The sequence below is a fragment of the Nicotiana tabacum genome, chromosome 20, assembly GCF_000715075.1.
Source record: "Nicotiana tabacum cultivar K326 chromosome 20, ASM71507v2, whole genome shotgun sequence".
Taxonomy (NCBI): Eukaryota; Viridiplantae; Streptophyta; class Magnoliopsida; order Solanales; family Solanaceae; genus Nicotiana; species Nicotiana tabacum.
This window is the reverse complement of record NC_134099.1, coordinates 168440851-168512939: the sequence shown is the minus strand read 5'-3', so window position 1 is coordinate 168512939 and position 72089 is coordinate 168440851. Positions and strand designations below refer to the sequence as shown.

The window sequence follows — 72089 nt, the reverse complement described above, 5'->3', positions numbered from 1 at the left end:
TGCAATAGTAGTTGTAATAGAAAAGTTAAACTTTTGATCATCTTGGATAGTAAATTGATTTTAGTTTACTTAGTTAACGGTTAATCTAAGTCTCTGTGGGTTCGACATCCGACTATCGAGTCACTTTATTACTTGACGGCCACGTATACTTGCATGTACTTGGAGAACCAACAAGTTTTTGGTGCCGTTGCCGGGGACTTAGTTATTGATTATTTATCTAAGTTAAGCTTTTGATTGATTTCTGTTCAAGTTTTTAATTTTCCTATTTAGTTATTTTTCTAGATTAGACTTTTACTTTTATCTTTTTAGGTTTTGTTTATTTTTTCTTTTTGTAAATATTTTTATTTTTATAACAATTTGATTTTTCTCTTAGTGTGTTCATAGTTCTCTCAACATGACAGCTGGGGATGAAATATCCGGAGGTAAGGTTATTAATGAAGACGCTAGGTTGACGAAAGACTTTTATGGCCCGTCTTTTTGGGCTTGTCATGACCTGAACTCTGGGAGGTCTGAATTTGAATATGGGAGTAAGGGTTGGTATTGGAACGAATATTCACGATTAAGGGAATATGAGAAATGACGTTATCTTCTAACAAAGTTGGTGAATGACTGGTCGAAGGAGAGAGTTGATCTTGCACAAGAAATTGACAAGTTTGGATTGGCTTTGCACAACTTGGATGTAGATTTGAGTGCAAAGGTTGATGCGTTCAACGCCCAATAATTTAATGATGAGTTGTGTGAAACTTGAAAAAATCTTCTAGACCGAATTAAGGAGCTAAAACGAGAACACCAAGCATTAGAACATATTTTTCTTGAGGATGCCAATGCTGAGATGAGTGTTATAGAGTCATGTGAGGAAGCACATAGTGTTATATTTGAAGATTCTAGTATGTACATATGAGGATGTAAAGAGTAATACAATTCTAGAGTTAGCGCGTATTGGTCCTCATTCCATACATTTTTCAACATTGTGTTTGGATGATGACATGGAAATAGAGTCATCTGAGCCTTTGGATGAGCCAATGGACAAGGAACGGGGTGCCTATATTCTTGAATTTGTTGTGCCAAAAATCAAAAATTACATTCCTCATCTAAAGGTCAAGAGGTGGAGAGCAAAATTTTTATTGCTTGGCCTAATTTTCTTTGTAGCCCCACCGAATGAGCATAGCCACAGACTGGATGCACTATTGGGGGCTCCAATGATTTAGTGAAGTGTTGGGAAAAATCCTATTGGGTAGTAGGTCGTAATTTTTTCATCTTTTGAGCCATGTGTTTTTCACGTAAAAATACATGTATTCTTTACTTTCTACATTTATTATTTTGCAATTGTAGTATAAGGAATACATAAAAGAACCAGGTCCTTCTATAATCTGTGCACGCAAAATATTGGACACCACACAAATCATCCCCCCCATGTGGTATTGAAGTATAAAACATCAATTGGTATCAGAGCAGGTTATCCTTGAAGAGGCTAACAACTTAGGAGAGGATCAAGATGAGTGCATCACCTGAAATTAGGAAGGGCAATCCACTGCTAGGCCACCACTCTTTAATGGCCAGTACTACTCTTGGTAGAAGAACAGAATGAGATATCGCATATAGGGAGAGGACTATGAGCTATGAGACATTGTCACTGGTAGTCCACTGGCTACTTTGAAGAAAAATATTGAAAGAGTAGATGTTCCAAAGACAAGAGCTGATTGCAATGTTGAAGATCTGAAGAAGTGGGAAAAGAATGACAAAGCCAAGAAATGGTTTGTTTGTGGACTTGGTCCAGATGAGTACAACAGAATCCAAGAATGTTCCATTGCTAAGAAAATTTGGGACACACTACAAGTGGCCCATGAAAGAACAACTCAGGTGAACAGATCTAGAGGAACTCTACTGTACTCTCAGTATGAGAACTTTGGTATGAAGGATGGAGAAACCATTCAAGAGATGTACACAAGGTTCATTACATTGATAAATGAACTAAAATATCTTGGAAAGATTATCCATGAAGAAGAAAGAGTTGAGAAGATACTCACTAGGGTCTTGCTAATCACTTGGGAAAGTAAAATCACTGCCATCCAAGAATCAAATATTATTGTCACTCTCCCACTAGATGAATTGATTGGGAATCTCACTGCCTATGAACTTAGGAGACAAAGCATGAAAATGGATATACCTAAGAAGGAAAGGAGCTTGGCACTCAGAATCACCGAAGGTTCTCATCTGGAAGATGATGAAATGGCAATGATCACCAAAGACTTCAAGAAACATCTAAGGAGAGGAAAGGGTTCTTCAAGAAGTGAAAGCTACAGCAAGGCAAGAGCTCCGGAGAAGCAAACCAATGATGGCTGCTACAAGTGTGGAAAGACTGATCACATGATCAAACATTATCCTTTGTGGGAAATTGAATGGAAGAACGAAAGAGCTGAACGAAAGAACAGGTTCAACCCAATAAAAGCAACAACAAAGGATCAACTAAGGCTATGGTCGCTGCTTGGGGAGAAAGGTCAGATGATGATGATGATGATGATGATGATGGTGATGATGATGATGATGATAATGATGAACAAGCACTTATGGTCATTGGAGAATATAATGAACAAACTGAAGTAAGTGTCCTTCATCTCAAAGACAAGATTAAATTTTTGTCTAAAGAAAGATTATCTAGTTATTATTAGATCTAATTGATGAATCTGAGGATGTGAATAATGAAAATGAACATCTATCAAAAGAATACGTGATTTTAAAAGCTAAGTGCAAAAATCTAGAACTTCGGGCTTGTGAAACTGAAAGTGAAAATACTATGTTGAAGAACCAGGTTCATGCACATAATATAACTTTCCTGGAACTTAGATTTGAAAATCTAAAATTGAAATTAGGAACAGGCAAAAAGACAGTTGATCACACATAACTCACTTTAGATGAAAATGTAGGGAAAATAAAAGATGAGTTGTATAAGAAGGATGAACTGGTAAGAGTCTTAAAGGAGGATATGAACAAGGTCAAGCATGAGCTACACAGAACTTGTAAATGACACTAGTCCCTGTGATGCACTTTCATGGCTACAAGGAAATCATAGTAGTAACATAAGAGGACTTGACTTTGGGAACTCTGCACCTTAGTGGGATCCCAAAAGAAAGTACCTCACACTCCCTAAGAACAAGATTTGTACACGTTGTGGTAACACTGGTCACTATAAGAGTGAGTGCACTGCAAAAACAAAAAGCAAGTCAAAAGAACCAAAATCTTGTTCTAGAGAAAAATAGGCTGTCAAATTGGGCTAGAAAGAATTTGATTTATCCTTTTTGCATATAGAAAGGGACCCAAACTAGTTTGTGCTCCTAAGACTAACCCCTGATTTCTTTTTGCAGGTTCAAGTGAAGGAAAACAGCCAAATGTGGTACATGGATAGCGGTTGTTCTAAGCATATGACAGGAAGCAAGAACCAGTTCCTTTCACTTGAGGACCTTAAAGGAGGTAATATCTCATTTGTAAATGGAAAGAAAGGTGGGATCATTGGGGTTGGAAAGGTAGGTAAGACTGATTCTCACTCTATTGAGAATGTCTACTTGATAGATGGACTGGAGTACAGTCTAATAAGTGTATCACAATTGTGTGATAGAGGTAACGTGGTTGCCTTCACCTCTACAAAATGCTTTATGATTAATCTTACCACTGACAAGATAGTTTTGCAGGGAAAAAGAGTGAAAACATATATGTGGTGGATCTGTCCACACTATTAGATAATGAACTCACTTGCTTAAGTGTGTTGGATAATGATTCCCTCCTTTGGCACAAGAGATTTGGACATGCCGGTCAAAGCCAACTCAACAACTAGTCTCCAAGGACTTGGTGATAGGCCTGCCTAACATTTAGTTCAAGGAAGATAAAGTTTGTGAGGCTTGTGCAAGGGGGAAGCAGGTAAGATCCTTTTTTCAAACGCAAAAAAATGGTAAGTACTACCAGGACGATAGAACTGGTCCATATAAATTTTTGTGGACCAATGAGAACATTGAATAGATGTGGTAAGAGATATGTTATGGTACTTGTTGATGATTATTCTAGGTTTACTTGGACACTATTCTTAACATCTAAAGATGAAGCATTTGACATGTTCACTTCATTTGTTATAAAATCTGAGAAATAACTAGGTAATCAACTTGCATCAATTAGGTATGATCATGGTACTGAATTTGAAAATGCTAGATTTGCTGAATTTTGTAATGAGCATGCCGTAGACCATAACTTTTCTGCTCCTAGAACTCCACAATAAAATAGAGTAGTTGAAAGAAAGAATAGTTCATTGGAAGAAATGGCTAGGACTACGCTACTTGCTAGTAAATTGCCCCATAGCTTCTAGGCAGAAGCTGTGAACATTGCATACTACATCATAAATATGTGCATGACTACACCTCTTATTGAGAAGACTCCCTATGAGTTACTTAAAGGGAGAAAACCAAATATATCCCATATTAGGGCATTTGGATGCAAGTGTTTTGTGCACAATAATGGTAAAGACTCCCTAGGTAAGTTTGATCCCAGAAGTGATGAGGGAGTATTTTTAAGATATTCTTCAAATAGTAAAGCCTATAAGATTTATAACAAAAGAACTATATGTGTAGAAGAAAGTGTACATGTGGTTTTGATGAAACTAACTTTTTTTATGAGATGAAGGAACAACATGATGAAGCAATTGGGCTGGCAAGAAACACGAATGAAACCACAACCTAGACTGAAACTGCACCAGAGGAAGGAACGGGTGATGGAACAGGTTCTTCCACCCAGGGCAACATGGCAGGGGGAACTGAACAAAGAGGAACTAATCCTCAAACCGCATGGGAACCTATACACGAACTTGTTCCTTAGCAACAAAACATTGACGGAACATCTAAGGGAAACCAGCTGGTTATGAAACCTTACAAGTATCAAAGTTCTCATCCCATTGGGAACATAATCACTAATCCAACCTCTGGAATCAAAACCAGATCTTCTTTGAAGAATCTTTGTGCTTATGATGCTTTTTTATCTCTTATTGAACCTAAAAAAGTTCCTAAGGCTTTGCAGGATACAGACTGAGTGAATGCAATACAAGATGAACTCAACCAATTTGAGAGAAGTCAAGTTTGGCATCTCATACCAAGACCCAAAGACAGATAAGTAATTGGCACAAAATGGGTCTTCAGAAACAAACTTGACGAAGATGGAACAGTTACAAGGAATAAGGCAAGATTGGTGGTTCAAGAATATAGTCTAGAGGAGGGCATAGACTACGATGAGACTTTTGCTCCAGTTGCAAAATTGGAAGCAATTAGACTCTTTATAGCCTTTGTTGCTTACATGGAATTCACTCTCCATCAGATGGATGTCAAGAGTGCCTTCCTCAATGGTTATCTAAAGGAAGAAGTATTTGTCAAGCAACCTCCTGACTTTTGAAAGCAAGGAAAGTCATGATCATGTGTACAAACTTGACAAGGCACTTTATGGGCTCAAGCAGGCTCCAAGAGCATGGTATGAAAGATTGTCTAAATTCTTGCTTGAGCATGGCTATAAGAGAGGAGAAATTGACAATATTTTGTTCTTGAAAAAAAAAGGTCTTTATGCTAGATTTCAGGCAAATCCAAAGGAGACTCACTTGACTGTTGTCAAGAGGATCTTGAGATACCTAAAAGACACCACTGATCTTTGCCTATGGTATCCAAAAGGTAGTAATTTCAACTTAATGGGATATGTTGATGCTGATTATGCAGGTTTTCTTGTGGATAGAAAGAGCACTTCAGGTATGGCATACTTTCTTGGATCATGTCTTGTGTCTTGGTCCGCCAAAAAGTAAAATTATGTGGCATGTTCTCTTGCTGAAGCCGAGTATGTGGTTGTTGTCTTAAATTGTGCTCAATTATTGTGGATCAAACATCAATTAATGGACTTTGAAATTGATGTAGCTTGTATCCCATCTTCTGTGATAACAGCGGTGCAATTAGTATGACCAAGAACCCGGTTCATCATAAAAGAACTAAGCACATAGATGTTAGGCATCACTTTTTGAGGGATAACTATGAGAAAGGTTTGATTAGTGTGGAATTCTGTGCTACTGACAAGAAAATAGCTGACATCTTCACAAAAGCTCTAAGTAGAGATCACTTTGAAAGAAATATGTTAGAATTAGGGATGATTAAGATCACCTAAAAAGAACTAGTTCTAGCTCAATAATTGGTTAGATAATTTGTGAACTTTATAAATAATTAGATTAGATTTTGCTCAGTCTCATACTTTCACTAGTATACTTTTGTGCCATGTTCTAAAATATCTCAATAATCTCTAATGATATTATCTTTATTTTTTTGAAAAATTCAGACTTACACAAGAGAATTCTTAGTGAACAACCTGGTTCATCAAGATTACATGGTATGCACTATCCACTCCTCATATTTTGAAATAACTGTATTTGGATCATCCAAAAATAGCATTTACAAAACTCTTGTTAACCTAAGGATTACCTCTAGCCCTTTGTGGCAACCAGCCTCAGGCTGTTGCGACAATTTTAAGTTAACTATAACTTGAATAATACATTCAAAGTACCTAGTACACATGCTTCTACAGAAAACTGAAAGGTACAACTCAAAAGCCCTACTACAATGAAACTAGAATAAACGACAGACACTTGGAACTAGTTCTTCTATTTGGTTCATGTAGCTTCAGGTTCGTACAGTTGAATCACACAGGATTTTCTTGCAACATGCCTTGCTATTTTGCTCTCAACTCTCGTTTAATTTCAGCGTTTGTGCGTACCTATAAAATGAAAATATCCTGAAATATATAGAGTTAGTAGAATAAGATTAACTAGATTTCTAATGTTATACTCTTCCATGGTGGAAGAGTTCTAGTTATTTTTAACTTCTAACTCCTCCCTTATGTAGGATAGAGTTCTTTTCGAGTAAGGAGTCATGCTCCTTATCATTAATGCAACATTTTTGTTCAGGAGATATCTGATATAACTACTTAAACTTATCTCCTTCACGTGCATGCCTTGTGCTTGAATCTGCCCGTGTATGTGTACAATGTGTATGGATATGGTTCATGCCCGTGTCCCTTTGTCAATCCTAAAAAAAAATTACTTAGGCCAACAATGACTCTCAATTCTCAAGTACCCACTCAATACCTCTCGGTCATAGAGTGGTTATCCCCAAATTGGCTTTCTCAAGACCAAATGGGTAGCAATCTAAGCAATTGATATGATTTCAAGTGGGATTATCCCTATCTCTAGTTCAAATATTTTAATCAAACTAGTCAAAAGCTAAACTAGCGTAATTTCTTATTAGCCAAGTTTTCCTAGACTAGGTTCCTCTTTCTCAAGTACGAACTAAGTCAAATAGTCATGAAACAACGTTTGTAATCATTAATTCTAGATATAAAGTATAAACAAGGCTAAATAACAAACACATAATCATAAACAAGCATTAATATTAACAATCCACAAGTTTTACACACTAGGGTTAGGTTACAACCCTAGATAAAATCTAGCCACTCATATTTGAAGATATAGAAAATAAAATAGTAGAAGTGATTGAAGGCATACAACTACAATTAAATGACAAAAGTAGTGGATCTTCTCTAATTTTGATCACAACATTCCCAAAATGGTAAACTATAACCGCTACAGCTACTAGGAATACCAAAGTTGCCCAAAAAAGTATTTTTTATTTGTTTATAGTGTACAGAAATTCACTGACAAAAATACCATTCGGGAGATTTTGCGGCCGCACAATTTGGTGTGTGGGCCACACTTTCTTCTGCTCTTGCAGTTGGAGGAATTCTGCAGCCGCATAATAATCTCTGCGGCTGCACTTCAGCTTATGCGGCCGCACATTTTGGTTTCGGACAACATTCTCAAGAGGCTTCACACTTGGTCTTCTGCAACTTCCCTAAACTTTTCAATCTTTGTCACTGCGACCAGCTTTTGCGGCCGCACAATCTGGTGCGCATATCGCGCTCCTGCTAAACTCCTCTGAGGCTTCAAGGGTGCATTTGCAACCGCACTTGCATTTCTGCGGACCGCAAAATAAGTTCTGCGAACCACACTTTCCTCTGCATTACTCCTCTTTGCCTTGTTGAGCTGGAACACTCCTTTTTGAGTTATATTTCTCCATTGAGCTCGAATCCTCCAACATGTCTGCATTTCACACAACTTCATTAGATTTGGAAAAAAAATTACTACTTTTGGACTAAAAACTAAAGCAAGGAGGTACTAATAAGTGGTTAAAATCCACACTTATCAAGTGTCAGCCTGTCTCTCTAACAAATAATAGCCCCGACGAGCATGGGGTAGCTAACCGTAGCCTCGTGGCACTCACAGAAAAAGAGGTCGACTAGCTCTTCCGTCTGAATGTGATCACAATAATATATAAATTAATGGTGTAACTGAATGCGAAATTGAATATAAAAATCACAAATAAAAACACATAACAAGTGATGATACACATAAGCATACAATTCTGTTATATTTTCATATAAAGTCACACTGGATAAGAATTGAGTGAACTGAATACATGGAGCACGAGGGTTCTAACCGAATTTCCTATTGGGATAGTAAGCCTTAAAATATACCTTGAATCCATGCTAAAAGATTTGAATGTAAGCTACAAGAATTTTCATATTGAGCCATCATGGTCAACCGTCGACATCTAATTGTTAATATGCATCGCCTTGCAATTTGTTTCTACCGAATCTTTCAAGGATTTAACACCAATAAACCAAGAATGATAACTTCACTGTAGCTAAACAATATTGTTTTATATAGCTAATACCTATTACTTCCTAGTAAATAATAGTTATCAGAAAAGGACATTATATTCATAATAAGGTAAGAAAAGGGAATGCAATCGAAGGGACTTACTACTTGGATTTTCTTTACATACTCAGATCTTAGAATACTTGGCGATATCTTTGTTCTTTATATATGTATGCTTCTTTCTATTGCTATATAATGGTCAAACACAAACTCTCTTTACCTAATTCTCAAAGATGTCTCACGCCACCATGGCTATACCAAACCATAGCTAAGTGGTGATGCCCAAATATACATGCAAGTGTATATAGTAGGCAAATAATATAATAATTAGAACCAAATATCATATCGACTGTGATGACCCGATAGGTTATCTTATATTTTAGAATCTAATTCTACGTTTCGAGATCTCAAAAACCTCATTTTAGCCTTCCTCGATTTGCCTGCACAGTGAGGGTGTTTTTCGGAAGACTTATATGTTAAAAACTGATAAAAATAAGAATTTTGCCTTAACAATTAATTTGAGTTGACTTCGGTCAACATTTTGAGTAAACGGATCTGGATCCGTATTTTGACGGTCCCAGGAGGTTCGTACCGTAATTGGAGATCTGGGCATATGCCCGGAATCGAATTCCGAGGTCCCTAGCTCGAGATATGAAATTTTGATGAAAAATTAAAAGTTTGAAAGTTTGGTGATTTTAAGAATTGACTGATGTTTGGTCTTATTGATACCGGGTTCGTATTTTGGTTCCGAAGCCCGATACAGGTCCACTATAATATTTATGACTAGTCTGTCGAATTTGGTGAGAAACAGAGTTGATTTGACGTGATTCGGACGTTCGGTTGTGAAAATAGAAGTTTTAAAGTTTTCTTGAAAACTTCATTTGATTTGGTGTCTGATTCGTGGTTCTAGGCATTATTTTTGTATTTTGGTCGCGCGAGCGAGTTCATATGATATTTTAGGACTTGTGGGCATGTTTGGTTTGGAGCACCGAGGGCTCGGGTGAGTTTCAGATAGGCTACAAGTGTTTTGAAACTTATAAATCTGGTTTTTCTGCAGTATCAGGTGCCTTCTGGTTTCCTTCTTCGCGTTCGTGAAGGCACTCTTGCGAACGCGAAGTGTGAGCTGGGCTAGGGGATGGTTTGTTCTACGCAAACGCGATGCCATGGTCGCGAACGCGGAGCATTGGAGGTCTGCTCTTCGCGAGCGCGACACGCAACACGCGAGCGCGTAGAGTTATTGGAGGTGGGCTGGGGATCAGTGGGTTGTTTTACGCGAACACAAGACAAGACTCGCGAACGCGATGGCTAGGGGGGGTAGACCATCGCGAACGCGAAAGCCATTCGGGCTTCTACACTTCACGAACGCGGCAGGCCCTTCGCGAATGCGAAGAAGGCCTGACGCCTAGACCTTAAAATAGAACCAAAACAGGATTTTACCCATTTTTCATAAACTCTCCATTAGAGCTCGATCTAGGTGCGATTTTGAAAGGAAAAATCAACATCAATTTATAGGTTTGTACTCTTTAACTCATTTTCTTCCATTTCTATCATCACCCATTAAATTTCTAGCCATAATCTTTGTTCTTTCATGATAGAAAACTATGGATTTAGAAAGAATTGAGGATTTTTGCAAACTAGGGATTTAGACCTCAATTTGGGGACGCATTTCGAAACTAATTGTATAATCGGGCTCGGGGGTGAATGGGTGAATGGATTTTGGTCCGAACCTCGGGTTTTGACCAAGCGGACCCAGGGTCGATTTTTAACTTTTTGGGGGAAAAGTTTGGTGAATCTAAATTTATGCATTGTAATTGATTTCTTTAGTAATATTTGATATTATTGAGTCATTTGTGGATAGATACGAGTGGTTTGGAGGTGGATTTTAGAGGAAAAGCTGTAATTGAGCATTGAGTGGCATGTGGAGCGAGTTAAGTGTTGTGTCTAACTTTGACTTGAGGGAATTAGGAACCCTCAGACTATTTGCTATGTGAAACTCATGTGAGCGGCGTATATGTGAGGTGACGAGTACTTATGCGCCACCTATTTATCTGTTTTTCCCTGTTTTCCCATTTTCTCATCTTATCTCTTTCCCTGTCTTAATTGTTACATGTTCCAATTGTGTTCCCATGCCTAATTGCTACTTGTTAGACATTATTTTCCCTTGTTCATGATATTGTTCTTTTCATAGTTCCATTATCTCCTATTATTTGCTTAAGCTGTTTTATCGGTACCTTTCTGCTGTATATTCTGAATTAGTCTCGCCGTGTAGTATTACTTATGTGAACTTTCATGGTGTACAAGATTCCTATTTGTTTCAGTTTGAGTTTTAAGTTTTATAAAAGGATTCTGTGACTTAAATTGTGAAATTTTTGTACATATTGAGTAATTAATATTAATATGGTGGGATTGGGTTAAACTCCGCAACATGAGGAATACAGGTGATATATATTGAAGTGGAATAAGGGTGATTTGATACTGAATGGTGGGAACGGGTTGCACGCCGTAACATGTGTAATAAGGGTGGATTGTTTGGTGGAATAAGGGTGAACTATGATTGTATTATTGTGATATGGTGGGATCGGGTTGCACGCCGCAACACTTTTATTTATATTCAGTCATTTATGTTATTATGAGGAAATAAGGGAGGAATATGAGATGTACGGTGGGATCGGATTGCGCGCCGCAATAACCTATGTGTTTATGTTTCCCTGAACTGTGTTAGCCTTATGGTATTCTCTTTTGCACTTAAGGATTGGTAATTTCTGAACACTGCTGATATATCTCCGGGAGTTGACGTATTTCTTGTAATTTACTGCTTTCTTCTATTCTGTATTTCCTATCCTGCTTTTATTAGATATACTGCATATAGGTTGTAGCGTGAGTGACCCTCCTTAGCCTCGTCACTACTTCGTCGAGGTTAGGCTCGGTAGTTACTAGTACGTGTGGTCGGTTGTACTGATACTGTACTCTGCACTTCCTGTGTAGATTTTGGTGATGGTCCGAGCTGATCGTGAGGTTGGTTGCAGGATTCGTCTGATAGTAGACCCAAGGTAGATCTGCCGGCGTCCGCAGACCTTGGCGTCCCCTTCTATACATTACACTTTACTGTTTCTTTCATTTCGAAAACAATTGTATCTCTTTCAGACCTTTACTTGTAGAAATATCTTAGAAGTTCGTAAATTGTGACTCCAGATCCGGGTAGTTGTATGTATATATTGAGTCTGTTATAAATTTCCGCACTCATTTTTAACTCGTTATATCTTATTTGTTGTTAATTACTGAAAAGTGAAAGAATTGGCTTAATGATTTTCTAGCGTTGGCTTGCCTAGTAAGTGAAATGTTAGGCGCCATCACAGTCCAGACGGTGGAAATTCCGGGTCGTGACATCGATAGGGACTCATGATTAACTGCTTAACTAACTCAAACTATTTATGAATTGTTCATTCAAGTGACCTTTTGAAAAGTGATTGTAATTTTAATTAACCACAATTACTACGAGAATTAACAATACAACAAGTAGACAAGAATACAAGCAAAGCTTGGGAGGAAGACTAATGAGATGAGAATATTATGTGGTTATAGGATTAATGTCAATCTTGTTCAGTTTTCCGGTTAGATTAACTACTTGATATATCTGGCTTTTTGTTTAACATGGTTTACTCATAGGGTTCTATCGATGCCTTGATCACCTATTCAAGAAACCTATTACTTATACGTCTATAGAATCAGAGTCAACTAGTATGCATGCATAATTTCTGCAGCAACAATCACAGTAGGCAATTAGCATGTGTCTATCCTAATTACGAATTCATTTCTCAAAGTCCGAGTTTAAGAACATACTCTATTTAATCATATAAGCAATCTAAAGTTTCACTTTAGAGTTCAACTATAGATTCGTAGATCGTATTCTACTGTTAGCTACACAAAAAATAATTAAGAATAGAATTAAGTAAATAAACCAATATGATATAATATAGTAATCAAAATAACTGTTCAACGTCAATAATCAAGAACTCCCTATAATTTCAGAATAAGAAAATTTAGTCACTCATAGTCACATGAACAATCACCTTAGTGTTTGAAAGCATAAAACTATAAATACTAATTAAAGGGAATAAGAATGCTATAATTTCGCACTCCACTCATGTTTCACAACCCTTGTTGCCTCTAAAACATGTCTAACTCCTTTCCCCCTTTCCCCTTCCAAAGAAATTGAGTTTAGGAAATATTTATAAAATAAGGTCAATCCATAGTCGAAGTAAACGAGTCCAAAACCAAAACGACACAAAAACATCTCAGAAATGGGCCACCGGCACGACATGCCTAAAATTGGTCGCATCAAATGCGTCCTCGTGGTGCTTCTGACGCTACCCCAGATGCGACCTCGCGGTGGCTATGGCATTAGGATATGGTAGCCTCGTGCCGAGGTACTCTTTTATGCTTCAATTGCTTCGTTTTTTGCTAGTTCATTCAAGTTTCTCCCGATTAACTTCCAAGTACTCTTACATATAAAAATAACATACTTTTGCTCAAACACTTCACAAATCATTAATATTCTATCAAATTTCAAGGTGAATAATATCATAAAATATGAATTTATATCCAAACATCATCACCCCACACTTAAGCGTTGCTCGTTCTCGAGTAAACCAACCTATTAATTTGTTTTCAAGCACCTCATAAAGTCGTATTATCAAATCACACTACACCTCTAATCATTGTTGATAGCAATAATTATGCTCTAGCATATGCATACTCTACACACTTTCCAATTCTCAAGCCAAATTATTCAAAATATTCAAATCTTTTAGACAACAAGCTCACAACAACCTAATCTCAAAAACCAACTCAATGTCACAAAGCACTCATGTCTTGAACACTCATACTAACCGAGAAATATAATAACATTACTTATTCATTGTGAAATCATGTGTCCTCACAAAAAAACAAAGATAATAAGTAGTTCATACACTAAAATCAAATGTTCAAATGTACTCTAAGGACTCACACATATGAAATAAATTACTCACTATCACAAAGAAGTCACATGCATGTAAAAGGTACCACAAGCTTATCCTTTATATAAACCTCTACTAATATAGGTCTGCTCAGTATAAAATCTATTAGGACTTTGTCAAAGTTGTAATATGGGCTAAGGGATGGGCATGATAAATATGGATAGTAGTGACTAACCCTAAGCACTTTAACACATCACATAATCACTTTAATTGCAACTTTCTTCAACCTAATTTCAAACATCACAAGCAAGCTCACTCCCTAAAATATTCCCTCTTTCTTTAAGCACTTCTTTTTGTTACATTTACTAGAAAAGGAAAGATGTACTCCCCCCCCCCTCAAATTTCCTTTCCTCATTTTTTCAATTCTCTTTTTCTTTCTTTTCAATCTTCTTTATTGTACTTTTGCACTCCCAATTAGTGATTTTTTAAAGATACAAGTGCACCTTTTTTCTTGCAATTGAGGTGTTTTAAGAGGTAAAAGGATCAAAAGAGTCCAATTTAAAATAAAAAGTATATGCTTGTAATGCGAGTGACAAATAAGAGGTCTACAGGCTCAAAATGGCTAATTGGGGATAATTTTATTTGTGGTAGCAACAAGCTCAACAAAATATCAAAAATGACTCAAATTATTTTTGAACCGAGCAATACCTATGATTTTGTTTAAATTCACATTCCGGGCAAGTTCTAGACTCAAATACAAATCATGTACTACACAAAAATCTCACCACATATGGCACATGACTCACAAAGTACAACCCCATGCTAACTCTCAAATCAAAACAAGTATACACATAACCAAGATATATTAAGCATAAAGCATAAAGCATAAAGTGAAAACGAATCAAAAAAATGAGTCATAGGCATCATAAGACATGCTATCTAATTCATAAAGGCATCATCAAAAAATTCAAAACTGAGGGGAGGTTTCAGAATGAATTGAAACACTTAGTTTCAAGATTTAAAGCTTAAGTGGAAATAGTTGACCGTATGTTGACTTATGTGTAAACAATTCCGAAATAGAGTTTTGATGATTCCAATAGCTCCGTATGGTGATTTTGAACTTAGGAGTGTATCTGAAAAATTATTTGAAAGATCGTAGTTAAATTAAGCTTGAAATTACAAAAATACGAAGTTTAAGTTTGAAAGTTTGATCGGGGAGTTGGCTTTTTGATATCGAGGTCAGAATCCAGTTCTGAAATTTTTTATAGATCCGTTGTTTCATTTATGTCTTGTGTGCAAAATTTGAGGTCTATCAGACTTGATTTGATAGGTTTCGGCTTGCAATTTCTTAGTTTCATTAAGCTTGAATTGGGGTGTGATTCGAGATTTTAGCATTGTTTGATGTGATTTTAGGCCTCGACTAAGTTCATATGATGTTTTAGGACTTTTTGGTGTATTTGGTTGAGGTCCAGAGGGTCTCAGGTGAATTTCAGATGGTTAACAGATCAAATTTTGGTCTTAGAGGAAATCTAAAATTTCAGTCCTCTGGTGCAATCGCACCTGCGGAACTTTGGTAGCAGGTGCGAGCTGTGGTGCGCAGAAGAGGAAAAGAGAGAGTGGGGGCAGTGGACGCAATTGCAAGGAAATATTTTTCACCTGCGTGATTGCAAATGCAGACGAGGAGTCACATATGCGCGTGTGACCACAAAGCGGATTGCTTCTCGCAAAAGAGAGTTCGCAGAAGCGGGAAGGCGACCACAGAAGTGGAGGAAGGCCAGCCTTGGGAAAAACCGCAGATTCGGTGGATTATTTGCAAAAGTGGAAACGCAAATGCGGTTAAGTGTCCGCATCTGCGAAAGCACTGGACATATTACAAAATAGAGGGGTTCCGACATTTTTGTCATTTTGGACCTTTCAAGCACGACTTGAGGCGATGTTTCAGAGGGAATTCACAGGAAAACTTGAGGTAAGTCACTTGTGATAATTATTAGTTAATAATATTGAATTATCATAGAGTATTTCGACTAGATTACGTGTTTTTGAGGTGAAATTCGAGGATTTGAGCCAAGGGATTTAAAAAATAAGATTTGAGGATTTGAAGGTCGAGTTGTTGTCGGAATTTGGAATATTTGGTATGGTTGGACTCATGGTTGAATGGACGTTCATATTTTATAACTTTTATTGGGTTCAGAGACGTGGGTCCCACTGACAATTTTTGAGTTGAATTTTGGATTTTATTGGAAAAGTAGTATTTTCATCTCGAATTCATTCCTATAATTTGTGTTGACTATATCAAATTAATTATGACTAGATTCGAGACGTTCGGAGGCCGATTCGCGAGGCAAAGGCATATTGGAATAAAAAAATTTACGGTTTGAGGTAAGTAACACTTCTAAACTTGTTTCTAAGGGCATGAATCCCTGCTTTACGTGTTATATGAATTGTTTGGAGGTGACGCATGCTAGGTGACGGGCGTGTGGGCATGCACCATAGAAAATGTGACTTAAATAAATTTCGTAGAGTTGCATAATCAAAGAATCATGTCATTATTCACATGTTCCCCACGTGTTAGAGAAATTGAGCTGAGGCTCGTAGTAAAGATCGTTTAGGCTACGTGCCGATATTTTGGGACCCACAGGGTCATGTTGCTATTGAATTAATTATTTTAAAATATAAATTTTATACTCAATCATATTCATCCATTTGTGAGAATATTTATGGAATCGAGCTGCACGCCGCAGCATGCCGTATTTGCTTTATATTTATTATTATATGGATCGTGGTTGTACGCCGCAGCATGCCATATAGGCTTTATTATTATTATTATGGGACCAGACTGCACGCCGTAGTAGGGCATGTTGGCTTTATATAGCGCTTGGGCTTAAGGAGCCCCTCTGGAGTCTGCACCCCCCCACAGTGAGCGCAATTGATGTTTATATTTGGGATGGACTTCTTAGGGCATGGAGTTACCTTATTTATTTATTTATATATGGCATGAATCTTGCCTAATTTTATATATTTGGGGATGGATCTTCCCTTGGATTAGATTGGCCTTATACAGTACTGAGTGATTGACTGTCAGTTGATTTATATATATATGGGATAGATTTTCCCTAGGCTGGATTGGCCATATACGGTACTGAGTGATTGAGTATTCTGAGATTATGAATAGACGAGGTTTCCACTGAGGTGCATCACATACAACATGTACATTCACATGTAGATATAGAGATGTCATATTGCTCATAACATTTAAAATTGATCTATTTTACTTGTACAGAGTTTAACTGTTGAGCTTGAAAGCATGCCTATATTTCTGTACTGTTATTTCTATACTGGACTATACATGTTGAGCTCGTCACTACTTTTAGCCCAAAGGTTAGTCTTATTACTTATTGAGTATATGGGGTCGGTTGTACTCATACTAAACTCTGCACTTCGTGTGTAGATATATGTACCTCCGGATATGTCGATTGCTAGATTTCGGAGTTTCATCTGCTGGAGACTATCGAGGTAACTGCTTGGCATCCGCAGACCTTGACTCTCTTTCGTTTCAGTTATTTGTACTATTCCACATTTCCAGATAGTGTTTGTATCTGTCAGTCTATGTTATCATTTAGATGCTCATGTACTTAGTGACATCGGGTTTTGGGAGTGTATTTGTATCAGTATTTGTGGGATTTTCTATTAAATCTAAATATTTTCAAATTTAAAAGAAATTATGGTTTATTGAGGTTGTCAGCTTGCCTAGTATTAAGATAGGCGCCATCACGACATGTGGGATTTTGGGTCGTGACAAGTTGGTATCAGAGCCTAGGTTACATAGGTCTTACGAGTCATGAGCAGGTTTAGTAGAGTCTTGCGAATAGGTACGGAGACATTTGTACTTATCTTCGAGAGGTTGGCGAACTCTTAGGAAAATTTCACTTCCTTGTATTCTGTCGTGTGAATTTGTTGATTTCGGAAACTAAATTTCTGTTATACTATTCTCTCATAGATGGTGAGGACACATACTACCGGATCGGACAGCCAACCACCAGTGCCACCAATTAGGGCCACGGGAGGTCGGGGTAGAGGCCGGGGTCATGGTAGAGGTCGAGGTATAGCTCATACAACAGTTGGAGCATCACCTATAAAAACCACCAGTTGCCCTAACTCAGCAGTAGATTCCAGATATAGTTGAGCTGGCGGGGCCAGCTCAGGAACAAACTATGCCTATTGTGATTCCAGGCCTTCAGGAGGCTTTAACCCAGATATTGACTGTTTGTATTGGCCTTGCTCGAGTGGTTTCGGCTCAGGCCGCACCAGCCACTTCTCAGGCCGGGAGAGGTACTCATACCCCTGTCGTCCGTACTCCAAAGCAGGAAGTGCAGGGACTTCAGATACCGGGGGCACTACCAGTCCAGCCGGTTATAGCTGCTCAGGCCCAGGTGGGTCCTATTATGAATGACGAGGAGAAGAAGAGATTAGAGAGGTTTGGGAGACTCTGTCGTCCAATATTCAGTGGAACTAAGTCAGAGGATGCTCAGGATTTCTTGAATGGATGCCAGCAGATGCTTCGTACAACGGGCATTTTGGAGACTAGTGTGGTCTCATTTATTACTTTTCAGCTGACTGGAGCAGCCTTCAAATGGTGGGAGACTTATGAGAGGAGCAAACTAGTTGGTGCTGCATCACTTTCATGGCATGAGTTCTCCGTATTGTTCCTGAAGAAGTTTATTCCATAGACCCACAGAGAGGAACTACGCAAGCAGTTCGAGCATTTACTATAGGAGAACCTGTCCATGACTAGTCTGAGATGCGGTTTTCAGAACTGGCTCGTCATGCAATTTGGTTGGTTCCCACTGAGAGGGAGAAGATTAGGAGGTTCATTAATGGCCTCAACCATCAGTTCCGGTTTGTTATGACTCTGGAAATGTAGCAGGTACTAAATTCGATGAGGTAGTTAACAATGCTCGATGGCTAGAGATGATCCGTACTCAGGAGCACGAGGAGAGGGAGGAGAAGAAGTCTCGTGGTCCAAGTAATTCCAGTGGTATTTCTTCTGGAGGACTGTCATATCAAAGAAGGGGTCGACCTTTTAGGATTGCTCAGATGGCTCGTCCAGCTCATCGTGCCGCATCAGCTAGCCATGGTTAATACAGTGCTCGACCGAGTCAGTCTTCTCTTAGTGCACTTCTAGCTCAGAGTTCATCTTTTGCATCATCAGTTCAGGATTTATCTGTACCAGGTTCTTCTGGTAGTTATTCTAGTTCTCGAGGTCCGCCTCAGAACTCACCCCCATTCTTCGAGATGGATTGCTATGAGTGTGGAGAGCTGGGTCATGTGAGAAAATATTGTCCCCACCTTTCGCGAGGTCCAATTCAGCAGAGGAGTCAGAATACAACTCCTGCACCAGCTGCTACACCACCTGCCCAGCCAGTTCGGGGTGGGGCTTAGGCAGCCAGAGGTCGCCCTAGAGTGGGAGTTCGATCAGGTGGCGGTCAGGCCCAATTCTATGCTATTCCTGCCAGGCCATATGTTGTTGTTTCAGATGCAGTAATCACAGGTATTGTCTCAGTATGCCGCATGAAAGCTTCTATATTATTTGACCCTGGTTCCACATATTCGTATGTATCATCATATTTTGATCGTTATATGAATATGACCCGTGAGTCTTTAGTGTCATATGTTCATGTATCCATGCCTGTGGGCGATACTATTATTGTGGACCGTGTGTATCAGTCGTGTGTGATAACTATTGGGGGACTAGAGACTAGAGTTGATATCTTATTGCTTGGTATGGTTGATTTAGATTTAATCTTGGGTATGGATTGATTGTCTCCATGTCATGCTATTTTGGACTGTTACGCAAAAACCGTAATGTTAGCGATACCGGGATTGCTGAAGGTCGAGTGGAGAGGTTCTCTAGATTATGTTCCCAGCAAAGTAATTTCTTACTTGAAGGCCCAACAGATGGTTGGGAAGAAGTGTTTGTCGTATTTGTCCTTAGTAAGAGATATTGATGCAAACACTCCTACTATTAACTCTGTACCGGTAGTGAAAGACTTTCCGAATGTATTTCCTGTAGACCTGCCAGGTATTCCACCCGACAGGGATATTGATTTCGGTATTGACTTAGTGCCGGGCACTCAGCCTATTTCCATTCCTCCATATCGTATGGCACCAGCTGAGTTAAAGGAATTGAAAGAACAACTTTAGGAACTTCTTGATAAGGGGTTTATTAGGCCTAGTGTGTCGCCTTGGGGGTGCACCGGTTCTGTTTGTGAAAAAGAAAGACGGTACTATGCGGATGTGCATAGACTACGGGAAGTTGAACAAAGTTACGATCAAGAACAAGTATCCATTGCCACGTATTGAAGATTTATTTGACCAGCTTCAGAGAGCGAGGGTGTTCTCCAAAATTGATTTGAGATCTGGGTATCACCAGTTGAAAATTCGAGATTCGGATATTCTAAAGACGACATTCAGGACACGTTATGGTCCCTATGAATTTCTTGTGATGTCTTTTGGGCTGACCAACACCCCAATAACATTTATGCACTTGATGAATAGTATATTCTAGCCGTATCTTGATTTGTTTGTCGTAGTATTTATTGATGATATCCATGTGTACTGTCATGGGCGGCTTTTCAACTATGCCCTATGACCCCTTGGACGCGCCCCGTGGCATCCTGTCCAGCCTCCTAACGCCCGTCGCCACGGTCGGCCTCGTGGTCTCGGTAGCTCTAAGTGACAAGCGCGCATGTGCCTCTGTCGCCCCACCGATAGCCATCGCCAGTGCCCAGCCACAGGCAGATGCCAATAACGCCGTGCGCGTAGACAATGCCGTGTGCGCAGACCCTGATTTTAAAGACAAAGTTGCTGCCAACGGACTTGTTTCTGCTTTGTAGAAGACTAAGTCCTTTTCATTGTAAATATAGAGTAGTTTTGCTGCATTTTCTTTAAGTGTGATTTTCCAGCTTTCATAGGTCTAGTCATGTAACTTTGGTTTATTTTTTTTAAGCATTATTAAGGGGGACCGAGCAATCAAAACTTTCAAGCAAGCAAACAATTCTCTGTACTGGTGTCTCTCCCCCCCCCCGACACCGTCTTGTTTTTCTGTAATAGCTTTCATTCAATACAATAAATCTTTCTTTCATTCTCAATTCTCTTTTATGATATCTTTCAATTGCTCATGACATTGGTTTTCCTGTACGGCACTAACAATCTAGTCTAGCGTACGGAGGGGACCTCAGTTGGCGGACAATAACCGTACTGACATCGGTTGCTTAGCCTTACGTCGCTCTTCCAAGGACTTTCAGGAAGGTGCCGCATAACAGTTGGTATCAGAGCCTAGGCTCGACATCGGATGAGGGATTACATTACAATTACCACCATTTCTAACCATGGTGAATTATAGGGATCGCATCGCGACCCTTGAGGGGACGGTAGATGCATTTCGGCCCATCATGGAAATGATGCATGACATAAAGACCAGCCTAGTGCAAAGGTTGGATGACCTGGACCGTAGAATAACCCACGCCGAAGTTGACATAGAAAACATCATTCGCGACTCTAAAGGAGACCGGCAAACGGCAGCCATAGAGGCAGCCAAAATCTTTGGTAAATTTGAGGCCCTCCAGCAGGAGCGTGTCGAGGATTTAGCCAATAGGGAACAAGAGGCAGACAAGGTGACTGCCATGCAACAAATTATAGACAACTTGACAGGCCAGCTCAACGTTGTCAATGCTGCTTTACAAGGCCTACTTCGAGGAGGCGGAAACCAATTTGGGGGTGGTGTGAACCTCGCCCCTATGGCATAAAAAGCTAAAAATTCCTGAGCCAAAGCCATACAGTGGAGATTGGAATGCCAAAGAAGTGGAAAACTTTATCTTCGACATCGAACAGTACTTCGATGCCGTGGGGGCCTAGAAGAAGCTAAGAAGGTAGCAACTGCTGCCATGTACCTTCAGGGTGATGCCAAACTCTGGTGGCGAGTGAAATACGAAGCCATCAAGGCTAGTGAAGATGCCCTCGAGACATGGGCAGAATTGAAGGCAGCCATACGCCTACGGTTCTTTCCCAAAAATGTTGAGTACAATGCTAGGAGAAAGCTTTGGGAGCTCCGCCAAACCAAATCAGTGCGGGATTATGTGCGAGAATTCTCTGCGCTCATACTGAACATCCGCGACATGGGGGACAAAGACAAACTCTTTACTTTCCTAGAAGGGTTGAAATCTTATGCCCGCATGGAGTTGCAAAGACAAAGGGTAAACACGTTACCTAAGGCTATCCAAGCAGTAGAGTGCCTTGGGGATTATCAGGTGGAAGCCCGGAAGGACGTGCCTCAACAGCCTGTCCGAGGAGGATACAAAGGAGGCCAGCCAAACACTGGTGGCCCTAGAAGAAGTGGAGGAGACCAGAGTGCAACCAAATCTAAGGCTCCCTCCTCAAGCAGTACTAGCGCTGTATCTAACAATAATGATCGGGGGAGGAAACCCCCCTCAGTATGTCATCATTGTGGCGGACCACATTGGAATAATGAATGCCCACATGTACAGATGAATGCCCATCAGGCTTTTGAGGATGGGATGGATGACGATGCCGATGATGCGGACCAGACCGAACCAGTTGGTGCATTCAATGCCATTGTTGGCTCTATCTCTAAGCCCCTAGTGGGAACCAATGATGGTATCCGTAAGAAGAAGGACCCCTGTCCAATCGCCAAGAAAGGGAAAAAGAAGGCGAACGAGAGGACCCCTCCTCATCAAGAGAGGACCTTAATGTTCGTTGACATGAAGGTAAATGGCAAGCCCATTCGGGCGATGATAGACACGGGCGCTACCCACAACTACTTAGCCTCGACTCAGGTGGAGCGCCATGGCCTAGTTGTAGGAAATGGTAAAAGTTGTGTCAAGACTATTAACTTACCACCTCAGCCGGTAGGTAGAATAGCCAAAGATGTACCGGTGAAACTTGGACCTTATGAAGGAAAGTTCAACCTGCGCGTGGTGATCATAGATGATTTCGAGTTGATAGTGGGGTTGGAATTCCTGAGACAGACCAATACCATGCCCGCACCGTATGCATACTTTCTACTGATGATGGGAGAAAATGGGGCTAAGCCCTGTATTATTCTGTGCATTCCCATGAAGATGGCAGCCGAGAACATCTCGGCCTTGCAGTTGAAGAAGGGGTAAAAAGACATGAACCCACGTTCCTGGCTACCCTCTGCATGGAAGATATAGAACGCTCCTCGGGTCCCATTCCTACACCCGTGAAGGAGTTGCTTCTAGAATTTGAAGACATCATGCCACAAGACATGCCAAAGCGTCTCACGCCTAGGCGAACTGTGGACCATGAGATTGAGTTGGTGCCAGGTGCGAAGCCACCTGCCCAGGCGTCGTACAGAATGTCACAACCCGAACTCTCCGAGCTTCGGAGACAATTGACAAAAATGCTAGACACAAGGATCATTGTGCCCTCCAAGTCCCCATACGGGTCCCCTATGCTATTCCAAAAGAAACATGATGGGAGTTTACGACTCTATGTGGATTACCGGGCTCTAAACAAAATCACAATGAAAAACAAGTACCTTATTCCGCTAATGGCAAACTTGTTTGATAGACTGGGTGGTGCGATGGTATTCACCAAAATAGACCTGAGGACAGGTTATTGGCAAGTTCAGATTGCAGAGGGTGATGAGCACAGATGACCTGTGTGACAAGATATGGGTCGTACGACTTCTTGGCTATGCCCTTTGGCTTGACTAACGCGCCAGCCACATTTTGCACCTTGATGAACCCAAGTCTTCTGAGAATACATTGATGAATTCGTCATGGTTTATTTGGATGACATTGTGGTATATAGCCAGATACTGGAAGAACACCTGGAGCATTTGCGGAAGGTCCTAGCCCGGTTGCGGGAGCACGAATTATATGCGAAGCTATCCAAGTGCTCCTTTACTCAGAAACAAATTGACTTCCTCGGACATGTCATCGAGGAAAGGCGGATCAAGATGGACCAGCAGAAGATTCAGTCCATTACAGAATGGCCGCCTCCTAAGGATATCCATTCCTTGAGGTCGTTCCTTGGCCTATGCAACTTCTATCGGCATTTTGTTAAAAGTTACTCCCTCATTGCAGTGCCGCTGACAGAACTTCTCAAGAAGGCCACCCCGTGGGATTGGGGCCCTAAGCGGGCAGAGCCCTTCGACGCATTGAAAATGGCTATGTCTAGTAGCCCTGTCTTGGCCCTCCCTGACTTGTCCAAGCCATTCGAAGTGCAAACGGATGCCTCCGACTATGTACTTGGTGGAGTATTGCTACAAGAAGGGCATCCTGTAGCGTATGACTATGCGCTATGCTGCCCATGAGAAAGAATTATTGGCTGTCGTTTATTGCTTACGCCTTTGGAGGCATTATCTGTTGGGAGCCCCATTCGTGGTCAAGATAGACAACACATCCGTTAGCCATTTCATGACCCAGCCAAAGCTGAATGGTCGACAGGCTAGGTGGTAGGAACTCCTAGCGGAATTTCACTTCAACCTAGAGTACCGAAGTGGAAAGACCAATCATGTTGCTGATGCACTCAGTCGAAGAGCTGATCTAGCATCGGTGTGTGTACTCGCCGCCCTAAAGGGAAGCGAAGTAACCACCACCATAAAAGACCAGATACAAGATCTACTCATTAAGGATCCTACTGCACAGTATTTGGTTGATTTGGTAGGACAGGGCAAGACTCGCCAGTTCTACACCGAAGATGGTTTCATGAAAGTGAAAGGGAACCGACTCTATGTACCTAAGGGAGGAGATCTGCGACGGGCTCTTCTGGCGGAATGCCACAATGCTTTGTGGGCTGGTCATCCCGGCGAGGTACGCACCATGGCATTGCTTCGCCGTGAATATTATTGGCCTCAAATGGTCGATGACGTCGCTCAGTATGTGAAGACTTGTCTAGTATGCCAGAAAGACAAGTCATACCACTTGACGCAGGCAGGGCTCTTGGAACCACTAGCTGTCCCAAAAGGACCTTGGGAAAGCGTTTCCCTGGACTTCATCGCCGGATTGCCCAAGGTCGGAGATCTCACAACTATCTTGGTTGTGGTGGATCAGTTTTCCAAGTATGCTACCTTTATAGCAGCCCCACAATATATATCAGTAGAAGATACAACTCGACTATTCTTCTCTTATGTCGTCAAATATTGGGGCCTTCCTAAAGACATTGTTAGTGATCGCGACTCACGCTTCACTAGCAATTTTTAGACCCAACTCTTTAAGTGTCTTGGGTCAAAATTGAGTCATAGCTCAAGTTTTCATCCGTAATCTGATGGCCAGACAGAGCGATTCAATGGCATGCTAGAGGAATATCTCCGTCACTTTGTGACCGGATCACAGAAGAACTGGGCGAAGCTTCTGGATGCTGCTCAACTGTGTTTCAATTCACAAAAGAGCTCAAGTACCAACAAAAGCGCTTTTGAAATTGTTACCGGACATCAACCGCTACTCCCACACACAGTGAACGCACCAAACATGTCAAAATCTCCTCGGGTTGATAGCTTCTCAAAAGAATGGAATCAAAATTTGGAGATAATGCAGAGCTATCTTGTCAAAGCCCAAAAGCGGATGAAGGGGCATGTTGATCAGAATCGCCGCTTTGTTGAATCCCAGGTGGGAGACAAAGTGATGGTCAAAATCCCAAAGCGGTACTTGTTTGCAGGGGTCCATGACCCTCGCCTATTGCAAAAATATATTGGACCCTTGTCCATTGAAAGACGCATTGGGAAAGTTGCATACCGGGTGGATACCCCAGTTTGGTGGAAAATCCATCATGTTTTCCATGGCAGTCTCCTGAAACCTTTTCGGGAAGATATGGAGGATCCTTCACGAAGCCAACTCACAATACCAAGTATTCGAGGTCCCAATTTAGTCGGGAAAAGGCGTGCTGAAGCTATTCTTGATGATCGAGTGATTCACGCCTCAAGAAAAGATCACCAGGAGTTCTCGGTGAAATGGCAAGGATGTGATGCAGAGGAGAATACTTGGGAGAGGGGAACAAACCTCAAAGCCTACAAGAGCTTGATTGATTATTACCTTGCAAGGAAGGCGCCGAGGACGTTGCCAACTCAGGTGGGGGAGAAGGTCATGGGCGATTTTCCAACCATTCCCCATGACCCCTTGGACGCGCCCCATGGCATCCTGGCGAGCCTCCCAACGCCCGTCGCCATGGTCGGCCCCGTGGTCTCGGCAGCTCCAAGTGACAAGCGCGCATGTGCCTCCGTCGCCCCACTAATAGCCATCGCTAGTGCCTAGCCACAGGCAGATGCCAACAACGCTGCGCGCGTAGACAATGCCGCGTGCAGACCCTGATGCTAAAGACAAAGTTGCTGCCAATGGACTTGTTTCTGCTTTGTAGAAGACTAACTCCTTTTCATTGTAAATATAGAGTAGTTTTGCTGCATTTTCTTTAAGTGTGATTTTCCAGCTTTCATAGGTCTAGTCATGTAACTTTGGTTTATTTTTTTTAAGCATTATTAAGGGGGACCAAGCAATCAAAATTTCAAGATAGCAAACAATTCTATGTACTGGTGTCTCTCCCCCCCAACATCGTCTTGTTTTTCTGTAATAGCTTTCATTCAATGCAATCAAGCTTTCTTTCATTCTCAATTCTCTTTTCTACTCTCTTTCAATTGCTCATGACATTGGTTTTCCCGTATGGCACTGATAATCTAGTCTAGCATACGGAGGGGACCTCAGTTGACGGACAACAACCGTACTAACATCGGTTGCTTAGCCTTACGTCGCCCTTCCAAGGAACTTCAGGAAGGCGCCGCGTAACAGTACTCACGTAGCCGGGAGGAATATGCACAACATTTGAGTATTGTGCTACAAAGGCTGAAGGAGGAGAAACTTTATCCAAGTTCCCTAAGTGCGAGTTCTGGCTTATTTCGATGGAATTCTTGGGACATATAGTGTCCAGTGAAGGAATTACGGTGGATCCGAAGAAGATAAAGGCTATTTAGAGTTGGCCAGGCCATCTTCAACTACTGAGATTCAGAGTTTTCTCGGTTTGGATGGTTATTATTGTCGTTTTGTGGAGGGTTTCTCGTCTATAACATCGCCCTTGACTAAATTGACCCAGAAAGGTGCTCCATTCAGGTGGTAGGATGAGCGTTAAGAGAGCTTTCATAAGATCAAGACTACCTTGACCACAACTCCAATTCTAGTTTTGCCTTAAGCTTCAGTCTCTTATACAGTGTATTGTGATGCTTCTCGGATCGGTATTGGGTGTGTCATAATGTAGGAGGGTAGAGTGATTGCTTATGCTTCGCGCTAGTTGAAGCCATATAAAAGGAACTACCATGTTCATGATTTAGAGTTGGCATCTATTGTTCATGCACTAAAGATTTGGAGGCACTATCTCTATGGTGTATCTTATGAGGTATTTACGGATCATCCGAGTCTTCAGCATTTATTCAAACAAAAAAAAAATCTAAATTTGAGACATCGAAGATGGTTGGAGCTGCTAAAGGACTATCATATTACTATTATGTATCATCCCGGAAAGGCCAATTTGGTGGCCGATGCCTTGAGTAGAAATTCGGTGAGTATGGGTAGCCTTGCATTTATTCCTATTGGTGAGAGGACCCTTGCAGTTGATGTTCAGGCCTTGGCTAACCAGTTTGTGAGATTAGATGTTTCAGAGCCCAGTCGGGTTCTAGCTTGTGTGGTTTCTCGGTCTTCCTTATATGATCGCATCATAGAGCGCCAGTATTATGATCCCCATTTGCTTGTCCTGAAGGACACAGTTCAGCATGACGATACCAAAGATGTTACTATTGGAGATGATGGGGTGTTGAGAATGCAGGGTTGGATTTGTGTGCCAAATATAGATGGGCTGCGTGAATTGATTCTTGAAGAAGCCCACAGTTCGTGGTATTCCATTCATCCGGGTTCCGCAAAGATGTATCAGGACTTAAGACATCACTATTGGTGGAAAACAATGAAGAAAGATATAGTAGGGTTTGTAGCTTAGTGCTTAAATTATCAGCTGGTGAAGTACGAGCATCAGAGACCGGGCAGATTGCTTCAGAGACTTGAAATTTGGAGTGGAAATGGGAGCGTATTACCATAGACTTCGTAGTTGGACTCCCACAAACTTTGAGGAAGTTTGATGTTGTTTGGGTAATTGTGGATCGGTTGACCAAGTCCGCGCATTTTATTCCAGTTGGGACTACTTACTCTTCAGAGCGGTTGGCTGAGGTTTATATCCGCGAGACTGTTTGCCTTCACGGTGTGCCAGTGTCCATCATTTCAGATCAGGGCACGTAGTTTACATCACAGTTTTGGAGAGCAGTGCATCGAGGATTAGGCACATAGGTTCAGTTGAGTATAACATTTCATCCTCAGACGGACGGACAGTCCGAACGCACTATCTAGATATTGGAAGATATGCTACGCGCTTGTGTTATAGATTTTGGGGGTTCTTGGGATCAGTTTCTTCCACTTGCAAAGTTTGCCTACAATAACAACTACCAATAGAGCATTTATCTGGATCCGTATGAGGCTTTATATAGGAGACAATGTCGGTCTCCGATAGGTTGGTTTGAGCCGGGTGAGGCTGGGCTATTGGGTAGTGATTTAGTTCAGGATGATCTGGAAAAGGTTAAATTGATTCAGGATCGACTTCGTACGACGCAGTCTATACATAAGGGTTATACCGACCGGAAGGTTCATGATGTTGCTTACATGATATGAGAGAAGGTACTACTCCGAGTTTTGCCTATGAAGGGTGTTATGAGATTCGGGAAAAAGGGCAAGTTGAGTCCTAGGTATATTAGGCCTTTTGAAATACCTAAGAAGACTGGAGATGTGGCTTATGAACTTTCTTTGCCACCTAGTCTATCGGGTGTTCATCTAGTATTTCATGTATCTATGCTCTGGAAGTATGTCGGAGCTCCGACTCATGTTTTGGATTTCAGTACACTGCAGTTGGATGGTAATTTGACTTATGATGTGGAGCCGGTGACCATTTTGGACCGGCATGTTCGAAATTTGAGATCAAAGGACATAGCTTCAGTGAAAGTGCAGTGGAGAGGCCAACCAGTCGGAGAAGTTACTTGGGGGACTGAGCGGGAGATTCATAGCAAATATCCACACCTATTTGAGACTCCAGGTATAATTATAAACCCGTTCGAGGATATGCGTTTGTTTAAGATGGGGAGAATGTAACGACCCTACCTGTCATTATGAATATTACAGCCCCGTTCCCATATTTACTGCTTATCATGTGTTAAATTATAATTATGTGACTTTTTGGGGAGGTTTTAGAATGAATTGGAATACTTAGTTCCAAGATTTAAAGCTTAAGTGAAAATAGTTGACCGAATGTTGATTTATGTGTAAACGACCCCGGAATAGAGTTTTGATGATTCCAATAGCTCCGTATGGTAATTTTTCACTTAGGAGTGTGTACGAAAACGTATTTGGAAGCCCATAGTTAAATTAGGCTTGAAATGGCGAAAAAAGGAAGTTTAAGTTTGGATGTTTGACCGGGGAGTTGACTTTTTGATATCGGGGTCACAATCCAGTTCTGAAATTTTTTATAGGTCCGTTATTTCATTTATGCCTTGTGTGCAAAATTTGAGGTCTATCGGACTTAATTTGATATGTTTCGGCATCGAATGTAGAAGTTGGAATTTCTTAGTTTCATTAAGCTTGAATTGTGGTGTGATTTGGATTTTTAGCATTGTTTGATGTGATTTGAGGCCTCAACTAAGTTTGTATGATGTTTTAGGACTTGTTGGTGTATTTGGTTGAGGTCCTGGGGGGCCTTGGGTGGATTTCGGATGGTTAACGGATAAAATTTTGGTCTTAGAGGAAATCTAAAATTTCAGTCCTCTGGTGCAATCGCACCTGCGAAACTTTGGCCGCATGTGCGAGCTGTGGAGCGCAGAAGAAAAAAGGGAGAGTGGGGCAGTGGCCGCAGGAGCGAGGGAAAATTCCGCACTTGCGTGATCGCAAATACGGACGAGGGGTCGCATATGCGCGTGTGACCGCAGAAGCGGATTGCTTCTCGCAGAAGCGGGAAGGTGACCGCATAAGCGGAGGAAGTCCATCCTTGGCAAAAACAGCAAATGCGGTGGATTTTTCGCAAATGCGGTTAAGTGTCCCCAGGTGCGAAAGCACTGGACAAATTACAAAATAGAGGGGTTCCAACATTTTTGTCATTTTGGACCTTTCAAGCACGGTTTGAGGCGATGTTTCAGAGGGAATTCCGAGAAAAACTTGAGGTAAGTCACTTTTGATCATTGTTAGTCAATAATATTGAATTATCATCGACTATTTCGACTAGATTACGTGTTTTTGAGGTGAAATTCAAGGATTTGGGCCAAGGGATTTGAAAAATATGATTTGAGGATTTGAAGGTCGAGTTGTTGTCGGAATTTGGTAAATTTTTGTATGGTTGTCTCGTAGTTGAATGGGCATTCATATTTTGTAACTTTTGTTGTTTTCTGAGACATGGGCCCCACTGACGAGTTTTTAGTTGAATTTCGGATTTTGTTGGAAAAGTAGTATTTTCATATGGAATTCATTCCTATAATTTGTGTTGACTGTATTTAATTAATTGTGACTAGATTTGAGGCGTTCGGCGGCCGATTCGCGAGGCAAAGGCATATTGGAATAAAGAATTTCACGGTTTGAGGTAAGTAACACTTCTAAACTTGGTTCTGAGGGTATGAATCCCTGAATTACATGTTATATGAATTGTATGAAGGTGATGCACATGCTAGGTGAAGGGAGTGTGGGTGTGCACCATAGAAATTGTGACTTAAATAAATTCCGTAGAGTTGCATAATCAAAGAATCATGTCATTATTCATATGTTCCCCACGTGTTAGAGAAATTGAGCTGAAACTCATATTAAAGATCATGTTTAGGCTACGTGCCAATATTTTTGGGACCCACAGGGTCATGCTACTATTGAATTAATTGTTTTAAAATATAAATTTCATACTCAGTCATATTCATCCATTTGTGAGAATATTTATGGGATCGGGTTACACGTCGTAGCATGCCATATTGGCTTTATATTTATTATTATATGGATCGGGGCTGCATGCTGCAGCAGGCCTTATAGGCTTTATTATTATTATTATGGTACCGGACTGCACGCCGCAGTAGGCCATGTTGGCTTTATATAGCGCTTGGGATGAAGGAGCCCCTCCGGAGTCTGCACCCCCCCACAGTGAGCGCATTTGATGTTTATATTTGGGATGGACTTCCCAAGGCATGGAGTTGCCTAATTTATTTATTTATATATGGCATCTTGCCTAATTATATATATTTGGGGATGGATCTTTCCCGGGGCTGGATTGGCCTTATACAGTATTGAGTGACTGACTGTCAGTTGATGTATATATATATGGGATGGATCTTCCCTGGGATAGATTGTCTATATACAATACTTAGTGATTGAGTATTTTGAGATTGTTAGTACACGAGGTTTCCACTGAGGTGCATCACATACAACATGTACATTGGCATGTAGATATAGAGATGTCATATTCCTCATAATATTCAGAATTGATCTATTTTACTTGTACGAGTTTAACTGTTGAACTTGAAAGCATGCTTACATTTATGTACTGTTATTTCTATACTGGACTATACTTGTTGAGCTCGTCACTACTTTTAGCCCAAAGGTTAGTCTTGTTATTTATTGAGTACATGCGGTTGGTTGTACTCATACTACACTCTGCACTTCGCGTGCAGATCCAGGTACTTCCGGATACAGTGGTTGCTAGATTTAAGAGTTTCATCTGTTGAAGACTATCGAGGTAGCTGCTTGGCATCCGCAGACCTTGACTCTCTTTCCTTCCAGCTATTTGTACAGTTCTTCATTTCCAGATAGTGTTTGTATCAGCCAAACTATGTTATCATTTAGATGCTCATGTACTTAGTGACACCGGGTTTTGGGAGTGTATTTGTATCAGTATTTGTGGGATTTTCTATTAAATCTAAATATTTTTAAACTTAAAAAAAATTGTGGTTTATTGAGGTTGTCATCTTGCCTAGTATTAAGATAGGCGCCATTATGACAAGTGAGATTTTGGGTCGTGACAGTTTCCCTTGATCATACTCCTACATAATCAAAAAATAAAACTACAAAAATAATACAAAATAAATAAATAAAAATAAACATAAATAAAAGAAAGTATTAAAGTTGGGTTGCCTCCCAACAAGTACCTAATTTACAGTCGCGACATGACGAACTACTTTTTCAAGTTGGACGCTTTCGCTTCCTCCTCCTCCCATGGAGCTTCGCCTTCTTACGTGCTCTAGGAAGATATGCTCTTTCCTCTATGGCCCTTTTCTCTTTCACCTTTACAACCTCATCTCGCATCCTTTTCAATTCTACTAAGATTCATATAATGACATTGCTCTATCAACTTCGATTCTATCATATTAATCATGCACATATCCTCATAATGCTTGAAAAGTTTAAGCATCTTGTTCATATTTAAAGTGATTTTCTTATCATGCATTATCATCTTTATCATGCACTCTCATCTTTATTTTCCCTTCTCTCATCTGCAAGACTCTACTAGATACTTGCTCATGACTTGTAGAACCTATGAACCTAGAGCTCTGATACCAACTTGTCACGACCCAAAATCCAACTAGTAGTGATGACACCTAACCCAACCCGCTAGGTAAGCCAACTTTCAATTATCCAATTCCAATAACAATTTTTAAAGTAATTTAAGTGAATAAACATCTTAATCTTATACATCCCCCAAGAACTGGTAGTACAAATCATGAGCTTCTAAGAATAGATTATACAAAGCGAAAATGAAATAAATACATAGTCTGTTTGAATAATACATAAACAGAGCTTTTATAAATCTAAGGCTACCCTGAACAAGAGGCAGCTACAACAGAAACGCAGGTACATCTTCAAGTCCCGCAACCAGCGAGCACAGCAACAACATCAGCCAACATCTGCACGCAATGTGCAGAAGTGTAGTATTAGTACAACCGACCTCATGTACTGAGTAAGTAACAAACCTAGCCGTAGGTTGAAAGTAGTGACGAGCTTCTACCAAGGTCGGGTCTACAACCAATAGTACACAACAACATAAAGCAAATAATACCAGAAGTAACTCAGAGATAAAATGCTCATCCAAATCATGATTTCAAAAAAAATAGTTTTTCCTTTCAAATACATCAATGAAACCCAAATCGTTTGTCGGAGTTCCCAAAAATATGAATAGTTTGAAAACAATAAATTTCTCCCAAAAACTTGTCAATAATAAATAAGATGTTTTATTTTCCTTCCGGATAACTCGTGTAAAAAGAAATACATCACTATGCCCATCTGTCAAAATTGTGTGAGAAATCATGAATGATGTGATGTTGTACATCATGAGGAAAAATACATCTCTATGCCTGTATGTCATGTGTGCATGCCAATGCGATGCAATTTAGTGATAAAATCATAAACAGCCCCTCGGGCAGAACATCACTCATATACAGCTCCTCGGGCAAACCTCACAGTCACTCATGCCACTCGGGCAATCCTCACAATCACTATTGCCACTCGGGCATACCTCACAATCACTCTTGCCACTCGGGCATACCTCACAATCACTCATGCCTCCCCGCCACTCAGCACTCACACTCAGTAGGTACCTGCACTCACTGGGGGTGTGTACAAACTCCGGAGGGGATCCTTCATCCCAAGCGCTATAATCTGCACGGACAACTCAAGTGCTATAATAATAAAGTATGCTGCAGGCGGGCATCCCGATCCACACTCATCCTCACAATCAGGCCCTCGACCGATATCAAACATGTTGCGGCGTGCAGCCCGATCCCATAAATATGCAACATGCTACGGCGTGCAGCCCGATCCCATAAATATCCTCACAAATCAGGCCCTTGGCCTCACTCAATCATAAACCTCTCAAGCCACTCGGGCATTTAAGTAAAATAGGGCATTCGGCCCAAAACATTTATATGCATAAAAAATAGAGTCATAAAACTGAGTTATGATATGCAATGAAATAAATATGACTTTTCAATTTAACACAATAATTCACAGCAATATGACCTCTGTGGATCCCAATAATACTAGCACATAGCCTCTACATGATTTGTAATATGCTTTTCAGCTCAATTTCTTTAACACATAAAACCACATGGAAAATACCAAGGCTATTTAATTATAAAGTTCCACATAAACAATTATGTCATAATTTCTATAGTGCACGCCCACACGCCCGTCACCTAGCATGTGCGTCACCTCCCAACAATTCACAAAATACATATATTCAGGGTTCATACCCTCAACTCCAAGATTAGAAGAGTTACTTACCTCAATCCAAGCAAATTCTTTATTCCAATAAATGTTTTCCTCGTTATTCGGCCTCCGAACCCCTCGAATCTTAGTCAAAATAATTTGATACAATCAACACGAGGTATAGGAATCAATTCCATATGAAAATTCTAATTTCCCATAAACATTCGAAATTTAGTTCAAAAATTGTCCGTGGGGCCTACATCTTGGAACCCAACAAAAGTTACAAAATCCGAACACCCGTTCCGATACGAGCCCAACCATACAAAAATTATCAAATTCCGACATCAGATTGACCTTCAAATCTTCATTTTATATTTTTGGAAGATTTTATAAAAATCTGTTTTTTCATCCATAAATTCACGGATTCATGATGTAAATGAATATGGAATCATGAAATATAATTAATATAGGATAAGGAACACTTACCCCAATGTTTTCCCGTGAAAATCGCCCAAGAATCGCCTAAACCGAGCTCCATAAACTCAAAAATGAGTAAAAATAGCAAGAACCCCGTTTTATAGACCCTCAGCTGTTTCGGGCGTCACAGGTAGTGTGGGGCGCTGCCTGTGGCGCAGTTTCTAGCATCCCAAAATTCCCAGCTCTAGGGCTAGTGCCCCACGCTACCCTGGGAGCTCGCGGCGATGAAAAAATTATTCCAGACACGGAAATAGGCATAATTCTCTCATACGATGTCCGAATTCAACGATTCTTTTTGCTATGGCTCCTTAATTTCAATACGGATCTAATATTTCAATCAAAACTGAATTTGGAGCTCATTTTATTAATGTGATACCACATATTCTTGAATAATCGACATCGAACATTCTAGGTTCGATGCCGAAACATAGCAATTCAATCCGGAATGAACTCAAATTTTGCGTACAAGTCATAAATGACATAACGAAGCTATTTAAGACTTCAAATAGTATAAAGGAGAGTTATTACTCAAAACGACAAGTCGTGTCGTTACATTCTCTCCCACTTAAACATACGTTCGTCCTCGAACTTGCCTAGAGTTGTTTCCAAGCCATCAAATCACTATTTCACCTTACCACGCACATAACTAGGGGTGAACCCACGTCACCCTATTCCATATAGGCTTGACAACACAATCCAACTTAATTCATTAATTTAACTCTAGCCCATAAACCTTGGAATTTAATTTCCAACCTTTAGAATTTCTTTCAAGACACGAATCTTACATTTACACACTTTATGAGTTTGAACAAGCTGTATCAAGCCATAACTATCACCACAGATATAATCAACCAACATATCACACAACTCGCTTTCTCGTAGCACCATTCCCATTCACAATGACTACTCCAAAACCATCTGCATACTAGTATTAAACCCATATCGAACCAAACCTCATCCCAAAACCTTCGTACACTGTTGATAATAAAAGAAACACGCAAAATAAACAAGTCACAGAGCTCTCTCGCCCAACCAGAACCATAATCATTTTTTTAGCCGACTTTCAATATTATCCTCCCTAACATACCGTAATCAAACATGATATTACCCATTCGAGGTCCAATGACCTTATATTACTAAACACAACTATTTCCACAGACATGCCGCACAAATATAACTCATAGCCACAACCGGTGCCATCTATGCACCAATACGCAACAATTCAAATGTACTCAGTCATGAAAAATGACTCAAATAAGAGAACTGCCCTGCAATATTAATAACTACCGCCACAACGAAATGCTGAAAATTCATCATACACTGTAGAACCATCACCTGATTCTAACACAAGGTTCATACCTTAACATAGCTCCGCTGCAATGTGTGTCCCCATCCAAACGTTGGTCCATATAATATACCCCGAGCCACCCTGCTCAAAATCAATAACCACGGAGAGGCAAATGACAAAATGCCACACAAAACCTGAAAGAACATAATCATTACGCAATCGATCATGCAATACCCAAATACTCATCACGCTCAAATTTCACTATAAAACTCAAATAGGACCGCACCATCTGTGCACATAACCAATGAAGGAGAAACTCACAGATCATCTGAGAACACGAATAAGCTCAACATCAATTGAATGACTCATCCCTCAACAATAGCAGTATGGAGCCTCCGGCTCGGTGTAGAATACACATCTTAATTGGGCCTACTAATGGACCGCCAAATCAACTCGGGTTACCCACAAATAGATAAAAGTTCTTCCGAAACTCGATAATGACTGAATCATAACACATTGTATCATCTGGCTAGCTCCGACCACCACTTCACAATCCATAACCATGAAACAATCCGCTCTTGAGAACTCCCAATCTCCAAATCCATAGAACATGCGAATCACCATATTTGATTCCATCTCCACCGCTCAAATGTCTAACACCTCTCTAATACAAGATCATCCCACGAGAAATACTTTAAAAAATTCTTCCGTGCCACTTGTCAAAATTCGATTATCAGCATTCTATCAACAGTGTGAGTACCGCAATACCAATTTATACATCCGTAAGTCAAAATACAGTGCGCCTTCTGAAGTCCGCCCCCTTCTCATACAACACCAAATAGTAATAGTATTCATCTAGACATCGAAAACTGTTCATGCCTCTAAGAATTTATGACCTCCCTTTCAAGGCTAAACCGTGACCTTGCACACGCCAACCTTAATCCCACACAACTCACCACATCTATTATGCCACCATGTGACAAGCACAAGAATCTCATTATCAACTTTGAGTCACCAATAATTTACATATCCTTTTAGTTAGAAACATTTCTCTTGCTTCTTTTCAGGAGAAAATCACAATACATAACACGTTCTCCACACCGGTAGAAACCATCAAGAATTCTTTGGAATCCATTTGCACAACCAAACCACCAGGACCGAATCTCTCCAACTCATCCAAGCCACGCAGGTCGCCAAGTCCAGGTGTATTGCCACAAAGCACCTGTAGAAACCCCCCACATCATAAGCACCCAAAGAACCGATCATATCCATTACCATACTGATCCAACCTACTACCCAGTTGTCCTATTTTCTCCGAGTCCCTTCCGAATTTATCTTCAGATTGATACTTCTTCTTGCTAAAATACCATGATCTTTAACCACAACTCACCCTACAAACCTTAGCAAAGAACCATAATGCCCTACGGCCCATAAGTAACTGTATTCTTCTTAAGCACCTTCAAAAATACCACAACTATAACACTCACTTTGAGAATACCTTATGTGAATTTAAAATTGTTCTTCTTACCTTCCTTATACAAAAATGTAGAATCCTTAGTCATATAGAATTTCTGCAAGTTCAGGCACTATCAAACGCAAATCTCGAATTTTATCCATACACAAGTCCGGAAATATTTTCAATTGCTACATATAATTCTCAAACCCACTGGAATTTTCTCGGGAGTCACCCACTTTGCTCAAATCTAATTGCACCACCCAAATGGGCCAAAAGACACGTGCCCTATTAGCATCACAACACTCAAAGAAGTAACTCTACTTTAACACCACATATCAAATTCATACGCCATGCGCACTATGTCATTCACCAATAACAACTCACTCATCCCATGAATTTCATATACTCATACGTGCAATATAATCCTTAACCAGAAATTTCTTTATTTGAGTCATCATCGATCTCAACTTCTGCAAATCATAGCTAACCCACAAGTATGCCTCAGACCAAAATTAAAATTTAACACCTAACCATGAAATCAAATTGTCAATAGTAGACTCCCCCACTTGGCTCAAAGCCATAGATTAACACATTCCATAACTCACAATACCAATACTCTCTTATTGCCATAATGCCACAGTCAGTCCAACGAAACTTCTTCCCAAGTTCATACAAATCCAACCATAAAAATACCTCAATCATCCGCTAAGCTCGTATTCATCCTCTTAACACACAAGTCAACTTTCTCAACCAGATTCAGATTCAAATCTCCACCCATACACCCAGTCGTTAGAAAGGAAACTCTCTACTCACATCATAAGGAATACTCCTACGTAGATTACTCCGCAGGGGATAATCCACTTGCTTAGCCTCAATCTGGTATCTTGTTATACCCTTTTCGCATTCACAATTACTATGCAATCACTTAGTCTATCTGAGTCCAAACTCATTAACCAGACGTGAGAATTTAGATAAAATGCTCAGCCAAATCATGATTTAAAAAAAAATAGTTCTTCCTTTCAAATACATCAATGAAACCCAAATCGTTTGTCGAAGTTCCCAAAAATATGAATAGTTTGAAAACAATAAATTTCTCCCAAAATCATGTCAATAATAAATAAGATGTTTCATTTTCCTTCCGGATAACTCGTGTAAAAAAGAATGCATCACTATGCCCATCTGTCAAAAATATGTGAGAAATCATGAATGATGTGATGTTGTACAGCATGAGAAAAAATACATCTCTATGCATGTATGTCATGTGTGCATGCCAATGCGATGTAATTTAGTGACAAAATCATAAACATCCCCTCGAGAAGAACATCACTCATATACAGCCCCTCGGGCAAACCTCACAGTCACTCGTGTCACTCAAGCATTCCTCACAATCACTCTTGCCACTTCGGCATACCTCACAATCACTCTTGCCGCTGGGGCATACCTCACAATCACTCATGCCTCCCCGTCACTCAGAACTCGGCACTCGCACTCAGTAGGTACCTGCACTCACTGGGGGTGTGTACAGACTTCGGAGGGGATCCTTCATCCCAAGCGCTATAATCTGCACGGACAACTCACGTACTGCACGGACAACTCACGTGCTACACGGACAACTCACGTGCTATAATAATAAAGTATGCCGCAGATGGGCAGCCCTGATCCACACTCATCCTCACAATCAGGCCCTCGGCCGATATCAAACGTGTTGCGACGTGCAGCCTGATCCCATAAATATGCAACATGCTGCGGTGTGCAGACCGATCCCATAAATATCCTCACAAATCAGGCCCTTGGCCTCACTCAGTCATAAACCTCTCAAGCCACTCGGGCATTTCAGTAAAACAGGGCATTCAGCCCAAAATATTTATATGCATAAAAAATAGAGTCATAAAACTGAGTTATGATATGCAATGAAATGAATATGACTGAGTATGACTTTTTAATTTAACACAATAATTCACAGCAATATGACCTCTGTGGGTCCCAATAATACTGGCACATAGCCTCAACATGATTTGTAATATGCTTTTCAGCTCAATTTCTTTAACACATAAAATCGCATGGAAAATACCAAGGTTATTTAACTATAAAATTCCACATAAATAATTATGTCACAATTTTTATAGTGCACACCCACACGCCCGTCATCTAGCATGTGCGTCACCTCCCAACAATTCACAAAATACATATATTCAGGGTTCATACCCTCAACTCCAAGATTAGAAGAGTTACTTACCTCAATCCAAGCAAATTATTTATTCCAATAAAACTTTTCCTCGTGATTCGGCCTCCGAACGTCTCGAATCTTAGTCAAAATAATTCGATACAATCAACACGAGGTATAGGAATCAATTCCATATGAAAATGCTAATTTTTCATAAAAATCCGAAATTTAGTTCAAACATTGCCCGTGGGGCCTACGTATCGGAACCCAAAAAAAGTTATAAAATCCAAACACCCGTTCCGATACGAGTCCAACCATACAAAAATTATCAAATTCCGACATCGGATTGACCTTCAAATCTTTATTTTATATTTTTGGAAGATTTTATAAAAATCTGATTTTTCTTCCATAAATTCACGAATTCATGATGTAAATGAATATAGAATCATGAAATATAATCGATATAGGATGAGGAACACTTACCCCAATTTTCCCCCGTGAAAATCGCCCAAGAATCGCCTAAATCGAGCTCCATAAACTCAAAAATGAGTAAAAATAGCAAGAACCCTGTTTTATAGACCCTCACCTGTTTCGGGCGTCACAGGTACCCTGGGGCGCAGTTTCCAGCATCCCAAAATTCCCAGCGCCAGTTTCCAGCATCCGAAAATACGCTACCCTGGGTGCTTGCGGCGACGGAAAAATCGTTCCACACACGGAAATAGGCATAGCTCTCTCATACGATGTCCAAATTCAACGATTCTTTTTGCTATAGCTCCATAATTTCAATACGGATCTAATACTTCAATCAAAACTGAATTTGGAGCTCATTTACTTAATATGATACCACATATTCTTGAAGAATTGACATCGAACATTCTAAGTTCGATGCCGAAACATAGCAAATCAATTCGGAATGAACTCAAATTCTGCGTACAAGTCATAAATGACATAACGAAACTATTCAAGATTTCAAATAGTATAAAAGAGAGTAATTACTCAAAATGACAAGTCGGGTCATTACACAAATTATCTAAGGCTCTACCACCTTTTGTTTTTTAATGGCCAAGGGGATCGTAAAACATCCGGGATCCTTCAACTTTTGAGGAAGATTGCATCACACTCTAGCACCTCAGTAAGTGCAATTGTCTCAAATTCGGTATGTCTGCACTTGTTTGCCACAATATCTCTAAGATACTTGGCATATTTAGGCACTTTTTGTAATACTTCTACCAAAGGCAGATTTACACGTACCATGATTAAAATATCCAAAGAATTCTTATACTTAGCATCATCTTTCTACTTCTCTAGTCTTTATGAAAAAGGTGATGGTGGCCTTGCATCCATATCTTGCTTCTACTTATTATCCTTCTTATGAGCTTCCTTCATCGGCTTAGCCACCGGCCTCCTTTCGTGTAAGGCTCATTTTTCTTTTTAGAGGGCATGTCCTCTAACTCTCAATCGTTTCTCATAATTATTGCTTGCACTTGTTCTATAGAATTTTTCTCAGTACCACTTGGAAGTGCTCCAATATGTTTAGTGTTTTGGTTTGAAGCTAGTTGCCCCAATTGTCTCTTTAGATCTTCTAAAATATGTGTAACTACTGGTTGTCAAGCAAGTGCTTTTTCAACAATTCATTTGTTTTCTCCTCTGCCTCCTGTGGTAGCTTAAGAGGTTGGTTGCAATCCCCTTAAGGTCAGTTGTTGCTTTGATTATCATCACATGAGAAATTGGGATGATTTTTCTAATTCGGATTGTACGTGTTTCCCAATTAAGTATTCTGGTTCATTGGTCCTCTAAATTGCTGCCCAACATGAAAAGCTGACTCTGATTGGTGGGATACTGATCACTTGTGTGGCCATCTCAGCAAAGTCCACACCACATTGTCATCTGATGCATATGCTGCAACGGCTGCACAAGTGCCTTAGTGAACTTACTGAATTGATTTGTAATTTTTCCAATATCTACTCTCAACGCGGTAAAAATATCAACAGCAATTATTCTACCCGCTTTTGGCATGTCTGTTATGCTCGTTTCTCCTTCTCCTTGCCAATTATGATCATTAGCAGTGAAATAATTTTGAAGGGTTTGGATTTCATGATACAACTTTGCCTACCCGGCCTATAAACTGAGTCGAGATTCATCTTGGACGCTTCATCTAACCCATCAACGAAATTGTGACCCAAAACTTTGTTTGTCTAACAATAATGAAAGAAGTATCTGAGTAGCTTTTTATATTGTTCCCAAGCTTAACGAAGAGTTTTGCCATTCCTTTGTTGAAACCCCATTATCTGGCTCATCAACGACTTTGTCTTCTTAGTTTGAAATAATTTGATAAAAAATATCGTGCTAATGCATCCCAAGTTCTGATCGAGTTAGTTGTTTCCTTTTGCAACCATTCTTTGCTTCCCCTAATAGTGAAAAGGAAACAATGTCAAATTGACGTAATTCTTGAAAACATTCATGAAACTGCGAGGAGCTAATTTTTTAGGGTTTATTCTTTCATTTTTTTTGTCAATCTGGTATTCCCCTCTTTATACAAATATTTTTTCTAACAAAACTAGATACATTTAAATAATCGGATTTGTTTTTCATAATTATATATACTATTTTAATGCATAGTACTTCAAATTTTATAGATACTATTCTAGTAGTTTAAAATGACACACAATTTCAAGCGACACGTGAACAACAAAAAATTAAACAGTTAGTGAACTTACAAAAGTTCACAATGCACTTCTACATACATATACATAATTAAGGGATATTGTCCCGGTGACGTGGCACTTCCTATGTCCAAGAAACCAACCGATATTTTCCCTCAAACTTTTGCCTTTTTCTTTCATTTTTATATTTACTCTATTTAATAAAATAACTAAAACACACTACTAGAGGTTACTTAATTGTAGTTTAATTCTCTCACTTCTAGTTCTACCGACTCTTCTCATTCTGATTATTCTTTAGCAGTAACATCCGGTCATTCTCACTTAACCCCTAAATCCCACTTTCAGAAATTAACCAACAGAAAAACAGAATCATACAATGGTAAGTTCCTCTTATGTCTCTCTCTTCTCTCTTCCTCTCTTTACTATTTCCTTTATTTTAGCCAAATATAAGTTTTACTGTTTTGTGATGCAGTATAGAAGTAAATTTAGATAAATTACAGACATTAAATGTACTTAAAACGAGTAACAACTCGAATCTAGTTCACATGCACAAACAGTCTACCAGTTTCATAGTTAATTAACAAAGTAAAGAGGGAAGACAAAGTAAAGTATATATCATTTTCCTTGAATATAATATAGCGAAAGATGGTAACAGATGCTAAAATATATTCTAATCTATACATCAAATACTAAGTTTTAATATATTTAACAACAAATAATCTCCCTTATAATCTCTGGATAACTTGTCTTCAAAACCAAACAACACGTGAAAAGAACTCTTGTGGGCATTTGGTTGATCGCATTAGCAAAATAATTATAGTATAAAATTTATTTGTTATTAGCACTACTAAAAAAACAGTAAATTTGCGACTGAATAATTTCGACCGATTTAATTCACTCATAATTTTCGCTTGATTCGATCGAAAACTTTATTAAAAATACATGTTAATTTGTTTTAAATATTTGGCTCCAAATTGCGACTCTTTGAGTCGCTCAATTACGCGGAAAAATACCGCGAAAATATTTTTTATGGTTACCGATTGAATCAGTCGCAAAAAATAAAATTAAAAAAAATTAAATGTTTCGACCAATTTGGTCGGAATCTGCAATAGAATCGAGGTTTGACTGGTCAACGGATTTGCAACCGAATCAGTTGCTATTTGAAAATTTCAAATTTCAAATTTGCGACCGATCCGGTCGCAAATCTATTTTTAATACATCCCCAACCCGTCTTTTCTTCTTTCTTCTTTCTTCTTTCTTCTCTAATTTGTTTTCCTCTCCTCCCCTCTCCTCTTCTGCCCCACCCGCTCTATTTCTTGATTTTCTACTCTAATCTAACCGTATAAGGTACGGTTTCCCTCTCTCTCTCACTCTCCCTCACCCGCTCCCTTTCCCCCGTCCAGCCGCCCCTTCCCCCTAATATTTTTTTCCCAAGTTGTTTAACTTATTTTGGGTGCAGGAATCTGGCGGCTCATCTTCTCTCTGGTGGTGGTCCGGCAACAGATTCGTTGGTCATTTTTCAGGTTTTGTTTTGCATTAATTTAGCAAAATAGTATGTATAAATTAGCTATATAATTTGCAATATAGCATAGATAAATTAGCAATAATTTTTGCAATATAGTATGTATATAGTGACTTGTTAAAATTTTGCTTGTTAAGATTAATTAGCTATTTTTTTTAGTTAGATGTTCTTATGAAAATGGCTAGTATACTTTTACGTATCCAATAGTAAATCAAGAAATTTTTTTAGAATAATCTGGGTGTTTTATATAAATATATAATTCTTATATATATATATATATATATATATATATATATAAAATAACTTAAAGAGTTAGAGTTTTTATTATACATTCAAATTAGGTTAGTTAAGAAACAACTTAAGTGTTAATACTTCTTTGTTTCGGCTTTTCGTTTGAAAATTCTCCATGCCCTATCTATGTGTTAATTATATTATTTATTATTGGAACAAAATGAAGAAAATGCAGCCAATTAAGTATTAGAGCGCTATCATATGCTAATTTGAAGTAAATTAGATTAATTTATATGTTTTAGGACTTTTTTGTCTTACAATAGTTTAATGTACCTAGTAATATTGAAATCACCCAAGTATTATAGTAAAATATATAATTAAACTATTTAGATAACCTTTGAGAGAATATAACTTAGTAAGTAGTATAAATAAAATAAATATATCTAACTTCTAGTTTCTTTTCTTTTTTTTTTCTTTTTGCGTAGATGCCATTTGCGCATTAAAGATAAGAATAAATTAATTTTTATTAATATTTATCCTCATTCGTCTAATATTATTTATTCGATTTTGCAAGTTAGGTGCGTATGGCAGCCTGCACTTGAAAATCTGGTAAACGAGAACTTCGAGAAGAGAGCACAGGAGCGGATAAACGGATTAATTCACATCATATTGGTAGGAGAGGTGACATCAGGCCTGATTGGATACGTGAAAATGTCTAGAATCAGCTCTTGGCGAAGTGGAACACCCCTGAGTGGGAGAAGACGAGTGAACATGCAAAGTTAAACAGAGCTTCTACTAAGGGTGAAGTGTTGCATACTAGAGGTTCTATTAGTTTTGCAGCCCATCGATTGAGATTGATAATTTCATTATAAAATATTCTTAATTTTACAAGTATGCAAATTGAATACACACATATATATATACTTCTTAATTTTCAGAAAAAAAGAACGCGGGGGAGATGTGACTTATGCTGAGGTCTTTGCGGAGACCCACAAAAAGAAGAAAAAGAAGAAGGCACTACAAGAAAGTATAGAATTTGCAACAACGTTTTAGCAACAACTAAAATATTGTAGGCTAAAATTAATAAATGGCAACAACTCGATTTAGATAATAAACTTTAAATTTTGTTAATTTGGCAAACATGTTAATTTTGTTGCCATATGCTATGATTTAGATAATAAACTTTAAATTTTAAAAATGACAACAACGTTCTAGCAACAACTATAGTATTGGTGCCCAATTTTAATAAATGGCAACAACTAATTTTAGTTATTGCAAAAAATAGAATTTTTAACATAATAAAATTAAATTATAAACAGAATTGGCAACAATAAAATATTTTTGTTGGCAATACACATTAAATTGCAAATGAGATGCATGGATTGTGGCCCAAATCTTTCCAATTTTTCGCCACAATCAAACACGGCAAACCAAAAGCCTTTTAATTACTTTTCCCGGATTTTTAGCCCACTCTCTAGTAACTATTCTTGCTAGGGTTTTTATTATGAGTTCTAATTCAAAGAGCTCCTCCCCTGTTGCGTCCTGTTGCTGCTAATCGAAGAAGAACGGTAAGAAGACATGTTGCTGCTGATCGAAGAAGAACGGTAAGAACTCTATTTTCAATTGCTTTACCCGATTGCTGCTACACTAAATTATGAAAATACTAATTTCTGTGATTGTCATTTATCAGTGAAGTACTTAATTGGGTATGGGCATCTTAAATTCTTCTACGTCAGAGTAGGATTTGCGCTTTTTCTCCTATAATTCCATATGCTTCAGAAAGCAACTTTGCATAAGTTTTTTGTTTTATTGTTGTCCAGATTTTTGTTCCTTGCATGAGTTTTTTGTTTTAAAGTTTGTCCAGATTCTTGTTCCTTTTTTTAATGGACCTTTTTCTATTGTTGGCATAACATGAATGTGAAATTATTTCCTCGTAGGATTCTCTGATAAGAGATTGGATTGAAGGTCAACAGTTCCACACTTTTAGTTTTAAATACCAATTTCATGAGAAGTTTATCTATTCCTTGTTATTTGTGGTAATTGGATCTGTTTGGTCATGGAAAGTTTGCTTTATGTCCCCTGTCCAATTTTGGTTCTTTTAATATTTTATTCATGTATATGGCTATTCATTGAATCCAAAGTAAAGTAAATTTTGGATTAATCGTCAGATGCATGAAATTATTACTAAATTCTGGTTGTAATACAAGTAATTTACAATTGTAGATGATTTCCAACTTTGGGAAGAATCATTGTTTTACTAAGTATTTATATTATTTTATTTTTTGAGAAAAGAAAAATCTTAGATAATTAGTACATCATTCCCTTACACTCTGTTAACATCTGAGAGAGTGTGAAAGAAAAATATTTATACAATCATAGCTGAATCGATTCGCCTTGAAATTTTTATTTTTTAAAGAAGAGCACATACTCTGTCTTAGACATTAATACTTCCCTGACTCCCACTAAACATGAGTCTCAAAGTGGAAATTCTGTCTCCCTAATATACATAGCTAAAATTGAAACTTTTGTTTGCCTAATATTGTCCAATAATATCCAAATTTGCTCTAATGATTTGGCGTTCCAGTTCAACTCAAAGTCTTATGTTTCTAAGCCTTTCTTTATTATGTTTTTTTCTGATATAATAGATAATAAGAAATAGAGAGAGAGTTAATCATATAATTTTATATTTATAATTTATTATAGGTTAGTACATGATGGATAAGAGCTGGATACTCATTAAGAATAGGACGTTACCTCAATACTTGAACGGTGTGGAGTTTTTGACCTTCGCATTTTCTAATCCTAATGTTGGTGTAAGAATTCAATGTCCATGTGTTAAGTGTAACAATGTTTTTTGGAAAACGCGAGAAGAAGTAAAGACATATTTACTTAGGCGAGGAATAGATTCAACATATGATAGGTGGATTTATCATGGTGAGTCAGATTCATCTTCAGATAATGGAACAAATGTTGGTACAGATTCAGATATATGGAATGATGATACTTCCACTTTTGAAATGTTGCATGATTTATATCGTGGTGTTTCAACTAATAGTCATGAGTTTGATGAGAATAGTGAGTCTAATTGCGAAGAGCCTAATACAGAAGCTAAAATTTTCTATAGATTATTAAAAGATGCAGAGCAAAAGCTATATCCTCATTGTGAAAAGTTCTCCAAACCCTCTTTTGTAATGCGTCTTTTTCAAATGAAATGTCTGCTGGCTGGAGTAATACCTCATTTGACTCTTTATTGAAATTAATGAGTAATGTTTTACCAAAAGAAAATGTGCTCCTGAATTCTATCTATGAAGTTCAAAAAATAATTAAAGGCCTGGGTTTAGATTATGTGAAGATAGATGTATGTGTTAATAATTGCATTTTATATAGAAAGGAATATATTGATCTTGAGTAATGCCCTAAATATGGGGAGAAAAGATGGATTGTGAGAAAAGGAGAACATACTGATGAAGAGGTTGCTTCAGGAAATTCGAATAAGAGAAATAATGGAATTTCTAGAAAGATTATTAGATACTTTCCTATAATACCAAGATTACAGCGATTGTTTATGAAAAAACGTACAACTGAAGATATAAGATGGCATAAAAATAAGCGTGTCGATGATGGAGTTTTACGACATCCATCTGACTCATTGGTGTGGAAAAGTTTTGATGAAAAGCATCCAAGTTTTGCTTCAGATTCACGTAATTTTAGGCTCGGGCTTGCTTCAGACGGCTTTAATCCTTTTGGTTCAATGAGTAATGCCTATAGCATGTGGTCAGTAGTCTTGATCCCATATAATCTCCCCACATGGCTATTCCTGGACCAAAAGGCCCTGGTATGGATATTGATGTGTATCTCCAACCCTTGGTAGATGATTTGAAAACCTTATAGGAGAGTGGAATTGAGACTTACGATGCTTTTATGAAACAAAACTTTTGCTTGCGTGCTTCTTTATTGTGGACAATTAATGATTTTCCAATTAATGGACAATTAATGATTTGAAAACGGCACAAAAGAAGGATGAGTCGAATTGCGTGCTTCTGAGACATTTGTATGATCCCAACTCCAACACTATATTATTTTTCCCTCTTGGTTTATTTTATTTATATAACATGTATTATTTTTATTTCAGGACAAGTATCATATTGATCTTGATGCATGGCAACAAACCCAGCAGAGGGAACTCAGCCGACCCAGGAGGATATGATTGCAATTTCGACACAGGCGGCTGGTGAATGAATAAAAGTATAAATATTATGTAATTATCTATTTTGGTATTAGTTTGAATGTTTTTTTTTTTTTTACTTCTTTTACTTTCTTTTCTTTATTTCTCGTGAATATAAATAAAGGTCGAGTCTACGGGATTAGAGTACAACCATCCTTCAGCCGTCCACCAACAGTGTTATTCACCGGGGCATTAGTTTCCCAAGAAGACATGGAAGCTATGCGTCAAAAAGTGGATCAAATGTCGCAATAATTTCAAGCAACTGAGGATTTGATCCAAAAATTGTTAAAAAAGAAAAGCAAGAAAGGCAGTCAAGCTGCAATGGAGTCTGAGTCTGAGTCTAAGGAGGAAACTGAGCCTAACTAGGATTAGCTATTTAAATATTTTAGAGTTGAAGTTAGAGACATGTTTAATTTATGTTGTTTGATAGTTGGTTGTTTGATTAGTTGGTTGAATTGTTATAAATATTACAATTCTTTTGTAGTAAATATTGAATTTGGATTGTTATACTAGGTGTTTGGTTGACTGTTTTATTTGGCATAAAATTTTTCAGATTTGCGATTGAATCACTCGCAAATTTTACCAGAAATTACCTAGATTCGAGGCTCATTCAGTCACAAATTGAGAATTTCTGAAACCTTTTAATTAAAATTTGCGACTGATTCGGTCGCAAATTGAGAATTTATGATTTTTTTAATTAATTAATACTCAATATGTACGACTTTTTCAGTCGGAATATTTAATTTAAAATTAATTTTATTATTTATTTTTCCTACGGAATCAATCAGAACTTTTTATTTGTATTTTTTTATTCTGGTCAGCGACTGAAACACTCATAAATTTAGCGATCACTTCCGTCGCAAATGACTTAAATTCAAATATTTTTTCAGTTGCGACTGAATCCGTCGCAACTTTTCGACTGGTTCTGTCGCAAATATTTTGCGACCACGTGTTTTCCGACTGACCTTTTTCAGTCGAAAATCTCTCGAAAAACACGATTTTTGACCGATTTGACGGTCGCAAATTTGCTATTATTTTAGTAGTGTAGATATAAAATAAAAATCTCTTATATTTTATTTTAAAATATCTTGCTTATTAAATTAAATATTTTCCAGAAGATTTTATATAATATTAAAATTTTTATAATGGACCACAAAATTAATTGACCCAAAATTTTCAGTTTGATATATCATTGAAGACGTTAATGCAATTTGATATTGGGTGTTACTTTATTATCACGTCTTTACATAATTTTGTTAACTTTTCTTTTCCAATTGAGAGAGTTATTCCTCAATATCATTGGTATTTTAAAAAGGTATGCAATGCTTTGTATTTTTATTTGGATTTAATTTTCTATTCTAAGTTTTTATATTTATTTTTTCCTCATAATTATAATTTTTTTCTTTATTAATGTCATAGATTATATATCCGCTTTCAATGTTTGGTATTATAACAACTTCTATGTTATCCATATCAACTAAACTTACAAAAGGATTTGTCTATCCATGCAAATCGCAGATTATTTAACTAGTTTATGCATAAATTTATGCACTTAATTATATTCTCCATGTCCGTAGGTCCGATAAGACATAGTTTATTTTTGGTTTAAAGGGGAAATATTATTTATAGCATTACATCAATAAGGTCATCAGAAATAGTACGTAAGGCATAATTAGGTGAATAGAAAATATTTCATTACCTCTTATAATAATACACGGATTTGATAAGTGATGTTTGGCATATTTCGATATGTGTTGATGTTACTTTACCCATGTTTTAACCACTTCTTGATGTTATTTGACCTTTAAAATTTCCAACATGGTTTAATTATTGGTTTTATGACTAATTAAGTTATGTGTGACGATTTAAGGTGTTTGGAGTGCAAAATATGAAGAAAAGGTGGTCTAGCCAGAGGAAGAAGGGTTGGATGCGTCGCATCCAACCTAGAAAAATATCATCTTTCGTGCACCCTTAGCAGTGAAGTCCGCCCATAGCGTCCGCCATAGCATCCGAAACTGGGAAGTAGAAGAGAAGGGTGGATGCGTCGCATCCACCCTCGCATGCAAAATTGGGAAGCAGAAGAGAAGGTGGATGCGTCGCGTCCACCCTCACATGCAAAGAAGAAATGGAGGACGAGGTGGATGCGTCGCATCCACCTTAGCATCAACCCCTGAAGCCGATTTGGGCTAGGGTTAGGAGAACTTTAGCCCACGACTTTTTGGACGATATATATATAAAGCTTAAAAACGCTTTTTAAGGGGAGAACGGGATTGAACAAGGAGGAAGCTACAACCAAGTTCAAAAAAATCACGAAATTCGTCTTGAGTTCTTATTTCTCTCTTTCTTTTATTGAGTCTTATGCACTCTTATGAAATTTTGGATGATTGCCTGAATATGAGTGGCTAAGAATCCTATTGTTCTAGGGTCATGGGTATACATGAATGTTGATTTTTGAAGTTTAATTTGACTACGTTGAGTTTATCATATTGGGTTGTTTATTTAATTCTATTTTTAATTATTTTGCTGAGTAGCTAACAGTGAAATACTATCTACGAATCTAGAGTTGAACTCGAAAGTGGGAACCCTAGATTGCATATAGAAGTAAATAGAGTAAGTTCTCATACCCGGGCATCGGGGAACGGATTCGCAATTAGGATAGAGATATACCTAATTGCCTTACTCGGTTGTAATATAGGAATTGTAAATGCGTTCTTGTTAAACTTAATTCCATAGACATATAGGTATTAAGCTAACTTGAATAGGTTTGTAAGAACTTGACAGATTCTTACAAGTGAAATTAACTCTATGAATCAACAATTCCGATAAATCATTTAGTTATTTTAAACCAAGAATGCAACATGAATGTTAGATGACCTGTGACCCTGGAATATTATATCCTATTGATTGTTATTCAAAACTATTTAAGTGTTGTGTTTCTTTCTTAGCAATTCATTATTTGATAGTCTTTAGGTAGTAATTTAGAAAATTATATGTTTTGTTAGAAATATCTTGAATCAATAAGCTATTCGAGTTTAAATTAGTCAAAAGTTAATCATAAGTCTTCGTGGGAACGATACTTTATTCACTACTTTATTACTTGACGACCACGTATACTTGCGTGAGTGTGTTTGGACCCGACAAGTTTTTGGCGCCGTTGCCGGGGACTTAGAAATTAGCTACTTGACTAAGTTAAGCTTTTATTAGATATTTGTTCAAGTTTTAATTTTCAGTTTGCCTTGTTTGTATCAACGCAGGATCTTCTCTCGAATGCAGATGAGTATAAGTGCAAACAACCTCATTCCTCTTGATCCAGAAATCGAACGAACACTACATAGAGTGAGAAGGGAACTTGAAGCTAGAACGAGAATAGAAAGAGAGTTGGACATCGGAGTTCAGCCACAGCCAATAGAGATGGCAGGCAATGGAGAGCGTCCGGTGATTGAAGCCGCAAGGCCCAATCTTGCGAATATGACTCAGGCTATTGTGAAGCCTGATATCACTGGGCATTTTGAACTCAAACAGTACATGGTACAGCTGATTCAGTCCACAGGACAGTATGTGGGTCTATCTCATGAGGACCCGCAGAGGCATATTCAGAACTTCTTGGAAATTACGGACACTTACAATTATCCGAACGTTTCCAAGGACTATGTCAGGCTGACACTGTTTCCTTTTTCACTGTTGGGGGAAGCTAAGGAATGGTTGCAAAAGGAGCCCGCGAACTCTATCCACACGTGGGATGATTTAGCAAGGAAATTCCTGATCAAGTTTTTCCCAACTAAGAAGACAAAGTCGCTGAGGAGCCAAATTCTTGGGTTCCACCAACGAGATGGCGAGACACTTCGTCAAGCTTGGGAAAGATACAAGAAGCTACTCAGAGACTGCCCGCATCATTGTCAAACTAATGAGGTATTGGGTCACACTTTTGTTGATGGGTTAGATGAAGCATCAAAGATGAATCTTGACTCAGCTTGTGGGGGTAGTTGCATGGCAAAGCCGTATAGTGAAATACAACTCTTGCTAAATAACTTCACTGCTAATGACCATAATTGGCAAGGAGAGGGGGATCCAAGAAGGGGAATTAAACAGAAGGCAGCCGGGTTGATTGAGCTTGATGACTTTTCTGCCATGAGAGCCGATATAGCAAAATTGGCAAATCAGATGAACAGAATGACAACACAACAGATGCAACATGTACAACAGATGTCTATTTGTTGCAACCTATGCGGAGACAGTCATATGATTGACATGTGCCCCACGAATCCTGAATCTATATACTATGTGGGGCAACAAAACAGAGGTTCTATGAATCAACATGCACAATATGGGAACACTTACAACCCAAACTGGAGGAATCATCCTAACTTCTCATGGGGCGGAAATCAACAGAATCAGAATCAGTATAGGCCTCAAGAAAATTTCACTCAACCTCAGAAGCCACCCCAACAAATGGAAGAAAGTACGAATGACTTGCTCAAAAAGTTGTTGCTAGATAATCAACAGCTCAGAACCGATTTCAGAAATCTTGAGAGGCAAATGGGGCAGTTAGCAGCAAACCAAAATACTAGACCTACAGGCTCACTTCCCAGTGATACAGAGAAGAACCCTCAAGTTAATGCAGTTACACTTAGAAACGGGAGGGAACTAGAGGAAGTGCCAAAGAAGATAAAGGAAAAACCCTTACCTGAGGGGGAGCTGACACCTAAGGCAATAAAAGAGTCAAAGGAAAATGATGCAAGTTCAGAGCGAATGGAGGTTACAAGGCCACCACCACCTTTCCCCCAAAGGTTGCAGAAAAAGAATGACGATCGCATGTTCAACAAATTTCTCTGTATGTTGAGTCAGGTTCAATTAAATATTCCATTAGTGGATGTACTTCGTGAAATTCCAAAGTATGCTAAGTACATAAAAGACATAGTGGCTCACAAGAGGAAATTGACTGAGTTCGAGACGGTTGCACTTACTGAGGAGTGCACATCAAGGGTCCAAAACATGCTTCCCCAAAAGCTTAAGGATCATGGCAGCTTCACCATTCCAGTGCGAATCGGTAATATCGACGTGGGACGTGCTCTTTGTGATTTGGGTGCAAGCATAAATCTGATGCCTTTATCCTTGTTTAAGCAATTGGGTCTGGGAGCTCCGAGACCAACTACGGTGATGTTGCAATTAGCTGATAGGTCCATAGCCTACCCCGAAGGAGTGATTGAAGATGTGCTGCTGCAAATTGGAAAATTCATCTTCCCAGCTGACTTCATTATTCTAGACTTCGAGGCTGATGAACAAGTCCCAATCATATTGGGACGACCTCTCTTGGCTACTAGTGATGCAATAATTAAAGTGAGAGAAGGGAAAATGATTATGAGGGTGGACAACGAGGAAGCAGTCTTCAATGTCTATAAAGCAATCCAACTTCCCCGCCACTATGAGGAGCTCTCTATGATATCTGTTGTGGAGGTGCATGAGAATCTTCTTGACACGAGTGTATATCTAGACGATTCTCTAGAAAAAGCAGTCATGATGTTTGATAGCTTGGAGATGGATGATGAGGTTGAGGAGATGATGCATATTCTAGATGCATCATGTGCTTACATGCAAGGAATAATCCCGTTTGAGCCCCTGAATAGGCCAGGTGCCCCCCCATCAAAGCCGTCAATTGAGGAAGCTCCAAAATTGGAACTTAAACCCCTACCCCCTCACCTTCAATATGCTTATTTGGGAAGTTCTGACACTTTACCTGTTATTATTTCTTCTCACTTGTCTAAATTACAGGAAGAAAAGCTATTAAGGGTGCTGCGTGAGCACAAGCGAGCAATTGGGTGGACAATGTCTGACATTAAAGGCATTAGTCCAGCTTTCTGCATGCACAAAATCCTCATGGAGGACGAACATAAGCCAAGTGTAGAGCACCAACGCCGACTAAATCCAATCATGAAAGAAGTGGTAAGAAAAGAAGTGATTAAGTGGCTTGATGCAGGTATTGTATTTCCAATCTCTGATAGTAAATGGGTAAGCCCCGTTCAATGTGTGCCGAAGAAAGGGGGGATAACTGTAGTAGTTAATGAAAATAATGACTTAATTCCTACAAGAACTGTCACTAGATGGAGAATTTGCATAGATTATAGAAAACTGAACAATGCCACCCGGAAAGACCACTTTCCCCTTCCCTTTCTTGACCAAATGCTTGATAGATTAGCTGGCCAGGAATACTACTGTTTCCTAGACGGTTATTCGAGGTATAATCAGATTGCTATAGCCCCAGAAGACTAAGAGAAAACTACATTTACATGTCCTTATGGCACGTATGCGTTCAAGAGAATGCCCTTCGGTCTTTGTAATGCACCTGCAACTTTTCAAAGGTGTATGATGGCTATTTTTACTAACATGGTTGAAGGATTCGTAGAAGTATTCATGGACGATTTTTCTGTGTTTGGATTTTCTTTTGATAGTTGCTTGATGAACCTTGATAAAGTGCTTTCTAGGTGTGAAGAGACGAACCTGGTGCTAAACTGGGAAAAGTGCCATTTCATGGTACGTGAGGGTATAGTTTTGGGGCACAAGGTTTCAAAAGATGGTCTACAGGTGGATAAAGCAAAGGTGGAGACGATTGAAAAATTGCCCCCACCGACATCCGTCAAAGGCATTCGCAGTTTCTTGGGTTATGCAGGTTTTTATCGTCGTTTCATTAAAGATTTTTCAAAAATTTCTTCTCCTTTGTGCAGGCTTCTAGAGAAAGATGCTACCTTCAAGTTTGATAATGCATGTCTGAAAGCATTTGAGGAGCTGAAGGGACGATTGGTGACTGCACCAATTATCATTGGCCCCGAATGGGCACAACCATTTGAGTTGATGTGCGATGCAAGTGACATAGCAATCGAAGCGGTGTTGGGACAAAGGAGGGATAAAATCTTTCACTCCATTTATTATGCGAGCAAAACTATGAATCCAGCTCAGATGAATTATACAGTTACTGAAAAGGAGTTGCTTGCAGTGGTGTGGGCGTTTGACAAGTTCAGATCCTATCTAGTGGGAACCAAAGTCATCGTCTACACAGATCATTCAGCTATCAGATACTTATTTGAAAAGAAAGACGCCAAGCCGAGGCTGATTCGTTGGGTCCTCCTCTTACAAGAATTTGACTTAGAGATCCGAGATCGAAAAGGGACAGAAAATCAAGTGGCCGATCATTTGTCCAGATTAGAAAGTCGGGACCATGTAGCTGAAGGAGGGTCAATCAAAGAAACATTTCCGGATGAGCAAATATTAGCAGTCTCCTCGGGTGAAGTCCCATGGTATGCAGATTATGTGAATTTTATTGCAAGTGGGGTGACGCCACTAGAATGGACACCTGACAATAGAAGAAGATTCTTACATGATGTAAGGTTCTACATGTGGGATGAGCCATTCTTATATAGGCAGTGTGCAGATCAGTTGGTGAGAAGGTGTGTTCCTGAGGAAGAAATGAAGGCTATACTGCATGTCTGCCATGCTTCGCCGTATGGAGGTCATCACGGCGGGGATAGAACCGCCCAAAAAGTGCTACAATCAGGTTTCTATTGGCCAAAATTGTTTAAGGATGCACATGCCTTCGTTAAAAATTGTGATAGATGCCAAAGAACCGGAACTATCACGAGGAAGCACGAGATGCCCTTGCAAAATATTCTGGCAGTAGAACTTTTTGATGTTTGGGGGATTGATTTCATGGGACCATTCCCATATTCTAACGGGCACAGATACATTTTGGTGGCGGTCGATTATGTTTCTAAGTGGGTGGAGGCCATTGCTCTTCCTACTAATGACGCAAAGGTAGTGGTAAGCTTTGTAAAGAAGCACATCTTCACACGTTTTGGGACTCCAAGAGTGTTGATAAGCGACGGGGGAACTCACTTTTGTAACAAATTGCTGAATAATATTCTTGCAAAATACGGAGTTAAGCACAAAGTTTCCACTGCCTATCATCCCCAAACGAGTGGTCAAGTAGAAGTTTCCAACAGAGAGGTAAAGCAGATTTTGGAAAAGACAGTAAGTATGAATCGAAGGGACTGGGCCGGGAAGCTGGATGACTCATTATGGGCATATCGCACTGCATACAAGACCCCAATAGGTACTTCTCCATACAGGTTGGTTTATGGGAAGGCCTGCCATCTTCCCGTCGAGCTTGAACACAAAGCATATTGGGCAATTAAAAAGCTAAATATGGAGATGGACTTGGCCGGTAAGAAGAGATTGCTACAACTCAACGAGCTTGATGAGTTTCGATTGCATGCGTATGAAAATGCCAAATTATATAAAGAAAAGACCAAAAGATGGCATGATAAGCATATCCAACATCGTGATTTTGAACCAGGTCAAGAAGTTCTACTGTTTAATTCAAGGCTAAAGCTTTTTCTAGGAAAGCTTAAATCTCGATGGTCGGGTCCGTTTGAAGTGGTTAGTGTGAAACCTCATGGTGCGATAGAATTGTGTGATAAAGGGTCCAATGCGACATTCTTGGTATATGGCCAAAGAGTAAAACACTATTGGGGTGGTGACATTTCACGTCACAAGACCACGATGAATTTAGTGGAGGCATGAAGAACATGTTGCGTCGTGCCGCGACGTTAAATCAGGCGCTTCTTGGGAGGCCACCCAAGTTAGTTAGTTCATTGTTTTGTAGGAATTAGATCTTGTATCATAAAAAAAAAAAACAACAAAAAAAACATAAGAGGGGATGCGTCGCATCCCCCTCAGCATAAAAAAATTGACGGGCCAATTGCTCAAGGCAGTGAAGTCTGCCTATCGCGTCCGTGTCGCATCCAACAAATTTTTAAGGAAAAAGAGGGGATGCGTCGCATCCCCCTCAGCATGAAAAGAATTGACGGGCCAATTGCTCAAGGCAGTGAAGTCTGCCTATCGCGTCCGTGTCGCGTCCAGCAAATTTTGAAGGAAAAAGAGGGGATGCGTCGCGTCTAAGCTCGCACGCACAGGTAAGTACTATATATTTTAACACATCTTAAGAATAAACTGAGGCATACAAACGCATACAAATTCGTTAATCGAACTTGCGACGCATACAAACGAACACACATCTCTCTAATTCAACTTGCAAGCATACAAACGCAACAGGTACGCATCATCTTCTTCGTTTTTTTTCCTTGGTTTCTCTCCTAATTCGTCTCTCTTCTCTCTCTCAATGGTAGCAACAAGTAGGTTTTGCAATTTCAACTATCACACATGTAAAAGCCTGGGGTTTAGGGCTGTCGTTCTTGGTAGTTGTACTGGGTGCAAGATGATAAACTATAATTCCCTTCATCTTGTCAAATTTTGGGAGGGTAGTCGCATTACCCAACTGATAGAATGAACTAGGCACACTTGTTGCATATCACATGTTCGACGAATTGCCCATGAGGAGAATTTAAGCGTCGGTGAAGTCTGAGTAACCGAGCAACATTGGTATATGCTTGAGAATGAGTGTGGGGTCGAGTGAGGTGCTGTGTGAAATTGACAGTGGTTAGTGAGCGTCGCTAGGGTAGACCTCATGTTGAGCATAACGATATCTATATAGCACAAGGCTTTTGTGTAAAATTGAAGAGAGTTATCACATACTTGCTGAAAGCCATGAGCTATAATTACATGAAGTATTGAATGGCAGACACTATAATTACGAATAATTGGAAGTGCAAGCTGTTGCAACGGCTTTAAAGCTGAACTTCACTGTTTCATATGCTAATTGTTGATTTCTTTGCATTGCAGGTACTTAGATTTGTAAAATGACAGCAACAAGTAAACCGTCAAAGCAACAAGACAAAGATGGTAACAAGCAACCGCCCAAAAAGCCTACCGGAAGGGCAGTAGGCGGCCCAAATCCACAGAAAAAAGGGAAGCGGACGGAGAAGGAAATGGAACTGCTGCCTAGGCAGTTAAGCGATGATTCAGAGCAAGAGGAAGAGGATACATTAGTCAGGAGAACAGTGAAGAAGGGTATTACACCAAGCAAAGGACTAGAGATAAGAGAGCCTGTGACATACCAAAGAAAAGCCTCCAAAAAGAGTGATCTGACTGATAAAGGGAAGGAGAAGATTACTACAGAATCTGAATCCGAATCCGATTCGGATAATGACCTCTTACATGCCGACATGAGTGATGAAGACGAGGGTGAACCCATAGACCGAGTTGATTGGGAGAAAAACTTTGTTAATGAGAAGGCATTCCGAGCCTATAAGAAGATACTGTTTTCAAAGAAGTATATTCCGGAAAAGCCGATCAACGTCGGAACACTTAAGAAAAAGTACTCAGAGTTTCTAAAATCAATTCGAGAGGTGCAACAATGGGGACCCATCTTGAAAGGTCACGGCAAAGCCAACCTCACCATTGTTAGAGAGCTTTACGCAAATTTGCGTCACGCCAAGGGCAACATTGTTCGAGTAAGAAGGGTAGATATTAATGTGTCAGCTGAAGCTCTGAATAACTTCTTAAGGGTGCCACACACACTTACAGATAGGTTTGACTCCATATGCAAAACACCCGATTATGCACACATTAAGTCTGTCCTATGCCCTACGAGGAAGGATGCAGAGTGGAAGCATGGGAGTATGGAGTACCATTCTATAGCCAAGGAATTCATGAGTGCGTTAGCACGTGTGGCTCTAAATTTCATATGTAACCGCCTGATGCCATGCCAACACAAAACTGATGTCCCTCGTCATCGCGCATTAGTATTATATGCTTTATTAGAGGGGATACCACTCAACTTAGGAGCCATCATGCATGATCAAATGCAGCGCACCAGGATGAATTACAAGTGGAGGCTGTTCTTTGCTAATACCCTATCAGCTTTCTTGACAGAGATGGGAGTGCTATGGGACAAGGAGAATGACGACATTAAGGCAAAAGCTCCAGGACTATACGATGTCACTCATGTTCTAGAGCCGAACAAGGGAAGGTATTCTAAGCTCACCATTTAACAATTATTTGAGCAGATGCAAGCAGATATGCAAGAGAACAGAGCTGAGCTAACAGCGACTCGTGTCGAGTTGAGTGCCACCAGGGATGAGTTGAGACAGACTCGTGCGGATCTAAGCCGGGTTCAGACCGAGCAGGCCACGATGATGAATGAGATATCATTACTCCTCAGAGCTCTGGTTCAATGTGCAGGTACAGACATCTCACAGCTGACTGCATCATCCACTGCCGGACCATCCACTCCTGTTCCTCCTATAGTCACTGAGGCTCCGCACAACAGGCCTACTGAGGTCGCTGTAACACCTGCTACAGCATCAACTCCAGTTGTTGATGATAGGACAATGACAGCTATGGATGCAGATGCTCTTCCACAGACTGAGGAAGAGCCCTCCACCTTGACTTGAGGGAGTTTTTCTCACCCTACTCTACCTTGTTTGTGTGCATTGGGGACAACGCACAGTCCTAAGTGTTGGGTGGGGGCTATTCATATTTTGTTGTATGGATGAATGTACTAAAATATTCACTGGTTTAATGGCATATAATAGCAGTAAATTCATCTGAAGGAGTAACTCTCAGTTTATTCTTGTATAAAAAAAAAAAGTTTATTCTTGGTTAAAAAAAAAATAAAAATAAAATAAAATAAAAAAAATAAATAAATATATATATTTATTTATTTATTTAATTATTTATTTTCTTTGTAGGTAGTAGTAATCTCCTGTGGTTTTTCTTTGTGCATCGGTTCTTTTCCATGGGATGTATTTTGAACGGGGTAGAATTTTTTTTCTTTTAGAATAGATTAGAGTTAGAAAATAAAGGGAGGAAGAAATATGAGATTCCGAGGGGGCTACTGACTTGTTTGATAGTAGCATAGTCAGGCTTTGGCATATGTAGGGCCTCTCCTATGTTTTGAAATTGATCATGAAGCCTTCATGTATTGGATAGCATATTTGTGATACCTATGTCTCGTTTACATGACTTATGTTCACTTTGCGCTTAATGTTTAATATCTCGTGGCTTCGTGAATACTTGCATTGTTTGAGAGTCGGAATGTGACTGTCCTTAATGAGTCATGTGCCATGTGTGGTGAGAACTTTTGTGTAATCCATGTATTGTACTTATGTCTAGAACTTGCCCGGTATGTGAGTTGAAGCGAAATTTTAGGTGATGCTCGGTTTGAAAAAAATGATTTTAGACTTTCTTTAATCTTTTTGAGCTTATTGCTTATCACGAATAAAATCAATCCCTAGTTAACCCTTTTGAGCCTGTAGACCTGTTATTTGGTACCCACATTACAAGCCTATACACTTTTTATTCTTAATTGACATTGTTTTGATCCTTTTACCTTTTAAAGCACTTTAATTGTTAGATGAGCGCTAAAAGAAGTAAGAAGGGACTAAGTGTGGGGTGACTTTTGAGTGGAACCAATGAAAGAAAGAAGGGTGCACTTATTTTGGAAAATAATACACCACTAGCGAAAATTAAAAAAAATAAAATTAAAAAAAATGGTGTCTTGTTGCGTTTAAAAAGAAGAAGAAAGCTTTGTTGAATAAATTATTGTCTTGTTCTTGCTAGTGGGTATGAATTAAAGTAGTGCTTAAAAAAAGAGGAAATATTGTTGGGGTGATATTATTTGTGAAATTGAAGTGGGGTTAAAGAATTTGCGCTTAAGTCATTTGGTGATGTGTTAAAAGTGCTTGGGAGGTTGAGTCACTATTCCTAAAATATATAATACCCGTCCCTTAGCCCACATTACAACCATGAAAAAGTCCTAATTGATTTTAGATCGAGCGAGCTTACATTAGTAGAGATTTACATTAAGGGCAAGCTTATGGTACCAATTACATGCATGTGACTTCTTTTGTGAGAGTGAGCGATTTTCGTTGATATATGAGCATGAGATTCGAATGTGTGGATTGATGTTGACTTTCTTTGTTTTTGTGAGGGCACATGGTTTCAAGAGGGATAGGTAACATTATTAGACTTCTCTAGGATGTTGGGTGTTCAAGCCACGAATACATTATGACAATGAGTCGTACATTGAGGCTAGGATTGTTATGAGCATGTTGACTTGTTTGAATACTTTTGAAGAAGGGCATAAGTGAAGGGAAGGGTATGTGATGCATAGCCTAGAGCTGAATTGTTGCAAATAACCACGGTCATAGGTGCAGTGTGCTTTGAATGATAAGAGCTTAATTTTGTTTCGTCTACTAGAGGATGGTTTGTTCGAGGACGAACAAAGGTTTAAGTGTGGGGTAGTGATGTTTGGCATATTTCGATATGTGTTGATGTTACTTTACCCATATTTTAACCACTTCTTGATGTTATTTGACCTTTAAAATTCCCAACATGGTTTAATTATTGGTTTTATGACTAATTAAGTTATGTGTGACGATTTAAGGTGTTTGGAGTGCAAAATATGAAGAAAAGGTGGTCTAGCCAGAGGAAGAAGGGTTGGATGCGTCGCATCCAACCTAGAAAAATATCATCTTTCGTGCACCTTTAGCAGTGAAGTCGGCCTATAGCGTCCGCCATAGCATCCGAAACTGGGAAGTAGAAGAGAAGGGTGGATGCGTCGCATCCACCCTCGCATGCAAAATTGGGAAGCAGAAGAGAAGGTGGATGCGTCGCGTCCACCCTCACATGCAAAGAAGAAATGGAGGACGAGGTGGATGCGTCACATCCACCTTAGCATCAGCCCCTGAAGCCGATTTGGGCTAGGGTTAGGAGAACTTTAGCCCACGACTTTTTGGACGATATATATATAAAGCTTAAAAATTCTTTTTAAGAGGAGAACGGGATTGAACAAGGAGGAAGCTACAACCAAGTTCAAAAAAACCACGAAATTCGTCTTGAGTTCTTATTTCTCTCTTTCTTTTATTGAGTCTTATGCACTCTTATGAAATTTTGGATGATTGCCTGAATATGAGTGGCTAAGAATCCTATTGTTCTAGGGTCATGGGTATACATGAATGTTGATTTTTGAAGTTTAATTTGACTACGTTGAGTTTATCATATTGGGTTGTTTATTTAATTCTATTTTTAATTATTTTGCTGAGTAGCTAACATTGAAATACTATCTACGAATCTAGAGTTGAACTCGAAAGTGGGAACCCTAGATTGCATATAGAAGTAAATAGAGTAAGTTCTCATACCCGGGCATCGGGGAACAGATTCGCAATTAGGATAGAGATATACCTAATTGCCTTACTCGGTTGTAATATAGGAATTGTAAATGCGTTCTTGTTAAACTTAATTCCATAGACATATAGGTATTAAGCTAACTTGAATAGGTTTGTAAGAACTCGACAGATTCTTACAAGTGAAATTAACTCTATGAATCAACAATTCCGATAAATCATTTAGTTATTTTAAACCAAGAATGCAACATGAATGTTAGATGACCCGTGACCCTGGAATATTATATCCTATTGGTTGTTATTCAAAACTATTTAAGTGTTGTGTTTCTTTCTTAGCAATTCATTATTTGATAGTCTTTAGGTAGTAATTTAGAAAATTATATGTTTTGTTAGAAATATCTTGAATCAATAAGCTATTCGAGTTTAAATTAGTCAAAAGTTAATCATAAGTCTTCGTGGGAACGATACTTTATTCACTACTTTATTACTTGATGACCACGTATACTTGCGTGAGTGTGTTTGGACCCGACAATAACCGTAGTAAATGACCTAAAAGATGGTCATATTTTAGCCGTTGTACATTATACTTTTTAGTCAAGTTATTATATTCTTTATTTTTATAGTACTTATTATTTAACTTTACAATCGACATGATAGCAGAAACAATAGTACTCATAATGTGTTGTACACCTTTTCTATGAGAATATACTATTACATAACGTAAAATTTAAAGCTTAACATTTTGCTCTGTGATAGTAATAAATAGCTAAGTTAAAATAAATATTTTACTAATATTTTTTATAAAACAAGCGAAAGATAAAAACAACTAAAAAGACATTAATGAAAAAACAATCTTCTATCATGAATAAGTCTATTTATATATCTGTATTTTTGCAAGCTTTTCGATTAAAGAAAGACCAAGATGTTCATTTTACTACATCGATAGTCGACAGACAAGGAGAAATTTAAACTAATGTCTTTGAAACTTTTGTTTAATATTATAAAGAATAAGTCAAGGCATAGAAACAAGAATGAGAATGTGAGGAGAGGGGAGGCAGAAGGATGAGAAATGCATGGAGAACCAAGAGACAATTAAAGGGAATGCAAGAATAGGGGTGAAGCACAAAAAGTGAGCCACGGAGTATATTACGGGAGATAATGAATGGCTCAAAAAAGGAAACCTCCTGCTATAAAAAGCATCACGACGAAGGGTAAGAATGCAAGCTCTAGCAGGAAGAAGAAGAAGACATTCACCTCTTCTTCTTTGTCAAAATAAAATAAATTAAAATCCCAAAAAATATCTATAAAAAAAATTCCGAAAAATAGAGTGAGATTTGGATTTTGCGGAGGCATGGAGAGAGCCAGTGTGAAAATTGTGGCTTTGCTACTTTGCCTCTCCGTTGGAGCTTTGGTGGTGAAAGGGGAGGACCCTTACCTCTTCTTCGAATGGAATGTTACCTACGGTACAATTGCTCCATTGGGTGTCCCCCAACAAGGCATTCTCATAAACGGGCAGCTACCGGGCCCGAGAATCAATTGCACATCCAACAATAATATTGTTGTCAATGTCTACAATAACCTAGACGAGCCCTTGCTCCTTACCTGGAATGGTATCCAACAAAGGAAGAACTCGTGGCAAGATGGTACCCCAGGAACTATGTGTCCTATCATGCCTGGTACAAACTTCACCTATCATTTCCAGGTGAAGGACCAAATCGGTAGTTTTTTCTACTTCCCAACAACAGGGTTACATCGTGCAGCTGGTGGATTTGGTGCCCTCGATGTCCATAGTCGTAACCTTATCCCTATTCCTTTTGACAAACCCGCTGATGAGTACAATGTCTTTTTGGGCGATTGGTACAATAAGGGACACAAGACCTTGAAAAAGATCTTGGACGGCGGACGCACCATTGGAAGGCCTGATGGCATTCACATTAATGGAAAGTCAAGCAAGGTTGGTGACAAGGTAGCAGAGGCACTCTTTACCATGGAGGCTGGCAAGACTTATAGGTACAGGATGTGTAACGTTGGCATGAGAACCTCAGTCAATGTCAGGATCCAAGGTCACACCATGAAGTTGGTTGAGATGGAGGGATCACATACGGTGCAGAATGTCTATGACTCACTTGACCTTCATGTTGGTCAGTGTCTTTCGGTCCTGGTCACTGCTGATCAAGAGCCCAAAGACTATTACATGGTTGTTTCTAGCAGATTTCTGAAGCAGGCGCTCTCCTCCGTAGCCATCCTTCGTTATGCTAACGGTAAGGGACCGGCATCATCTGAGCTCCCAACACCCCCACCAGATAACACTGAAGGTATTGCCTGGTCCATGAACCAATTCCGCTCATTTAGATGGAACCTCACCGCTAGCGCTGCCCGTCCTAACCCTCAGGGATCCTACCATTACGGAAAAATCAATATCACTCGCACCATGAAGATCGTCAATTCTAGGAGTCAAGTAGCTGGCAAGCTTCGATTCGCCTTGAATGGTATCTCCCATATGGATACTGACACCCCATTAAAGCTTGTTGAGTTTTTCGGAGTTCCTGAAAAGACCTTCAAGTACGACCTGATAGCCGATGAGCCCCCATCTGACTTGAGCAAAGTGACAATTTCCTCGAATGTGAAGAATGCTACCTTCCGTAATTTCGTGGAGATTATCTTCGAGAACCAAGAAAAGACTATCCAGACCTATCATTTGGATGGGTACTCCTTCTTTGCAGTGTCCATCGAGCCTGGGAAGTGGAGCCCTGAGAAGAGGAAGAACTATAACTTAGTAGACGCAGTAAGTAGGCACAGCATTCAAGTCTATCCAAACTCGTGGGCAGCCGTTATGACAACTTTGGACAATGCAGGAATGTGGAACTTGCGATCAGAGATGTGGGAGAGATTCTACTTAGGACAACAATTATATTTTAGTGTTCTCTCCCCGTCGCGCTCCTTGAGGGATGAGTACAACCTCCCGGACAACCACCCTCTTTGCGGTATTGTGAAGGGTATGCCCATGCCAGCTCCATACACGGCATAGATTCTAAAATGATGATCAGAGTGTAATATATAAATTAGCATCAGAGGGGAGGGATGGAAAGAAAGGAGCTTGATTTCTTAATTGATTTTCAAAATATAATAAGACAAGAATACGAAAATAATAAGGTTTTGTTTCCCTCCTCCATTTATTTATCGAATCAATTGATGTTCTTTTCTTTGTGTTTCTTTATGAATTTCACGCATGCACTCTTGCTTCTTTCATTATTTTTCCATTATCTCTTTATTTTGCTTAATCTATTGTCCAATATTATCCCTAATTGATTATGATCCCAACCAAGATAATCTGTGATATTTGAACCTGCATGCATTTATTAATTTGCAGGTATGTTAGATTTCTCAATTGATTGAACTCCAAGTGATCCATGATATTTCATAATTGGTATCACAATTTGAAAAATTGAACTAATGAATAAATCAATATAATAATAAACGGTATCATTTTTTATATTATTCCTCAATACTTTTATTTTTCTTATACATATATAGTATAAATTTTCAACGAAGTGGTGTACTCCCGTGATACCGTATGTAACAAGGTGCATACACCCTACACTTTATTCCTCATTCCTTCGTATGTTACAAATATTTATTATTATTAAAATAAAACGTTAAGCCAATTAAAAAATAAGAATAAGATTAAAGATAGAATTTCTCTGCACATCGCAAAATAAAGTGTTGCATGCCTGCGAGCAAAGGAAAAGAGAACGTGAAGAAGTTTGGTGGTTTATTCTAAATAGAGAGGCTTGCAATTTTATTTATAAGAGAGTTCAAAAAGAAGAAAAACACGAAAAAAGAACAAATAACCAATATGAAAATATAAACCCATAGTTCCCAACCCAATCCCACCTTTCAAAGAATCTTTTTAACGTAAGGAAACCACCAGCTACCAGTTGTCACACCCAAATTTAGGGGTAACTATGTGATCGGCACCCATTGTCATTAACAAGCATCAAGCAGAATATAATATTATTCTACCCATTCCATGCACAATATATTTAGATATTATTTACTCGTAAAACGGTACAATTTAACTTATAACATGTTTTATAAATAAACGAATTGATTTGACTCAAAAAATAATAAATAAATAGGAACAAAAATTAGATTAACAAATGAGATTAAAAGAGATAATAAGACTAACTAACACTACTAAAAATCTGCTAAAAACCGACCAACTATTTCCGACCAACGTTGGTCGGTTAAAAAATGCGACCAAAAACCGTCCAGGTTGGACGCAAACTGGGAAAAAAAACATTTATATTTTTTTTAAACAAAATACCGACCAACGTTGGTCGGTAAATTGGTCAATAGCTGGTCAGACAAGAAAATTTTGGATTACCGACCAACGTTGGTCGGTAATCTGGATCCAATTTTTTAAATTTTAATAATTATTTTATTATTTAAAATATTTTATAATATTTAAAAATGTATACTTAAAATTACCGACCAATGTTGGTCGGTTAAAGAATTTAATTTTTTTTTTAAAAAAACCGACCAAAGTTGGTCGGTTTTTGGTCAAACGGTCAGCACTTAATGTACCGACCAAAATTACCGACCAACTTTGGTTGGTAATTCTAAAATCAGAGAAGTAAAAAATGGGGGAAACCCCCATTTCTCCGAAATTTCCCCCTCTTCTTCACTCTAAACCTTCATTCCCCTCTCTCCTTCTCCCAGCCCCCCCTCGCCGTCCAGCCCTCACCCTCGCCGTCGCCGCGTCGTCGCCGCTGCCACTGCCACTGCCGCCCCTCGATCTCTTTCTCCATCTCCTAAAAATTCTAGGTTTGAATTACAACGCCATTTATTTATTATTTCCAGGTTTTGTTAATTAGTTATGAATTAGTTTCAATTGATTAGTGTTTCAATTATTTGAACATTGCATTTTATTGAGGATTAGGGTTTAGGACTTGTTTTCATTAGTTTTGTTAATTAGTTTTATTAACTAATTAGTTTTGTTAATTAGTCAATTATTTATGAATTAGTTTAGTTTAGGGTATGAGTTGAATTTCTTTAGTTTAGTTAGTTTATGTTTAAACTCGTAGGATATGAATTGAAATTTTAGTTTTTAGGATTTGTTCTTGTGAATTGAACTTTTAGGATATGAATTGAACTTTTAAGATATGAATTGGACCTTTTGGATATGAATTGAACTTTTAGGATATAAATTGGTGTAATTAGGAAAAAATAATTATCTTGAATTAACTAAAAAAGATATAATTAATTTATAATTATAGAATAAATTAATTTGTTGTTGTGAATCGAACTTTTAGGGTATAGGTTGGATTTCTTTAGTTTAGTTAGTTTATGTTTAAACTCGTAGGATATGAATTAAAATTTTAGTTTTTAGGATTTGTTCTTGTGAATTAAACTTTTAGGATATGATTTGAACTTTTAAGATATGAATTGGACCTTTTGGATATGAATTGAACTTTTAGGATATAAATTGGTGTAATTAGGAAAAAATAATTATCTTGAATTAACTAAAAAAGATATAATTAATTTATAATTGTAGAATAAATTAATTTGTTGTTGTGAATCGAACTTTTAGGGTATGGGTTGAATTTCTTTAGTTTAGTTAGTTTATGTTTAAACTCGTAGGATATGAATTGAAATTTTAGTTTTTAGGATTTGTTATTGTGAATTGAACTTTTAGGATATGAATTGAACTTTTAAGATATGAATTGAACTTTTAGGATATAAATTGGTGTAATTAGGAAAAAATAATTATCTTGAATTAACTAAAAAAGATATAATTAATTTATAATTATAGAATAAATTAATTTGTTGTTGTGAATCGAACTTTTAGGGTATGAGTTGAATTTCTTTAGTTTAGTTAGTTTATGTTTAAACTCGTAGGATATGAATTGAAATTTTAGTTTTTAGGATTTGTTCTTATGAATTGAACTTTTAGGATATGAATTGAACTTTTAAGATATGAATTGGACCTTTTGGATATGAATTGAACTTTTAGGATATAAATTGGTGTAATTAGGAAAAAATAATTATCTTGAATTAACTAAAAAAGATATAATTAATTTATAATTATAGAATAAATTAATTTGTTCTTGTTTTATTTGTATAGATGGAACATCGTACTTGGATGTACAATAGAAATTATCCTAATCGGCGGGGATTGCGGGAGGATTTTGTAGAAGGGGTTGATGACTTTATTAGACATGCAATGTCACTTCCACCATACCAAAGTGAAGGAGTAATTAGGTGCCCTTGTGTCAGGTGCGATTGTATGAAGTTTAAAAAATCGGAGGAAGTTAAGCTTCATCTTTATAGGAAGGGGTTTATAGAGAATTACTTTGTGTGGACTAATCATGGAGAGATAGATGGTAGCCATGGGATATTTCATAACATGGTTGTTGGTGAAAGTAGTAGGTCGGTGGAGAATACAAATCTTGATTCTAGAATTCAGGATATGGTTGCGGATGCTTTTGGGGGTGAGCCCAATGAAAATGTTGAACAAACTCCTAATGATGATGCAAAACGTTTTTATGAACAGTTAGAGGAAGCTAGTCGTCCACTACGTGAAGGAAGTCCGCACTCTGAGCTGTCTGTTGCATTTAGATTACTAAGTATCAAATCTAATTGGAATATTTCTCAAGCAGCCATGGACTGTTTCATTGACCTTATGAGTGAACTAGTTGACCCTAATATCAACTTACCTGGTGATTTCTATAAGGCGAAGAGATTGGTTTCTAAGTTAGAACTTTCGTCAATGAGAATTGATTGTTGTGAAGATGGTTGCATGTTATATTATAAAGATGATGCAACTTTAGACAGTTGTAAATTTTGCGAAAAGCCTCGTTTCAAGAGGCTTTCCAGCGGGAATATGGTCGCTGTCAAGGCAATGCATTATTTACCTCTTATACCTAGGTTAAAGAGGTTATATGCGTCGATGAGTTCTGCTCCTCATATGAGATGGCATTTTGAAAATAGAAGACCACCTGGTGTTATGTGTCATCCTTCAGATGGAGAAGCTTGGAAGCACTTTGATAGGACATATCCAGATTTTGCTAGTGAACCAAGGAACATTTGGTTAGGTCTGTGTGCCGATGGATTCATGCCTTTTTCTATATCTGCGACACCATATTCATGTTGGCCTGTCTTTCTTACACCTTATAATCTACCACCTGAGTTGTGTATGACTAGTCCATATATATTCTTAAATTGTATTATCCCCGGTCCATGTAATCCGAAAAGTTTGATTGATGTATATTTGCAACCTTTGATTGATGAGCTAAAACAATTGTGGTATGATGGTGTTGAAACATATGACATATCAACCAAGAAGAATTTTAATATGCATGATAATTTAATGTGGACTATTAATGATTTTCCTGCGTATAGAATGTTGTCTGGGTGGATGACTGCTGGGAAGCTAGCTTGTCCTTACTGCATGGAAAATAGTAAAGCGTTCACTTTGAAACATGGCCAAAAGCAATCATGGTTTGATTGTCACCGTCAATTCTTGCCTGATGATCATGAGTTTAGAAGGATGAAAAATGCATTCAAAAAGAATAAAGTGGAATATGATTCTCCACCTCCGATACTTTCAGGTGAGGAAATTTGGGAGAGGGTCCAGAACTTCAGTAAAGTTATTGAGGCTCCACCTTATAGATTCTCCGGATATGGTGTTAATCATAATTGGACGAAACAGAGTATATTTTGGGAGTTGCCTTATTGGAAGGATAATCTTCTACGACACAACCTTGATATCATGTAAATTTAGAAGAATTATTTTGATAATTTGTTCAACACAGTGATGGAATTCATCCGTAGTCATCCAGCTGGTGAATCGGGTGAGCCAACCCAACCTTCAGACAAGGATGCTGAAAGAATATGGTTGGAGTCTGTTGGCGGTCCAAAATGGGGGAAGGTATACGGGCTTCCTACTAAAAACTTCCATCGCTATAAGTATGGAATGCGAGGAATAGGGACTTCCTCGCAAGACGAATAACTTAAAAGGGAGAGCATCTCCGCTATGCGGGAGACAATGACAAAGCTCACATCAGAGCTAGAAGCGGCCAAGGAAAGAGAAAGGCTTAGAGATGCTCAATTCCTTGGCATGCAAGCTCAGATCAAAACTCTCCTATCTAGTGGAGCTTTTCCATTTCCTCGATCTCGTGAGTCATTTCCAGAGGGTCGACCTCCACGTGATTGTTCCTCCCGCCCTGCTCGTGATCGTTCCTCCCGTCCTCCCCGTGATCGTGCTTCCCGTCCTCCACAAGACTGTTCTCTATATCGTCTTGTAGATGAAAGTTCATCAGACGATGATGATGATGTTGTACAAAACACCCCTTGACTTTTATATACTTTGAACTAGACAAATAGAACTAGTTTTGAACTAGTTGTAATTAGTTTTAACTTGGTTTTGGATTTTTATGTTCAATTGAACTTTAATTTGTTAGTTTTAAAGTATTTATTGAATGTTTTGGTTGTTGTTGTTGTGTTATTGTTGTTGTTGTTGTTGTGTTATTGTTGTTGTTGTTGTTGTGTTGTTGTATTGGTATGCTGGCAGGTGGTTTAGCTGCCAAAACAGGCATTTTATGCCAAAATTAAACCCAGAAAAACCGACCAAAGTTGGTCGATTTTTAATAAAAAAAAAATAAATTATTCCAAAATACCGACCAAAGTTGGTCGGTTAATGAACATTGAATTCCCAGAATTCAACACTACCGTCCAACTTTGGTCAGTATTTTGCTTGCATTGTTGCGATTACCGACCATAGTTGGTCGGTAATGTTTAATTTTAATTAATTTTTAAAAATATATATTTTCAATTACCGACCAAAATTGGTCGTTTTTTTTTAATTTTAATAATTAATAAAAAAAATATAATTTAGTTAAACCGACCAACTTTGGTCGGTAAAATTAAATTAATAAAATATATTTCCGACCAAAGTTGGTCGGTAAGTAATTAAACTTGTCAGATGGCCGTTTTAATATACCGACCAAAGTTGGTCGGTAAGCTATTCCGACCATCAAAACACCATCCACACCATAATGGTCGCATTTTGGTCGGTAATTTGCCATAACCGACCAACGTTGGTCAGTATTTTTGGTCGGTTTTAAGCGAATTTCTTGTAGTGTAAGGACTTAGCCTTTCCGATGACAAGAACAATAATGTTTCAAGTGTTTGGTTTTAGTGTAATGAGAGAATATATTACAATATATTACAACTTTTGTGTGTGGAATATTTCATGTCCTACAATTATTGTTAATCCTCCTATTTATAGCCCATACTTAGGGAGACAAGATCCTAAAATCAAACTCCTCTTGAATGAGAATAAAAACGTCATTGATGGGTGCATCTGGCTTTGAATGCAGATATTCTCTATAACGGCTACTCATTGAATTCTATTCGATGTCAAACCTTTGAATCTTTATTATTGGCTATGCTTCCTTCGGGATCCATCTAGTGCTGGTTACACACTTCGCACCCGGTGCCATTTATTTGCCAACTCACATATTGCTAGTTTTCGATTCCACGTGTCAACTTGCCATTTGACCACCTCTTATCAACCAATTACACCCCATACAGATAGTCCCCCTACTTTTCGGTGATGCAACTCAGTATTACCGGAAAATAGATGAGAATTCTTTTCTTGGCGGGAAAGTTCCTGAACGGCCTCTGACACTTGAAAGGACGCACGTCTCTTCATATTTAATACCCCGAACACGTGTTGCTCCATTATTCAGCAAGTATTTTCGCCGGTTTTGAGGTAATCATGACCATAATTTTTGTCGTTTATAACTTCTCTTCTACTATTCGTTTTTACTTCTTCACTTTCACTACTTTCAGAACTTTTTCTCTCTCTATGAGTTTCCTTAGAAATTTTATACAACATTCAACTTTCTCAACAAGAACTTCTTTATTCATCTTTTACCATCATGTCTTCTTATACTACTATCT

At 38.7% G+C, this 72089-nt stretch overlaps 1 protein-coding gene and 1 long non-coding RNA gene across 3 annotated transcripts; both read left to right on the top strand.

Moving 5' to 3' along the window:
• Positions 1-43331: 43331 nt before the first annotated feature.
• On the top strand, positions 43332-48554 carry LOC107828709 (uncharacterized). Of its 2 annotated transcripts, none has more exons than XR_012703940.1 (4): positions 43332-43414; positions 43527-43590; positions 44399-45424; positions 47953-48554. It is a non-coding gene; the product is annotated as an uncharacterized LOC107828709 (long non-coding RNA). The 2 variants fall into 2 exon arrangements; XR_012703941.1 differs by having other exon boundaries at positions 44395-45424.
• A 14873-nt stretch (positions 48555-63427) lies between these two features.
• LOC107773574 (L-ascorbate oxidase homolog) lies at positions 63428-65329 on the top strand. The gene has a single exon (NM_001325163.1). The coding sequence runs from the start codon at positions 63472-63474 to the stop codon at positions 65146-65148; it is 1677 nt and encodes a 558-aa protein (NP_001312092.1). The 5' UTR covers positions 63428-63471; the 3' UTR covers positions 65149-65329.
• Positions 65330-72089: the final 6760 nt, after the last annotated feature.

Bases quoted from the DNA above. Each gene is read 5' to 3' on its own strand.
- LOC107773574 (NM_001325163.1), top strand. From the start codon at position 63,472: ATGGAGAGAGCCAGTGTGAAAATTGTGGCTTTGCTACTTTGCCTCTCC.